The sequence below is a fragment of the Podarcis bocagei genome, assembly GCF_964188305.1.
Source record: "Podarcis bocagei genome assembly, chromosome: 4".
NCBI classification, from domain to species: Eukaryota; Metazoa; Chordata; class Lepidosauria; order Squamata; family Lacertidae; genus Podarcis; species Podarcis bocagei.
In genome coordinates, this window is record NC_138128.1 from 25,700,884 (window position 1) to 25,772,972 (window position 72,089).

Sequence of the window (72,089 nt, forward strand, 5' to 3'; positions counted from 1 at the left end):
ATAAATGCAGACTTTTGCATTATAACTCCTTCTATCATTTCCCTTTTGCACTGATGGCATAATTGAACACCAACTGTGCTGCATGACATCTCAGTGAGGGAAAGCTCTTGTAGAATGATTGTCTAATACTGAAAAGGCCAAAACACACAACTGAAGCATGGCTACTCGCTTTCATATAAAGTGGAAAGAACACCAGTGGCACACAAGGACAGATTGCTTTCAGTTTCTTAATGAGGCAAGAAAGCTTTATGCTGAGGAGACATTCGGCTGCTGCGGAGGTTGCGTTGGCTGTACTATCACTGTTTGCTGTTGAGAAGTGCTACTGGGGTTGGCCTGTTGGGTTGAGAGCTGGGATAACTGATCGTTGTTTGAGAGAGATTTTAACAGTGCATTTTCCCGTTCAAGTAAAGAGTTTCTTTCGACTAATTCTTTTATTTGTTCCTTCAGTACTTCCACTTCTTCTCTGACTGCGTACATCAAATGGCTTTTCACCAGATCCTGCAAACGGCAAATTAATCGTTAGATTTAATTTCTATAAACAGACTTTTACTTTGCACCAAATTCTTGGGCGTAACTTCATTAACCGTTAAATTTGGATCCTAGCACCACAAGTTAAATAGAAATATCTAGAAATCGAAATACACAGGATTAACTCCCCAGCATTGAATTCACTTGCTGTATTATGGCCAACTTCCAAAGCACTCAAAAAACACCAATGCTACAATGTCTATATGTTGCTTTCAGGAAGGTAACCTAAATACAGGGGTTTCTTACTCTCAAAAAGCTTCATAATATTTTTGTTGACAGTAATAGATAATAAGCAATGCTCTAGTTCAGAGAGCTCTCCAAAATGGTGGCTGAAAACCCATAAACATTAAAAAGGTAAAGGTACCCCTGACCATTAGGTCTAGTCACAGACAACTCGGGGGTTGAGCGCTCATCTCGCTCTATAGGCATTTGTATGCAGACAGCTTCTGGGTCATGTGGGCAGCATGACTAAGCCGCTTCTGGCCAACCAGAGCAGCACATGGAAACGCGGTTTACCTTCCCGCCAGAGTGGTACCTATTTATCTACTTGCACTTTGACGTGCTTTCGAACTGGAGCTGGGACTGAGCAACGGGAGCTCACCCCGTCGCAGGGATTCGAACTGCTGACCTTCTGATCAGCAAGCCCTAGGCTCTACATTAATATCTCACACCTCAAGGAGCTCAGATAATTATATTTAAGCTTCAACACCCCTATGAAGTAAATCATAGTTGCTATTGCCCATCAAGTCAGCATCCTGGCTAAACAGGGACAGAACTTGTCTGTGACAAGTAAACTGTTGTAAACTGGATGAAAATGGTCTCTTTTCTCATGGGCAAATGTAAGAAAACAAACGCTGTGACCCAAGCTTCCTATTTTGGCTAATTTTTAAGAAGTTCTGCTCTTTTAAATCTGAGGATCACAACCACAGGCAAGTTATTTTTACAGAACCTATATTGTATGTATGATTAGATTGATTTTGTGTGCTTCTGAAGTAACCCCCAATTTTGCCATATTGCTTAGCTTTGAATTCTGTACATTCTTTATGATTACGTACAAACAAAATCTTTGTCTACTCTTGTTTGCAGCAGTGACACTGGGGCTAACAGAGCTGGTACTCTGGAAACTAATCCACTTGCACCACAGGGATCCCCACCAGCTCTCCATCACATGACCATAAATACTGATTAAAAATATGGGGCTTGCTAGCCTTGCCCAACTTGAACTGACGCGTTTTGAGTGGCAACACTTTTCTTATCAGAAAACCCATGGAAAGACTGGAGGATCACATTCCCCTGGATGAACTTGACCATTCAGTTCTATCTTCAGAGAGCCTGTTCCTGCCTTTAGAGATTAAGTAGGTGGCAACTGATCACAGGGAATTTTTCACTGGCAGGGCTCAGTCTTTGCAACACTCTCCTGAGAGCAGACCACTTAGCATCTATTTTTCTGCCTTTCACATATTAGAGGAAGGCACTCCATTTCCTGGGCTTTTTGCAGCAGCTGCTTTTTTACTTTTTCATTATGACTAAGCTAGTAAAAACAAACCAGTTTTACCATTCCTATAGTGATCTGATGCACATTTATGAGGGAAGGTAGGTTATAAAATGTTTTCAATAAAGAATTTCAAGCAACTTGGAAATGAAGCTGTTTCCGGAGCCCAAAAGTATCTTCGCATAACTGGTGGGAGCCAACACAACAGGAAACAGCACATTAGTTTGGAACATTAAAGTAGACTACTGACTTTGGCATTTCATTGAATAGAATAATGCATTCGGACCAATATTCGCTTAGACTCAGGGCAGAAAGAAACACTGTTTTCTGTCCATGGTTTGCCCTACTATTTTTTTCAGTAGAATTTGTTCTCCCTTCATTTTTTTCCTCCAAAACTGGATGGCTGGAAAGCATGCAGATGTAATAGCTCTTCCTCTAGCTCCCAAGCCTTTTGTAAACTAAAATCCTTACACGTGCTATTTTTTAAAATGTCTGGATGCAGTACTGAACAGGCCCGCGGAAGGGGAGAGTGGCAGCCAAGTACACTTGCCCTGGGCCTCAGAGGGCTAATCCAGTTGGGGAGCCCGGCTAGGAGCCAGCTGCCTTTTTGTCTGAGCATAAAACTTTATTCTAACATGACTCCCGGGCCTGAGACAAGGTCTGCACAGGCCTGGTACTGAAGCAATGGCCAACACATCAAAGATTTTGGATAGCAAAGCAATGCTTTTGACCATACCAAACAATGACGTGCTAAAGTAATTGCAGTCCTACTAGAGAATTAGCATTGTCTTGGTGTAAGCTAAAACTTTTGGACCTGGGTATGATGTACAGTGGTACCTCTGGTTACGTACTTAATTCGTTCTGGAGGTCTGTTCTTAACCTGAAACTGTTCTTAACCTGAAGCACCACTTTAGCTAACGGGGCCTCCTGCTGCTGCCACCGCCGTGCGATTTCTGTTCTCATCCTGAAGCAAAGTTCTTAACCCGAGGTATTATTTCTGGGTTAGCGGAGTCTGTAACCTGAAGCGTATGTAACCCGAGGTACCACTGTACATTAACTTCACTGTAGTAATATATCGGTTTACACATGGATTCTCCCACCCACCCCCCGAAAGTGCATGAACACATTTGGAATGGCACTACATGAATTTCCAGATGACTTTACAATTGGTGCTTCTTTGTTCATAATTGCATAAATGGCATGGCATAAGGGCACAGTGCCGGCAAGCAGCAGGTTGAAGCCTAACATGTTCATGCTATACATGATACTGCATTATCATGTAAACTGCTGTTTTCCACCTATATGGAGTCCTCAACAGACAAACAATTGCTTGTGTCTGCTTTATGATTTTCTACCTTTAACATCTCTTCCTGATGTGGCCTTACAATCCATCAATGTAGGTTATGCAAAAATGACGACAGCAGGCTACAAACCCAGCGCTCTTTAAGAATTAAACAGTTCAGTTCTCTACTTACCATCGCCTGTTCTATTTTGTTGTCAATGGCTACAACACTCGCACCAGATGCACTGTTTAAAAGAAAAGACAAAACACATGTACATGAACTCCAGTGACCTCTGGAATGTTGTTCAGCAAAACTGAATGAAAGGCAAATTGCTCCTTGTGTATTTTATTATGGTTTCCCACAACAACAAAAATGCAGCATTTATATATAATGCTTTTCAGTGCTCAAACTGCTTCTTATGTATCTCAGCAATAATTACAAACCTTTAAGGATGGTCAGTCGGATCTCCATATACTCAGGAACAAGATGGAAAAGAATTATATCCTCAGATCATAAAGATTCAATTCCAGAGAAAGTTAGACATATTTAAGTCCCATCAAAATCAATGGGTGTTAAGCATTTAAGTGCTTTCAATGGGACTTAGACATGACTAGTTCTTGCCAGAATGGGCCCAAGGTGTATCTAAGCAAACTGTGGCCCTTGTTTAAGCAGTGAACAGGCCTCTCCAGAGAGTACAATGAGATAGTGATGTCATTATCCTATTGGTTGTCATGGTTTGGTACCCTGAGCACCCTTTTTGTGTAACTTAATAGTTCACAATTATAACCAAGTCAACCGCTTTGGTGCTTTTGTGTATGTTAAAGTGGCATTTGGATGCAAACTTGTTTTGTCTACCGTGACAGCCAGTATATACAGTATATACCTAGGTATTATCCAATATGACGGAAAGCCAACATTTATGTCTCAATTCAAACGATACTATAAGCAGGATGTACTGTAATTTGGACACCTCCAACATACGGCACACAGAAAAATGAGACCAATTTTGTTGGGTTGTTGTTGTTTTTTTTAAAAAAAGCTACTGGATGTTTGCGTTTCAACTTTTTTCAGTATAACACCGAATGGGGCACAACTGTTGACCTGGAGCATGTGATAAAACTTAAAAACATGTAGTTCCCAAGAGATTAGAGATCATCTTGAATAGAGGACTCTTAAATCCATTTCAAGATGCTCAGTGTGTTGGCCCAATGAGGAGCTTTCTTCAAAAGCCCAATGTGGCCTAGTTTTGTAAGCAGGAGATGTCATACCATCAACTGCACAACATGAATTTAATTGGTCAGAGATCCTGTGCTCACATTTATTTATTTATTTTTTAGTTTAAAAAATAAATCAATAATTCTATGCCACTGTTCTGGACAAAGACCAAACAAAATGGCTTATAACATTGTGACTAAGTCTACAAGCGTTAAATTAGAGGCACATCATCCTGGCCCTTATTGATCAAAACAAATGAAAGCACATTTCTGTAATTAGAAGAGGATTTGCAACTTACTATTTTAAATTAGGATTTATACTTTCTAAATGCTACATAAATAAAGTAGGCTACATGCATGCATTAGGCAAGTGGAAGAACTGCTAGGTATCACGGATTTCCCCTGACCTCTGCAGTCCCCCGCCCAGCTGCTCCTAGGGGCAGGAGGGTCCTCTTGAGCATTATGGGATGTGGTGCAGAGAGCTGCCATGAAAGACCAGTGAAGATTGGATGGGGAGATCAGTGAAACTGGGTGCCTTTCCTTGCAAGAGGAGAAGTGTTTCTACTTGCCAACTAAGAAATTTTTATCTTGAGAGTTCAGTAAGGAGATTTGCAATTCAATAACTGCCAATTTTAAATTTTAAAGCTCAGGTTTACCATGGAAATTCATTTTGCCATATTTTAAAATGTGGCATTTTGTATTCAGCAGCAGACAACTCAAACAAGTTTTATCTACTTGTCATTTCTGACACCCACCCTACTTTTTCCTGCTGAAAAAGTTTACATGTGATTACTCCTTTTTCATAATCCAGCATTCAAGCAGAAGACAAATTTAAATGCTCATAATTGGATTATATGTTATTACAAACCCTGCCCCAACATTGAGAACTTGTTTCTCCTTTCAAATGATGCCGCTGCAGCACCAGAGGTCAACCTCAAACGTGCAGTATTGCTTAGTTCAGAACATATTTAATATGTTATGTAGAAATACTCATTTTGTGTATTGCAAGAAGAGCAAGTTTACTCCATTTAAGTAATAACTACTTAATATATTGATTTGTATTGTACCACACAACTTCTAACGCCAGTTTCTTGACCATTTTATTAATGTACGCTTAATGTATTTCAAATAAAAGGGGGGGAGCAACAAGACAAGACAGGTTGCTACTCACAAAGTATTACTAAACAACCTTCATAAAATGTTTAAAAGGAAGTAATTAAACAGGGGTAACTAGAGTCCAACTCTGAGAAAAGAAGCAAGGACTCTATAAGTTTTAAAGGTTTATGTGTGTTCTATGGCCTATTCTAAAAAATGCACTTCTGCATGGAGACACACCTGCTATTCATGTGGGGCTGTTTCACCCCTTATGCTAGAATACTGTTTGAGAAAAGTTTGACTATGCTCAAAGCCTCTACCCTTTGGACTAGCCCTTACAAGAAGCAGCATAAGAACTATTCTAAACCTATCTGTCTTCCAGTCACAGCACTCCAATCAAGCTCTATCATTTGAAAATAGTTTTTTCCCCAGTTTGGCCATTCTTAAAGATTAAGCGAAGCCTATTAAAAGTGGTAATTCCAACTAGAAATGCCAGCGTTAGCTAGCAGTAAATGGTTTTCAGTGAATGTAGGAACCAATACCAGCCATTTTGTACTATTTGAGAGCTTAACTAGATAGCAAACCAAAGAAATGCACATTTCCAATAAGAGTGCCATCTCAAAATGCTGCTCTTAACATTCCCAACTATTTCAAAAGTACAGATAGGTAGCCGTGTTGGTCTGCCATAGTCAAAATAAAAAAAAATAAAAAAAATTCCTTCCTGTAGCACCTTAAAGACCAACTAAGTTAGTTCTTGGTATAAGCTTTCGTGTGCATGCACACTTCTTCAGATACACACTAACTTAGTTGGTCTTTAACTAACTTAGTTGGTCTTTAAGGTGCTACAGGAAGGAATTTTTTTTTTATTTCAAAAGTAGTCTGCCTTCTGCACTGGGACAGAACAGCGTACAAGACACGCAAGTCTGAAACACAAATAACTAGTTGTGTGGTTCTTTGATCCTGGCCAACCTTTCAAGGTGAAACACAATTACAGTATATGAATAGCTGGTTTCCTTGTTCCAACTTACCTCAAAAGTGAAAAATAAGTGTACAGCGGAAATTAATTTCACCTTTTCTATGTAATGTTTTCCTGAAACGTTTAAATGTTTATACGAATAAATGAGAGAAACACTGAAATTAGTCTTCCTTGGATATTCAAAAATGAGCCAATTTAAAAGATCACCTGTATGATTTTAGAATTACTGTGCAATTTTTACTCATGTTGAAAGACAAAACAAAAATCAATTCTGTATTGAGTATATCTGAAGGAGCGTCTCCACCCCCATCGTTCTACCCAGACACTGAGGTCCAGCACCGAGGGCCTTCTGGCAGTTCCCTCACTGCGAGAAGCCAAGTTACAGGGAACCAGGCAGAGGGCCTTCTCGGAAGTGGTGCCCTCCCTGTGGAATGGCCTCCCACCAGATGTCAAAGAGAACAACAACTACCAGACTTTTAGAAGACATCTGAAGGCGGCCCTGTTTAGGGAGGCTTTTAATGTTTGATGTAGTACAGTATTTTAATATTTTTTTGGGAAGCCGCCCAGAGTGGCTGGGGAAGCCCAGCCAGATGGGCATGGTATAAATAATAAGTTGTTGTTGTTGTTATTGTCATGGAGCAGTGTTCACAGATATGCAAAGTGCATATAGGAAACAAATGACCCATTTCAGTGGATGGAATAGTTTTACTTAAAAGTCCTATGTTTTCATCACAAAAGATGTGATTCTTGAAGAACCAATAACTATATCCTTCCCTTTGAGTTGGTACAATTATTCTGAACATGTCTAAAATAAACTTTTCAGTAATATAAACACTCAAATATTGCTGAAGAGCATACTGTTTAAATATCCATGTTCAAATATGGACTTCTATATTTAGGAGGCTGATTTAGGGGGCTAATTTGAATTTGGAAGCAAAACTAAGTTTTACCTCCTTCAAAAGCAGACAAGAAAGGAAACTGGCTTTTATGTTTGAGAGGTTTCATACCCTATTAAAAAAGCAGCCTTTTAATATTTTGCATGTTTACATTTTCAAATAGTCTTCATACACCTTGCGTATCAAGAGAACATTCCTCAGATCTTCTATGGCCCTTACATTCTTGTTTTTTGTTTGTTTTTTGTTTTAAAAATAGTTGGCACACTTAATAGATACTGTAAGAAATGGGAGCTTTAATACTGAAAATGCGTTTTATTTTTCCAGAGTCCCGCACACCCTTGACAAGGGAAACTGTAAGTGTTTACACACTAGTGCTGGAAGCCTCTGAGCCTAGGTGGGCAAACTGGAATGCCTGGTCTTAGAGGACAGTGTTAATACAGCTGGTGCAATGGATAACCAGTGGGACCCTTTTATCACTGGATATGGACCCTATAGGAAGGACAGAAGGGGACTCAGTGGAGATGGTGTTGCTCTTCATGTTGAAGAGGGCACTGAGTTCAAGAAAAAGAACTCTCAAAAGGGCAGACCCCTCCACATAATTGCTATACGTGGTGATACCAAGAGTAATAGAATTCTGTGGGCATGCTAACAGCTCCCTGATCAAAATGTTCATGAAGATATTGCAATGAAGAATGAAATCAAGGAAGCACCCAAAACAGGAATTGTTGTACTAATGGCCGACTTCAACTATCCTCAGACAGACTGACTACACATGTTCCAGTTACAAAAAAAGGCATAAGCATAAAATTTCTATTCTATTATTTTTAAATGAAACTCAAAGAGACTTAAACATATGAACATTATGATCATAGAATCATAGAATTGTAGATTTGAAAGGGTCGTCTAGTCCAACCCCCCTGCAATGCAGGAATCTCAGCTATAGCATCCATGACAGGTGGCCATCCAACCTCTGCTTAGAAACCTCCAAGGAAGGAGAGTCCAGTTTAGAAACAAGTATAAAGCAACCTGAGACCAGAGGTAATAAATTCATAATAAATAATAACAACAACCTAAATAAACAAGTATTTATATCTAGATATCCCAAATGAATGTGCCTTAGAACAGTTGGTCAAGGAACTGACCAGAAGGGTGGTGACCCTTGACTTAGGTGCTGCCCAGAACCTGGTATGAGATATAAACGTTACTGAATCAGCTGGGAATAAGTGACCATATTGCTATTAAATTAAATACACATGTAAACAGCTAATTGTCCCCAAAATCCGCCATGGTCACATTTCAAAAAAGGAAACTTCCCCAAAATAAGTGATTGGTAAAAAGGAAGGCAAAGTCAAGAAGATTGAATCTTTCCAAATTGCTTGGGAGTCATTTAGAAACACAGCATTAGAAGCTCAACTGGAGCACATATGGAGATTAGGGCTGGGCGATATATCGATATATCGTCCAACACCGGTTTGAAGTATCGTGATAACTGTTTCATAATATTTGAGCTGGCAATATATCACAAATCACAATGTGTGTAAGGGCTAAGCGATATCTGGGTTTCAACATCGTGGTAACTCACCAGCTAAATGTTGCAAATGTTATCAGCAGCTATACCTCACATCACCAACTAAACATCACAATATCACCAGTGAAACATTGCAATCTACCACAATGACTAAAATAAGGATGGAATTATACATACGCAAACAGGACAACATCCTGGCAACTGCTACTACTTAGGGGTCTAAAATGGATAAATGTCAATATTATCATTCACCACACACTCAGTTTCATCAGCAGGCAAGTCAAAATGGCCTGCTAGGAGGCAGAAGCAGCAGTGGCAGAAACATGACCACGATACGTGTTCAGCAGTAGCGGCGACAGCCTGGTGGTGGTGGCACAATCAGTGGCGGCCTGTGCATCCTTGTGGTGGCAACTGGAGGAAGCAGCAGTAGCAGTGGCACAAACAGTGGTGGTCTGTGAGTGATGACAGGGAGTGGCGGTGGCAGCCTGCGGCAATAGCAGCAGCGGCCTGCGAGACATGCAATGACGGCAGGTGGAGGTAGTAGCAGTGGCGGCCTGCAAGGCAGTGACAGGGAGTAGCAGTGGACTGCGAGGCCTCACAGTGGCGATGGGAAGTGGCAGCAGTAACAGCACTGGCCTGAGATGCCTCGCAGAGGTGCCAGGATTTGGCAGCAGCAGCAGTGGTGGCCTGCGGGGAGCCGCATCACTGACAGGAGGTGATGGCAGCAGTAGTGGCATCCTGTGAGGCCTTGTGGCGACACAAGCAATGGGACTTGTGAGGCCTCGCAGTGGTGGCAAGAAGTGGCTGTGGCCTACAAGTCCTCCTTGCGGTAGTGGGAGGCGGCAGTTGAAGCTGCGGCAGCCTGCTCCAGCGAGGCCTTGAAGGCCACTTCTGCCACTGTCTCCTGCCACCACTACAAGCCCTCATAGGCCACCACTACTGCCGCCACCACAAGGCCTCGTAGGCTGTTGCCACTTCTGCCACAGCCGCCCACTGCCGTGGCAATGCTTCTACTGCAGGCTGCTGATTATTGTGCCCCTGCTGCCAGGCTGCTGCCAGTTCTGCCTACTAGCAGGCCTGTGGGCAGCTGGCAGTTCTAGATTATTTTTATTCACTATGACCCATCACCGTACCTTGGATTGTCCTGAATACCACCATTGGGTAGCCAAGCCCAAAACCAAAAGTCCTGATGGGCTGCATTTTGACTTGCCTGCTGATGAAACTTAGTGTGCGGTAATTGATAATATTGTCATTTATTCATTTTAGACCCCTAAGTAGTAGCAGTTGCCAGGACATTGTCCTGTTTGCCTCTGCGTAGTTCCTTCGTTATTTCAGATATCGTGATATATTGATATATCATGATGTTTAGCTGGCGATATATCGCGATATTGAAAACCAGTTATCGCCCAGCCCTAATGGAGATCAGGAAAGGTACCACAGGGATGAAGAAGATGCCAGCATGGTTAATTAGCAGAGTCAATAATGCAATTAGAAACAGTAATTTCCTTCAAAAAAGAACAAAAGAGGAATGCAAACTTTGGCAAAAGAAATGCAAGCTGACAAGAAGGGATGCTTTAGAAAAGAATTTGAGGGGTACGTTGTAAAAACATAAAAACCATCAACATTAAAAGACAACATTAGTAGCAGTGGTGGTTGAACCCTGAATGACAAGGGGCTCAGAGGTGTGGTAAAGCAGGAGCAGATTTCAGAGAAACTAAATGAATTATTTACACCTTCCTGCCTGAACTAACTTGGCCAGAAAGGGAATGTGAGAAACTGAGGCAAACAGTGGCAATGAGAAATGAAGTTCTAGATAGACCTAATAGACAGAATAAAAAGACAAATTACAGGGTCCAAATGGCAGTCACCAAGAGTTTTCAAAGTACTCAAATGTGAAACTGGAGATTACAAAAAACCCAAAAATAAAACACATTTAACTTGTCACTTAGAACAGTCCCTGTATTTGAGGACTGCAAAGTGCCCAATGTTAACACCTATTTTTTAAAGAGAGACCTGGGAGGATCCTGGAAATTACAGGCTAGTTAGCTTAACAGCTGTCCAAGGAAAACAGGTGGAAAGTTTTGTTAAAGATAAAATAACCAGGCATGTAGAACAACAAACCTTGCTGAAGCAGCACAAGCATGGCTTCTGCAAGGATAAGCCTTGCCTCACTAAACTTTGTTCTTTGAGAGTGTCAACAAGCATATAGACCAGCTGACATAAAACCATCTATGTACAAGATATAGGCACCAGCAACTTCAGTGGAACCCGAATATTTGCAGAAATACAAAAAAGGGAGGAAATACGAAGGGGGGGGGGATCTCAAGCAATGGATCCAAAACAGTCCAATGCTCAATGGTCACATATTGTGGCTACCTGCTGGCAGGGGGAACGGAAAAATTGTTTGGTTGAGGAACGGGATGGAGCGCCCTATATAGAAGTCATTTTCGTAGAAGACAAAGCAATACTGAATTGGACAAATGTATTTAAAACCATATCCAGCTCTTGGGAGGAAAATCTGAACCTAAATAACAAGTTAAAAGTGAATTATTTAACTTTGATTTGTACTCCACTATAAACTTGTGGTGCTGAAGTTGTACTCCACCATTCCATAAGATATAGGATCAGATAATAAAGCTCAAAAATTATACTCAGGACTGGTACCAATTTTATAGCACCATGAACCTCTTTTTCAAATATTATTTATCATCATTTATACTACACCTTTATACTACTATGCTGCTCTAATGTGTTATCGAGTTGATGTGACAGGAAGGTCACGAGGAGGGCTGCATGCGTCATAATTCTGCAGAAAGTGATAGCAGGAACTGAATCCCGCTCTCTCCTCCCACAGCTTTCCAAAGCAAGTATTTAGCTTTACCGAGTGAATATATTCTTGAAAGTGTGATTGTTTACTGCCTCCTGAAATCCTACAAATCAGAGCACTGCCTATTTCCACTTATGGTAGGAGTGTCATTCAGTGGCAGCTTTGGGGAAGCTGGTATTCTTAGAAATTAATTTGACAACAAAATAAGAAATGACACCAACTCCCTCAATGGCATTATTGGGGATATAGAATATGCCAGATGAAGATGATTTTGATAAAGAATCTGATAAAGAATTGAAATTATATTTTTTTTTTAGCTGTGAGGATGGCTATTTTAAGACAATGGAAATATTTAGAAGAGTTAAATAAGGATTTGTGGTTACAGTCAAATCTGGTCTATAACTATTGCTGGAAAATTAAGGTATACTGGGGGATAAACAAAACAAAACAAAACAAAACAAAAAGATTCATTTTTAACTACCTCGCAAAAGTTTATTTTATATATAAATTATGAAAACGATTTTCAAATGCCCCCTGTGAAATATGCTACTATTTGGAATACTTAGTAACTTTTCAGCTTCATGTGAAAATATTGTAAGATGCAGAGGACAATATCCTGATTTTTATCAACAAAAAGGTGGACATGTTATTACCCTCCAATAAACAATGCTCATTGTTCCCAGAGATTGTGAAGGCAGAAGCCCAAAATTGTATCTTTTGTGTGTTTCATTTTTAAGCAATTTATTGTATTATCTTTCTTTTTAAATTGAATAAATAAGAAGAAATGCCTTAAAAAAAACAGCGCTGGGAGCAGGACTGCAGGATTATTTCTCCACCATGACTGGTAAAGGTGGAATACATTACGCAAAACACCAAAAATGTCAGAATTATGCAAATTCAGAGGTATAATGCTTTTCTTATGCCTAAGTGCATAATGTATTTTTCAGTGCAGAAAACAGAGCCTTGTCCATGAGCTCTGGGGGAAGGAAGCCATTTGCTGCCCACCAGTTTTCTTCTGCTGCTGCAGCAGCTGCTGGAAGTTAAGAGTCCCAAGCCAGTTGTACCTGGATGCAGAAAACACAGCGAGAACAGGCTTTGCCTTTCACCCCAGGCTCTGGGGGAGATTAAGAGGGCTCCAGTTGTGCTCCTCCTTGACCCCAAGCAGCTGCCGTTCTCCTACAATACCTAGTCAGCTTACTCTGCACACACGCAGCAAAATGCACACATTTGTTTTAACATTTGTGACGTTATCTGTAGGAAGTATGAGGACTTTGCTTTATGCTGGCCTAGTAAAGATTAGCCACCTTCCGCTTTGATCAGCTACCAGAAACACTTCTCTTAGACCTGAGTGCCCACACCAATGCACTCCAATTTCTGGGAAGATAAATGATGATATGAATCACTATTTAAGATTTTATTCTTCATATCAGTTTACTGCCCCCAACTTGAAAGTTAAATTTTGTGAATAACTCTGAAAGGTTTCTGAATATACTGCAATAATCAAGAGCAATGAAAAAGCACAAGAAGTGGAAAACAAGAATGGGCAGTTCATATTCTCATTCACCACTGAAAATGCTTTAACTGCAGTTTATAATAGTAATGTTTTCCCTACTGCATGTAAATCACTTTGTTAAAGGGGTGGCATAAAAATGCATTAAGTATCACAAAATATCACTTTGGGAAAAGTGTACTAAATTCCATACTAATTGCCTAATAAGACACTCCACAGTCACTAGAGTAAGCTACTTTAGTGACAGGTATCTTAGGCAACTCACAAAACTGAGTTTTCAACATGCAAGTATGCAGTGTGCTGACAATTTAAGTCAACTCTTTTCTCAATATTTGATCTAATTAAGAATGTGTTAACAAAAGAGTTGCACCCATTCATGAAACAAAATAGATTGAAATTCGATAGCTGAATGCAAGTCTACTTTTTCATACTAGTGAGCCCAAATGCATTTCAGTTACATGTAGGTATCACAAATGCAAGGCTTGTAATTGATGTAGGGATTTCTTAAACCAAAAACAATTTTAAGTCACGCAGTACCTATAAGACTTCAGTCTGTACCTTTTGTAACTGCGGACTATTCCAGAAGCTTCAGTAGCACCGTTTGATGCGCATTCTTTTTGTAGTTGAAATTTCCTGCAGGGACTAAGAACGGCAGCAACGTCCTTATTTAATATGGGGACAAACTAAAATCAGAAAGCTGTCTTCAGAGAGCTGCTTTAAGTTGGTCTTCCAAACTACATTTGCAAAAGCAGTTTGGCAAAGATTCTGACAAATTATTAATAAAATCTAACTAATATCAATGTGGTGATTAATTTTCAATTTTTTAATTAGTTAAACTTATTTTTGGCCTCTATATAGGGCTGTCAATGGCCCAAAGCTGCTGCCTCATTGCACTAGTAGCCTCCAGGATTTTTAGTGCCAGTAACCAAATTAAAAACTTGGTTTTAATACAACTTGAAAAAAATACTGTTCAAGAAGTCTGCTTTCAAATCACCTACTCTATGCCCCTCCCCGATCTATTTTGAGTTATTTAAGACGGGGAAGCCTCCTGAGACTAATGCACCTAGCAACAAGCGTTCAAGTGGCGAGCCGGAGAAAACATGGAGGCTTCCCAAAGGACGCCTCGGTAGTCATCATCTTCAATTTTAAAAAGATTTGAACTATGTAGCTATCAAAGGTATTCTTGCAAATATTAATATAAAAAGTCTAAAGAAAACACAGGTTTCTTCAAAAATGCTCATTCTGCTACATGGTGTTTCAGTCTCTTGCAAATAACTATTCGTAATTTTGTGGGTTTCAAAACACTCCCCAGAAAATTGCCAGACACAAGAGAATAGACCTTATCCATTGAGTAAGTGTAGCTGCAAGGCAGTTTGCTTTGTGACTCCGACCATCTAAAAGTATAAACACGTCAAGCTTTGCACTGCAGCACAATCATTTTTACTGAAAATGTACTTTGCATGTTTAAAGAAGTTCAGTACTACTCCACTGACCTGTAAGACCTGAAAAATAGCTCTAGCAGCAGTTTCAAATGACACCCTCATGGAAACCATCAATACAACCGCAGTAAATCTCTTTTCAAAAGGAAGGCTAAAAGAAAAAGTTCTATTATAGAGGTCTGCGATTAGGCAGAGACCAGATTGTGAAAGTTACCACCTAATCTACCAAACCAAAGATGGCCTGTTTCTACTGTTCCCTATGCTGTGTGGCTTTCGACATCCATAAAAATAGTGGAAATTGGGAGATTCTAGAATACTATCATGCTATAATGTCAGAATAGTTGTAAGAATTGGACAACTCTAGCCCCTGCACACCACCACAGCTTCAGGAAAGTAGTGATAATGTTTCAGCTACAAAACTTCTGGCAAGCAGCGAAGGAACTGTTGAAGAGTGGAAAAGCAAACATCATACCCTTCCCCCTAAAATTCAGGGGATTTTTGCATGTGATGAAACTGTTTTCCTGCAGGCATCTCTTATTGTCCAGGGGGCCAATCTGGAGTGAAACAACCTTGTAACCAAACAGATCCTCAAGGCAAGCTGCAAGTTTTTAGGGCAACTCCCATTTAGCCCACCAGAGATGAATTAAGAATTAGCTTGCCTCAAACTGGGAACAAATTGTATTGTAGAATATTGTGTTCCAGGTCCTGCCTCCGATGGCAACTTGCCTTCATTAGTGATTTAACAGGGTGCATTGTCTAGCAGTAACCTGTTTTAATTTACGAACTACTGCTAGTGACCTCTTTTCAGTTGAAGTTACAAGGTAAGAAGCTTTCTGTTATATGAATAGTCCCCTGCTGTTATTGTGAAATAGAAACTTGTTTGAATATATCCCAAATATATAGGTCACTCTTAACATTTAAACTTATGTAGAAAAGTTATCCATTTATTCCAGAAGAGATCAAATTGGATGACTGAAACAAAATAGATCAACTGAGAACCTTGGCAGGTTGCAGTCATACAACTTCAGTATTAGGAGGCTTATACACCACTCAGTTCTGCCATGCATTCAGTTATTGCTTTCCAAGTCATGCAAGGCAGTAAAAGTGAACAATCAAAACACATCGTCCTGTTTTCACGTTCCTGAGCTCCGCTCAATACTGCTCTAAGAACAGATTTGGCCAATGGGGCAACTTTCATACATGATAACATCTTGGTGCAAAAGATAAAAGGCTGGAATCTACCTACACTGCAAAAGTTACTGAATGGCTAGAAATGAACATAGGATGCAACCTGTTTTTCTTTATAACTGTAGAACATGCTCTTGATTGCCAATAATGTGCATAAACTCATAAAAGTGTACTTGAATCTACAGATAGCTTTGTTATGAAAATACCTAAACTCTGCTTCCAAGGCAAAGCCCTCTCTAGAGTTCCTTATAAATGTTGGTCAACAGGTATCTAAAGGTATTGAAAATAATATTGCAAAAGTATCACAGATTTACTGTTCCAGTTAGGCCAGTCATTCCCTCCTGCAGGATATTCCATTACATTCCTTGTCCCATCAGCACCCTATGGCTACTAAGGAGGGGTCAGTCCTTACTAGTCTGTTTTGAGGATTCTCTCACTTTATTTTTTCCCCTCACCAGATTTTTTCTGTACTTCTGCAAACCTTGTGTTTTCCTGGGCCTGCTGATCTCTCTCTCTCTCTCTCTCTCTTGGGTGGGCATGGGTGGTGCCATTTTGGATAAATAAGCAGCATCACTCACACCTAAACGTTGGAAATGTTGGGATCATGGCTACATTGAATTAAATGCAGGGTGTTTTAAAAATATTCCTTAACATTACCATTCATAAAATATTCATATATTTGAAACTCTAATACTACTGAAATACCAAACATTTTCTAGTTAAGATGGTAAACTTAACCAGAAGTCTACAGGCTGAATTCAAAGCTGCTCTTTTACAAACAGAGAGGCTTTTTCTATTTGTGGAATTTCAGCAGAGGCTCCTGCTGGAAAAGGCTATTTTCACTAATCTTCATTTCAATTCCCCAACAACAGCACACTACACATTGTGGGTTCCCCTGTCCAAACTCCCCCGCCCCACTGAACCAAACTCCATAACTCTAGATATGTTATAGAAAAGATATACAGAAATGAACTCTTGCTGTTCCTGAAGCCCCTCTTTAAGTGGCATGTTTAGATACAGCACTTAAACCCTTAAATGTTAAGAGATCTTCTATTCTTAATTCAGAAGATGACAGCATTTCAGACTACTATTGTGATTTTAAATCCTGTAATTCTTCAAACTAGAATGCGTTCCTTCTGAAGTGAGCAAGCATGTGAAAAAGCAAGCTTTAGAGAAGCCATTATGTTTTCTTTGCTTCAGTAAGGCAAATGCAAACAAATGATGGTGTTTCATGTTCAAATACAAATGTCTGAACACACTATAGAAAGCTATAGCAGTAGAAAACTTGCTGTAAGCCAGAAAAGCCACCAAGCTTTCTATCTATATTATTAATATTGTGAGAATGCCAAACTGCAGATGTTGAATTAGTAATGCAACTTTTACAAGTGATGTCCTCCAAGTTGGAATTTGTTGCAGTTTCTCGCCACATGTCTAGCTTTGCCCAAATCCTTACAAAAGTTTTCCCTATCTATATTCCAATTTATAGCTGCACAATTGTAATGGTTTTCTATCAAAGTATTCCCCACATATGCTGCGTTTTCATTCTGCAATTTAAGTGACCAGTTTCCAAAAATACTTTCCACTGATAGTCTTCAAAAGCCAGGTTGGTGCTGCTGATCAACAACATTTCTTAGGCTTTTTGGTGCTGGGTAAAGACTTTTCTATTCATCCTGGTCTTCTATTCATACTGGTCCTTTCAAATTTTAAATCTGCATTTTAACTTTGGGGTTGCAGCAAGTTTTATTTTCAAATTGTGTTTTAAGCTACTTTTGCTTTTATGTTTTATCTTGCAGTTGAATAATTTTTATACTTATTTATTGTATGCCATTCTTTTTACTGGGTGGCATACAAATATAACAAACAAATCAATTACCACGACTATTCTGCCAACTACAGAAGAAAAAGAACGTGATGCAAGGAACAGGGCCAGAATCCACATGGCCCAGAAGCGAATAACCATTTGACTGACATTTTTGAATACTATGGCTGCTCTAGTCAAGTCACAGCAGCTAAGTGAAGGACGTAGGCAGAATAGGTATGTTGAAGTGAACATACTACTTGATGACGAGAAACCTGCACAGTGCAAAGCCATTCATGCATACTTCAGCATGTATGCTTTTTTTCCATACTTAAGTATTCATACCTATCCCAGAGGTTCTTTGATTCCCGTAACTTGTTCGAATGGAACACTTGGTAGAAAGTAGCTGAAGGATTCCTATGAAAGCCAGGAAATGAAACAAGATTGAGAACAGATAACAATTTGCTTGAAGGAAAATATTAAGTTTTTAGGTTTCAACATGTAGGGCTCCCCACACAAAGATCTGCAACAGCTTGTAGAGTATAGAGTAGTACAAAATAGAGAGTTCACTAACACATGTAGCAGAAAGTGTGTAAAAATATAAGTTCCATAGATAGGAAAAGAACTGCCTTGCTGGATCAGCCAGCAAGCCCATTTCCAAATGTGGCTAGCTAGGTGCCTGTGGGCATTCACAAGCAGCACACAGTGATAGCATTTCCTGTTTTTACCTAGCATCTAATGTTTAAGAAGATACAACCTCCATACATGGTGACTTCCTTCTAGCTTTCACATATAACATACTCTAGCTCACAAACAGCAGGCTTTCCTCCTAATATGTTTTCTTATATAAGCGTGTCTTTTTACAACTTTTAATTTATAAAGTTAAGATGACATACACAATGGAAATTCAAGCAGTGAAATATGAAACCATAAACTGAAGGATTCATATTTGCTCATTTGGAAACAAACAAGTCTGTCACATTGGTCAAATATTTTTGACCAAGAATATTTATAGTCTTAAACGGCAAAGACACACTTGCACATTTCACAAGTCATTTCACAAAATAGCAAGAGAAAGGAGACCCTAGAAGTCAGGTATACTGTGTAACCATCTTTCTAAAAAGAGTCAAGCCAAGAAATTCTTCATTTGAGTTTCAGTGTTCCATAAAGAACCTCTCTAATCTTGACATAAAGCCTACAAAATACTCATAACTTTTGATACACCTGAATTCAACAAGGCAACCTTTTCGCCATATCCCAATTTTCAGTGGGCTGTTCCAGACAAAGTCATATACAAACGTCTCCCCACTTAACACACGTTCAACTTAAGAGCGACTGCATATTTGAGCAGCACGAGGAAATAATTAAATAAACTGATTTAAACTGCAAAAAGGCATTAAAAGGGCAAAAATGCCCCCCAAAAGTGGGGAAATGGCCAGCAATCTCAGGATCCTTTGCACCAACCTTTGAGGCCTATGGAGAGTTGGAGTTTGAGAAAGGATGTTTGGAGGGAGCAAATATGGTGGAGTTTTGCGGATTTGTGGCAGAGTCTGGCTTTTCTATTTTGTTTTCCCCACTGTATGTGATTTCACCTATACAAGTGGTACTCGGGAACATAACCCCTGCATAAGTGGGGAGGCAACTGTAATAGCATTTTGAGAACAAGTGACTGTGAAAGTTCAAAAGCACTTGCTTCTGTTTAAAATTAACTACAGTGTCAACACAAACAGATGCTCACTGTAACTATGGTTAGAGGAAGCGAGTCAATTTCACACCAGATTTTATGAAGCTAGCTTGTTTCCACTAGCCACAGTTAATATCAACCACAGTTTAGGCATTGGGTGGCACAGTAAACAGTCATACCTCGGGATGAATACGCTTCGGGTTAGGCAAATTCGGGTTGCTCCGCGGCACAGACACGGGTTACGTTCGCTTCGGGATGCGAACGGGGCTCCGGAACGGATCCCGTTCACATCCCGAGGTACCACTGTACAGTAATTAAACTAAAATGATAGCACTGAGCTCCTTTTCTTGCAGCCATATTGAGAGAGGAGAGGGAAGGCTGCATGCAAGTCCATTGAGACTAAATCATGGTATATATAAAAATGCAGTTGTTATCTCAAAATTGAACATTAGAAGTGGGATTAAATATCATACAAAGGTGACTGTTACATCAGCTTGCCAGGTGGCACAACCTCCCCTCTCCTCCCCCTGAATGCTGTTTGGGGGGGATTCTTCAGCCCCCCCCAAAAGCAGATCTTGGGAGGCTTATGCTAGCAGAGCTTGATGTGCTTGCTTCCACTAATGCAACAACTTAGCAATAGCTTGGGAGAGAGTCAAGTACGAAATTCACACATACACAAGGTTAAAGCTTCAATGTAATCACGCTACAAGGCAAATCCAAAACAGAAAGCAAACATATAGCTCCTGAAATAAAGCAAAAATACTCTCTTGTGTCACGTCTGTAACAAGACTGACATTTTCTCAGGAAGAATTAGCTTGTAACAAAATAGTTGTTAACCACTTTCCCCAATATTTTATGAGGCTTGGGTGCGGAAGGGATGGTATGCAGAGTTGGGATAAGAGAGAGTGTACAATGTTCAGTTAGCACAATAGTGTGCAGAAATGTCTAAATGTATATCAATAATTACTCAACATTAATTATCAGTCATTGAACTTTTGATTCTTAGTCTACAAAATTGACAATTGTTTTCATGAGTTACTAATAATTCAGCTAGTCCACTATCCACATTCAGATTCATTCCAAAATTCCTGCCAACTAACAGCAGAAGCAGAAAATAAAACTTTTGTTTTCTCGACACCAGCTACAACTGCCAATTTTTCTTCAGCTACGCATATGTGATTATTTTTATTATGTATGAAAGGTGAAGGGCTGTTATCCTAATGAAGTAATCCAAAAACAAAATATTAACCATAGAAACTAAATTAGGGTTTTCTCTAAAGAGCATTTCAGAATGGCTGCAACTCAGAGAAATATACAAGCAGCTGTACAAGCCCAAAGCCCTCCTGACATGAAACTTTTGGACAGGAGCTCTCCAAGAAATGTAGTAAACTGCTTTTGGAGCCGAAATAAACTTACAAAAACAGTTTGCAATATGGCACAGATTTATGCAATTATTTGGTTGCTCCAGAAAATTCTGAAAGGGAACTTTTTCTACTGCCGCAAAGATCAACGTGTTTGACTTACACTTGTAAAAGGCAAAGAATGCCATGCAAATTTTATGTGCAGCATAAATGAGTTTTTCCAGAAATAGTTGAATAGAAATTTTTCAGGGAGAAGATTGATAAAGCAGTTTAAACATCACATTCAAACAAATGTTTACTTGCTTTTTCTTTTAAAAAACAACTTGTACAGATTTTAAGGAATGGAGCCTTAATAGCATACACCTCATTTTGGAATCTAAACTTAATTTAGGAGTAAGACAAAATATAAAAGCACTGAAAACTTTGGCACTACTGAAAAGCTGTGTGAAAAAATCATAGGGATAGTCACTTGAAAAAAATATGACTTTAAGATTTGCTTAGTATTATGTCATTTGTCCAATTTTATGTTGCACAATGTTCATTCATTTTGATATTAAATTTTTTTCTGGACAGATGCATTTCTAGAAGTGGAAAAAATTTAAACCCAAACCACAGGTTGCTCCATATTTAAGTTGGAAACGCCACTGCATGCCCAAACCTTGAATATAGCTCAGGTAGCATTTTGGATCACTTTGATTAAAATATGCAAAAACATATTATGGTGCAGCTGTTGTTGCATAGAGGAACAAGTTTCTCTCTCTTTTTTGTCAATGCTTCTAGGTTTTCAGAGGATTTTAAAAACATTTTTTTAGTTCATATGGTAAAAGGATCCCTCTACTGTCTTACATTTCCAGCAATTGCCCTTTATTGATTTTGACATTTTTACTACTCTATTTGGTTTCAAGTACCACCTATGCAGCATCTTAATAAATGTTTCTCTTAGTGTTTAGCATGCTGTAAACTTTATATTTACTTTGCCCAGCTGCTCCCATAGTGCAAAATCAATATTGCGTCCCACGTCCCTGGCCCAATTTATCATTGAAGGTTTAACCATTTCCTCCATTGTATCCCACTCAAGTAGTTATACATTTTTAATAATATTTTGACCCTGGATCCTAATATTATCTTTTCAAACTGTGAGGCCTGCATTTTTAACGAGATACAGTATTCAGTGCTTCAAGGCTGGCAGTTTTAGAATATGAAAGAGGCAGCTGAAGTATATCGCACTAGCAATTAGGCTAAAGGAAGGGCCTGGGTCAACTAGCATATTTACTTTTTAAAGTATTCTAGAAAACAGGTGTGGCATACCATGTTCCTAATACAGTTTTAGTAAAAACTTATTCAGAATACAAGCCAGAAAGCAGTGCAAGTATGCCCCTGAACAGCTGGCTACCTGCTACTGACAATCCTTTAAAAAAAGAAAACAATACTGTCAATGTTCAACCGGTTGGGACTAAAGCCAGCTTTGTTTTCCCTTTCTTCTTGCCTCCCCCATCTTTGGACCAACTTACCTGCTTCAGTCTCCTCTTTTCACACCATTTCCTTGTTTTATACGTCTCCTCCCCACCTCTGTGCTTTTTCTCTTTTCATTTTCCTCTGAATGCCTTGAGTGGCTAGCACTTTCGATCTATCGCTACCTCTCTGGATAGATCACATTTAATATAAACACTTTGTACCTATGATTTAAAGGGGTTTTAAATTAAAAACAAGAAAAACAATACAAAGAAAGCAATGGATAATAGTCAAGATTTTTAAAGTTTTAAATTAATTTAGTTGTTTCAACAACATTTCAAAATGCCTGGGTAAATAAAAAAAGGATTTTGCTTGGCGTCTAAAAGATAGCAAACAGGCATACACCTCCCTGGGAAGGGAATCACATAGCTTGGGTACCACAATGGGGAAAGACCTCTCCCTTGTACATGTAAGTTTCCCCTGTGATGCAGATGGTATTCAAAGAAGGATTATCAGTCTGTGCCAGGCAAAACGCTGGCTGCTGCCTTCTTATGTGATATGTTCTGCCCATGCTGAACTACAAAGTGTCATGCATAAAGCAAATAGCCATTTGTGGAGATGGTAATTCAGGCATCATATTGATAAGACTACTGGTTGATGTGACATTCTACCTTAAATATGACTAGTTTCTTTGAATCCAAATTCTGAAAGTAAGCAATACCACTGGTGTTCATTCACATTTTTTCTATTAATGAACTATAATGAACTGAAGAGCAAGTTGAGAAGAGATTAGAAACAGTGGGAGTGGGGTTAATGTGTTCACCAAGCACTCAAGGAAAGTACTCCAGGTACTGTTTAAATATTATCTGTTCTACATATAATTATTTTTTTAGATCATACATGTGGGTAAGCTGTGGATATATTGAACTGTTGGTTGGAGAGAATACAAAGCAATTCTTTGACTCCTTCATTAGATAGCTGAATTAGCAACATACCTGGAAACTTATGTTCAGGACAAAAGTATGCTTTTACTATGCTAAGTTTGGGAGAGAAAAAACCTTAGCTACTGTGGAGGTTTTAACAACACATGAGACTTGTTGGCTGCCATCTTTTTCACATACAATGCCTACCCAGATATGTAGTATGTTTACTGTGCTTAGCTTATTGCTGATTTTATTTATTATTTGACTTTTTTAAATGACTTTTTAACAGTTTTACTAATAAGGTTATTGTTTTGCTCTTTTTATCGTACCTTATTTTGATCTAGAGTTTTAACTTGTAAAACACATTTTGGGGTGCCTTGGCAGAAAGGCAGTACAATGGACCCTCGGGTTACGTACCTCTCTGGATATGTAATCTTTGGATTGTGAAAGCGGCAAACCCGGAAGTATTTTCCCGGGTTTCACCACTCGCACATGCGCAGAAGCGCTTTGTGCGCATGCACGGAAGCGTTCTATTGCACTCTGTGTGTGTGCAGAAGCTGCGCCTCTGGTTACAGATTTTTTGGGATGCGCATGGACCCCCCAGAATAAATTAAATCCGTATCCAGAGGGTCCACTGTATATGAACAGCTCACTATACTCTATAATGTATATTTCCAAATACAGGCCATCCGTGTTTGGAAAAGAGGGCAATATTATAGCATTTTCCATAAAATAACATACTTGAAAGTTGGATGCCTTATGTTCCAAACCTCCTGGGTGACTATTAAAGCTTACAGAAAATCAGAGTCAATCAACATCAACACAAAACCCTTGGTTAACATTATAATACAGAACCAGATTTTCAATTATGCCTTTCTAATGGTTTTTTTTCTGACACTGTAATAGCAGTATTATCTTTAAATTCTGTTGGTACTCATTATGTATAAATACTAATTGAATGTCTATGCACATAGCTGAAAAAATGCAAGTTAATCAACCTCATGTTTCCATCAAGCACCTTGAGTTCAAGCCATGATGTAAAGGAAGATCCCAGGAAGGGGTTCAAGCCCCAATCTGCACTAACTTCAAGCACCGTTTTGGCAGGGACTGGGTCCGGCTGGGAGCTCCTGAGTGAAGAAAGATCCCAGCAGGGCTTGCAACTGTCACCTAGTTCAATAGGCACGGACTACATGTCCCACTTGGCAAAGAACAATTTTAAGATTCCAGGTTGTTCCCGTACAGCCCCACAGTTGATGGCATAGTTTGGGGGGGGGGGGGGGAAGGCTTCATAGACCCAAGCTAGGGCTCCTACCGAGCCAAACTAAGCCTTTGGGCAAGAAACTCCACACTGCTGTGCTAAACCATAGTTTAGTGTTACATCTGAACAAAGACATTCATATCCATCTGTTTTTCCACTGACACTCTGAATTCTATGGCTTTATTCTTTCAAAAAATGCTCAAAGCATCCTACAGTCTAATTATGGGTGGATAGTGAGTACTCTGTCCATGTCTCATTTCCTGCAACCAGTGTCTGTAATCAGGAAAAGCAGTCTCTTTTCCAGCTGGCTGACTGTTCTATTGTTTTTATGAAAGCATAACTCAAGAAGCCAGATGTTCATAGTTGTCATCTCTTGATTTGGGGAGGGGGATTTACCCCATAAATAATTCTACTAACAGTGATTACTGGAAATGCTGGGGAACTACTCACCAAAATAGCAGAGGAAGAGACCATTTAACCTTCCAGCAGAAAAATCACGGGATTCATGGGAAATGGCTAAACCGAGTATGAGTACAAACTAAGTTTAGTTTCTATCCAGATAACCTGTATCTCACTGCTTTTTCATAGAAACTTAAAATGGTGTTTCAGTGTGCATTCTCAATTTAAAATGAAAAGGACTATTCATATTTGTATTCTATTTGTGCTTTTGGTTTCACACCCAATATTTATCAGAGGAACAAAAACCTATGCATATTCCTTCTTGTTGCACTTCCGTAAGCAGTCAGCAGAACACTTCAAGTAGAGATGGTATTACTACACTAAATTAAGTGTTCTCTCATCAATCTCACTAACACACCAGTTTTTGTTCTATTTTACTTTTTAAATTCCCATGCCAAAATACTTTCCATTGCCTGATACTGTTGTTGTCTAAGCTGTGTTTCATAGAATAAGAAGGACAGTGAGCTACTGGTTTAGAAGGCCTAATAATGTAAGAGTCCCTCAATAAGCTATAATGTGCCTGAACATTAAGTTCACGTGGTAAGAACGTTTATGGCACAGAACCCAAGGTCCTGGTTTTGACTTTTGAAGTCATAAATAATTTGGTAATAGAACTCCTGAAGAGGTCCTAATTATTTCTCTCCAACTGAGGGGAGGGCATGGAAATCCTAATTGGTTGCTGCCTCAAGTTATGAGTTTTCTGTACCTATAAGACTTGGGAAAACCAGGGCCAGGATCTCCCTTCTTTGGGCTGTATTGTGGTAGCAGGAGCTAAACCTGCAGAAGGGTGGCAAAAGTAAACATTGGTCTTGAGGCTTTCAAAAAGGAACTAGTTACCTGACATGAGCCCTCAGGGTGGCTTAGGTAAAAATAATATCTAAACCAAACAGAAATACAATCACCTTTTTCTACATGTCTGCTGCAATAGCTGTTTTGTTAGTCTGGAGGAGACTTTTCAGGTCTGACCTTTTTTCCCCTTCCCAATGGGGTGGGTGGGAGAGAACACATATTGCTCCCTTTAATAGCAAACTCAGGTGGTGAGCACCCGCTGAATTGGCCACAGAGAAATAATAGGGAGGGTATCAGCATGCTTAGGGGAACCTGAATTTGCAGAATTATTTGGTTTTTACAAAGTCTAACCATAACTTCAACTACACATAGATTTCAAGGTGGCGTACACAAAATATAAGTATTAATACAATGTTAAAGACAATAAAAATTAAAACCTAGTGGAATATAAAATAATAGTCATTCAACCAGCTACTAAAACAATGCAATAAATATTAGTCTGGTAAAATAAACAGTCTTAACCTGGCACTGGAAAGCTATTAATGTTGGTCTTATATCCCAAAGCCACCCAAAGCCAGGGTGTCACCACCAAGAAGGCCCTCTCCTTTGTGGATACTTAACACACTTACAGGTGGAACTTTAAGAAGCGCTTCATCTGAAATCAGTGAAACAAAGACCTTGAAATCAGCTACCGGTCACACAGATTTTAAAATACTACTGGCTCCTCTAAAACTGATTTCACACATGACTGATACGAGCACATGGCATGGCCTCAGGCCTTTCCTACAACCCCACAGATGTAGTGTGCCCCCCAAGAATTGGCCAGTACAGAATATTGTAGAATTGCTGCCAACTCCCAAAGAGACAGGACACACAGCAGGCTACTGGCTGTACTAACATTCTAGAACATACATGTATAAGTGGTACCCATCTATTAAGGAAAAGGTCAAAGGATCAAGAGAGGGTAAAGTAAAATACCAATTACTAGTTTGTTAATAGTACTAGGGGGACAGGAGGCCTAGAAAATGTGAAATTAGTCTTTACTTGTGACTTGCTCCTAAGTACAATATCCTCACAAGCTTAGGACATGTCTTAAAGGCCTGCCGGAGACAGACAGTGCAGACTCCTATTGTGAAGTAATGAATCATTGCAATCTTTTGTTGCAAGTCTCACTTGTATCTATTTGGTGATGATGCATAAATCAAAGAGACACATGAAAAGCATACAACGGCAATTTGAGGGAAGGGTTCTAGTAAAGGGTTGAAGCCATTCTGCTATACAGCTCTTTAACCTCCTGTATAGCAAAATCCCATGGCATCTAATGGGACCTGCCCCATGTTAAGCATGCCCCAGTATTTTGATTTATTCACATCAACAACAGAATGGTTATAAATGCAATCCACACAAACTGCCTACTTGCCAAGGCATACAGGCTCAAACCCACCCACAAAGCATTTATTCAGCAAACCTGGATGTCTTGGGGACCTTTTTTGCTGCTAACTAATCACACAGAATAAGGTCTGAAAGCAGGCCTATTTCTTTTTGCTGCTGTTACTGTTTCATTTCCTCCTTCAGCTGTTTATATGGCTCTGCATTTTCTGCAAACACTTTTGCGTACTAGCTTGCCTTTCATAAACTAGACTGGTTTTCCAAACGTTCCACTCCGGAAGGCATACACAACACCTTAGTGTGTGAATAACACTCCTAGTCACAAGTACAACAGCTCTCATGTTGGTCAGCACTAAGCCACTGATATTCAAACTGTTTTGGGGGGACCCTGGAGTTGGCTCGGAAGCTTTTCAAAAATGCTTCAAGAGCAGCAGTAGCTTTGAAATATAGCTATAATATAATGACCCATCAATATTGCTAACCTTCCACTGCAATGTGCAGCTGCCAGACTGCTGCCTCCTTACTAGGGCACGCTCAACTCAAGTGGGGCAGCAACAAGGCATAACAAGGCCTGCCTCACGCCTCACAAAAACCAACTAGGAGCTGTAAAATATGTCCCAGATTATTTTTTTACAATGTACTCTGGTTTCATAGCAAACATGCAGTAGGCTCTCAGCAGTTAACAGAAAAGCTTTCCCTGAAACTAGTTTTTAAAATGCTGCTTCAAAAGATCCTGCTTCATTTAAAGTATGCATGTTGACACCCAAGATCCATTTTTAAAATGAATATAGATAGAAAAATTGGTCTGACAAGTCAAATAAAGTATTTGAAATATACAGCAATATTCCCTTGCTGAAAAAAACCTGAGAACAGTCTTAACTATTGTCTGATATTGAAACACTAGTTATGTCTTTATGTTAGGACATAGATGGCTGGGAGAAAATAGCTACATAGTTGTGGCACTGGTACTAAATGTTATTAGATGTTCTTAAAATAAAAGGCTCAATGTGTGCATCTGAGCTGCACAAGATGATGTTATTCTAATAACCTGAAGATAATATTTCTCCCTGCCAAAAAGAAATCTGACACAGCTTTAGCAAAGGAACCATAATACTACAAGACTTCCCTTGTTTTGCTGCTTGAAAGTTTCATTTCAATGCAGAATTAGCCCACTAAAGTCTGTAAAGTAGAAAAGCGAAAAAGCTTCTAGAAAGTTGGCATTACAAGGTAAGAATATCATAATTTAAACTTTTATTTTATACCAGATTACTTCAACGCTTGCAAGCATTCTGCACCCTTCTATTTGATTCCATTGCACTCCCTTCAAACACTCCCTCCACATAGGCCCCAGAACTGAGAACTAGAACCTCTGATACTAATATTTCAGACCACCCATTTTAATAGTGAGACTTTTAAAGGATTGCATTGCTCACAGTGTGCATTCATAATAATTGCACTCACGGATCAGAAGGTGATTTTAAAGGAAGCAGTCATTAACTGCTATAGAACTGAATTTACATAGTAAAATTAAGAATTTGTCATCCACTAAAGATTTTATTACCTTTGTTTCTATTTTACATCTATACTTTTAGATGTGAAAGAAGAATGAAGCAGCACTGCATCCTGTGGGAATGCTTCGGGCCTATGCAGGATTCCCACTTGCATTTGTTTCTGGTCCACATCCACAAATCACTTCAACATGGCAAACTGCTATTTTAGAGGCTGAAATTATGAAAGCCTGTAGCTGTTCTGGGCATGCTCAAGAACACAACTTTAAAGGATGAAATTCAGTAACAGCAGGATATGAGCAGTACCTACTGTTTTCAATTTGCATAATCCTTTTATTCCCCCTCCCTTCAAGCATATAAGAGCAATGCATAAAGAGACCCTTATCAATGTTGATGCTAATGCAAGGTTTTGTTCTATTATGAAAGAGGCCTCAAGAGCTCAGTTTTACCATTTATAATACTTTATCAGCAACAATTAGCACGCTATACAAGTAAGCTTTTTCATAGAACAGAGAGAGATACTCTATGAAGAAATTCTTACAATCAGGTTTTCAACAATCCAGCGGCTGCTGTGGAGACTTCACAATTGCAGCTATTCATTAGAGTGCTGGACTACAGCCTGCACAGTTCACACTGGTCAGTTATCTATCCCTTTTCTAACCAGTCTGGTAATATTTGCACCGGGTATCTGCCAAACATGTAGGAGGCTTAAACAAGCTTTCCCAGTGATGTATTCTTTCAAGAGTGGCAACATATTTCTCAAGAGCCAAAAGTATAGTAATCAGCTAGTTATGTTTTTAGAAGTCTAGTGAATGTTTGGATTTAACAGGATTAAAAGATCTAAGGTTTCATTTTTACCAGTTTAATTTATGCCAGTTATTAAAACACATCTGAGGATTTTGTCATCTGAAATGCATTAAGTATTTACTAAAATAAACTCAAAATGGTAACTACAGTATATATTCTATTAATATGGCATCATCTAGCAGTTCACATTCATTGCTTATTAGTTTCTGAGTCCACATGGAGAACAGATTCTATATATTGTGACAGCTCTGCAGCTTAAAAAACAGTCTGCTTTTCTGGATGTACAATATTGCCAGAATATTTTCTATATTAGCAATTTGGAACTCTTACTTTTATACTAGATACAGTAAAGGACCCCTGGACGGCTAAGTCCAGTCAAAGGCGGCTTCAGGCCGAGGGAGCCGGCGTTTGTCCACGGACAGCTTTCCAGGTCATGTGGCCAGCATGACTTAATTGCTTCTGGTGCAACAGGACACCGTGACAGAAACCAGAACGCACGGAAACGCCGTTTACCTCCCCGCTGCAGTGGTACCTATTTATATACTTGCACTGGTGTGCTTTCAAACTGCTAGGCTGGCAAGGGCTGAGTCATAGGGATGCAGGTGGCACTGTGGTCTAAACCACTGGGCCTCTTGGCCTTGCCAATCGTAAAGTTGGCGGTTCGAATCAGCACGATGGTGGTGAGCTCCAGTTGCTCTGTCCCAGCAACTTATACACTACACAGGCACCAACTAATTATGAATTATTTCTGGAATAAAAAGGAGAACTAAAATACAGAGGCACCAAATTACAGCGTCTCCAAATGTAGCTTTTGAAAACTTTGATTGGAGACGTGCTAGAAACAAGTAATTTAAAGAGAACATCCAATAACACTTACCAAGTCACATAATCTAGCAATATTCCCAGCAGGACCAAGGCCTTGGGCTGTTTCATACCAATTCCCAAGTTAAAGACTACTATTCACTTTTTGAAGGTCCTAGCTGCACCACATTCCTGATCCATCCCAATATACATTAGCTTACTGTATAGAAGTACCTAGAAGCAGTTCTTGAACTGGTGCTGGAGCAAGGAAACAATCTGTTCTCCTGGACAATTTTAAAAAATATTAATACATGCAAGAGCCTCCACCATGCATTAACAGCACAGTTTGAAAACTTGATACTGTCTTCACCAATATTAAGTTGCTGATATGTTCTGTATTGTCATTACAAGCGCTACTTCAATGTAACACCTTTTATGACTCATACAGAGGTTAACTGAACTGACAGCTAAGTAATTTAATATGACTACAAGAACATCAATAAAAGAGGCCTCACATTGAGATAATGGGTTTCTCTTGCACATTCCATGTTGATAGAATTCTCGTGGAGGCCAAATCCAGAGTTAATCCTGGTACCCATACAGTAAGTAATTTGAAATCCAAACACAAGCCAACTCCCCCTTTTTATAACTTTCTGCAAAATGTTTCTGCCTAACATTTCTCCTGTATATTTTATCTCAATTATCAACACACAATAAGCTGGCTAAAGGGGCCCAGCAAACCACTCTTCTGTTGCTGAAGAAATAAAAGGGGGAATATTTGAACAGTATGTGAACACCCTCTTAAGCATACTGTTGTTTCTTGGAAGAGGCCTGTCATAAGACAGCTGAAGTGTCCCACAGACATTTCTAGTTGTACACAATGTCCCACAGAACTAGTTTATTTGCATTCGGTGTAGCCCAAGGTATTCTGCTATACTGTACTGGTCATTGACAAAATAATCCATGTATCTGTGTCAGCTCAAAAAAGTTTTGGTTCAAGTAATATTATTTACACACATTATTCCACAATACCATAATAAACATAACTTGCATACAGCCTTTAATCAGTACCACCAACTGAAGAACAAAACCTACAATTTGAAGCAAGCATACTAAGACTAAAAATATTCTCAATAAATGTGATTAGGATTGCACTATACATACATTAAAATTTCTTATCAATACATCAGATCCAACCAAATTAGCACACCCACTTAAAAAATATTATGTCAGTGGGTTGCATTCAATGGTTGCACAAGTGGAAGGCAGACCATGCAAGCACTCTCTCGCTTCCCTTCCTCACCCCTGCAACTCTTGTACTCTCCAAAATCCCTGTTCAGAGGGAACTCTGTTGTATGGGGCCACGATGCAACAGAGAGTATTGCCTAAAATCAGGAAGAACTGTGCACCAGAGCAACTCCCCAGATCCCTCTGCACAATTTCAGGCTAGTTCCTCCTCACACTGCATAGTATGCAACACAGATCCACAGTCTGAGAGAGGCAACTCTCCAGAGGTTTCTCAGGGGGAGGGGGAGAAGAGAAAGATGAATTGCACAAGTCCCTTTTCACTCGCACTACAACTCGATATTAGCATCAGGCTTAATACCAAAGCTATCCCTTTCCCCCCTACCAAGTCCATTTCCTTTATCTTGAAGTTGAAGCGAGGATGTTTATTTAATAAGACAAAATACGATATATACCTCCATTAGTGGTGGTTTCAACTTCAGTAAACCATAGCAAAATCAAGTTAGATGTAATACCCAATTGCTAATGCTATGCTATCAATTTCTGCAAAGCGGCAGGTGCCTGTTCTCTTCTGTATTTAATCATAAGTAGATTTGTTGACAAGTAGAGATCATACCTATACTAGGTTACAATTTCCTCAAGTAGAGAATTTCTACTTGATGCTAACAACTCAAATGTAATGGAATACTCTGATGCACAAGGCAATTTCATATGCTATTTGAAAGACTTCAAGAAATAAGCACATTTTAGGGAAAGTTACTCTACACTTTAAATTAGCACCAACAGTGCAATCCTATACACATCTACTCAGAATTAACCCTTAATTGGGGCATAGTCTCAGATAAACAGGTATAATAAGATTGTGGCAAGAGATGACTAAGGATTTCCATCCCTATGCTACTAAATTTACAAAGAGGAACTCTTACAGAGCTAGGCCAGAGGTTAATAGGACAGTCCTCTCACTTCTACGAAGGAAATTCAGTCATTTCCCAAGGAAAGTGTTTGCATCTTCAGCCCCTCTCATTGTGCTACAGTACTGTTTTGCTTATTTTCTTCTACTGTGCTTGTACAAATAAACATTTTCACATAGAGTAAGATTCTTAACGAAGTGATTTTTTTAAAAAAGTTACCAATTATTTATAGAATATTTAAGGGCTACATTTCCAAATTTGGTACTTTACCCAAAGAAACAGAGCCCATATGAAGTGTGTTACCCACACAACTTTCCCTAAAGAGAGGAAAAGCCCTGTCTTTCCTTCTGTCCACAGCAGCAGTTGTTAACAAGAATTGTGGAACAGCAGAACTTTCCTTGAAAATCCTGAAGCCCTTAACGATGCAATTCTATACATGCAAACTTGCAACTTACACCCAAACAAGTTGCTTTATAACTCGCTTCTTTTCAGTTGAAGCATGCTAAAGCTACAATCCTAAATACACATCATGAAACAAGCCTCACTGATTTTATGGGACTTGTCTCTGAACAAATGTCCCAAGTTAATACTGTTATTCACCAATCTCTCAAAGCTTGTTCCCTTTATAATAACCACACACCTAACAATGATAAATCAAGGGTTCTATTTAAAAACAAGTAATGTGATGCTCTGGTTAACTTGCTTACTTTTTCCTATGAAGCACATTTTGTTAGTAAGCTCTTGCAGCCATTACACTGAAACTGCTGAAGAAAACATGTTACAAATCTGCCCACTGAATTACACACACCCATTGATAACTATGTTTCCATTGCTGTCATGTATATGTATTCAACATTAACAGAGAATAGGTCTGGATTTATTCAGCTAACATAGCTTAAGTTAAACAAGTGTATAGCATAAAGACTAACTATATATCCAACTTGTGCTTTAAACAATGGAAGAGAGTAACCTTACTTCAAGTTATCAATTGTGATGGGCTTGAAAGTCCTTGTAACCGTTTTTTCAAGACTACGGAAACAGTGATTTGCTTTTTGTATTCAGCTTAATATTCATAGTCTCATTTCCTTAAGTTCTTCCTTACGGTGGTTTACACATTTTTGCTACACAAGTAGTTTAGTAGTGAATCCCCTTTGTCACATCGTATGTCACATCTTTGGAAGAGATTAAGACACTTAAACTTGATAAATAAATGCTGTAAGAGTGTCTGCAACTAGACACCTGCATAAAAAAAAAGATAGAAGATAAATACCTGTCTTCATCACCATCAACAGGAATAGATATGCCAAAGACAGAGCTGGCAAGACTGTTCATAGGAGTAGTTGCAGGTAAATTAAGAGGGTTTGCTAAAGTGTCCGGAATAGGTGGCTTCACAAGAAGTTTATTTTCAGCAAGAGAAAGTGGTGGTTGAGGTAGGGGTTCAGATTTTCTTCTAGTATCATCAATCTGGCCTAAAGGTTGATTTGGAAATTGTCCAATGTTAGATTGTGGCAGATTTGCAGGTACATTGGTTGTGCCTTGCATTAGTGGAAGGCCAACATGTTGCTGGACAACACTGGAGCTCCTACTGACAGATGTATGGCTGGTCAGCTGGGACTGGACTAAAGTAACAGGGGCATTTGGCATAGTAACAGAAGTTGTAGACACACTGGGCACACTAGTACCCGGTACAGCTGCAGGCACATTCTGAACTCCAGAAACTATACTGTGAGGAGCACCAGCCACTTGACTGCTTCCACCCATTTGCTGCTGAGTCATAGATTTCTGTTGCACAACCCCCGCATGGCCAATGCCTTGCTGCACCACACCTCCTGGCTGAGGAATGACAGTCTGAATTGGAGTTGTCAGGCCACCCTGCAATAGCCCAGATACCTGTCCTACAGTTTCACCAGTTTGCGAAGAAACTCCCATCACTGGTGCTATGGGTGAGGGATTTGGACCAGCTATTTGTGCTGCTGGAAGACTGGACGCTCCAGTGCTCGGGACAGAACCTGAGATGGCCTGTTGAGTAGCTCCTTGAGACTGCATTACTGTCATATGTTGAATGTATTCCGGCTGGGCAGGAGTTTGGGCTGGCACCAGATGCACTGGTGGAATCTGCGACTGAGAATAAGCAAATTGCTGAGTCTGAGCCACAGGTACATTAGCTTGCTGTACCTGCTGTTGTGGCATAGGCAAACCTGTCTGGGCTATCGCTACATTCGAAGGTGGCATGCCTTTCCCATTAGGTCCGGCCTGTCCCATGTTCTGTGCATTTACCTGTGCCTGGGTCTGCAGCGGAGGCCCCATCATTTGCTGGCTTGCTGCTGTAGCCCCTGAATAGATTGGCTGAGCATTACTGTGAGGCACAGCCCCGCCTATGGGCTGCTGCCCAATGACAAAATTGGGTTGCTGTGGAGAGGGTTGGTTTATTTTCTCTGGCTGGAGTAGCTGTGACACAGCAGCAAGAGAGCTGTCAGCCAGGGAGTCCGGGCCATGTGCCGAAGTTGCAACCCCCGAAACTATCAAAGAGCCACCAGTAGCACCTAGGCCACTATCCCTATCTTGAACAGCTTGTTCAAAAGTACTGTTGTGTCTAATGCAATCCCCAGTCCTGGCTAAAACGGCCCCGCCCTCGGAGTCCCGGTCATAGTATTCCATACACGTCCATCGCCCCCGTCTATAGGGCTCTCCTGTACCGTGGTCCAGCTTAATCACCCTGAAGCGGGAACTGCATGCGGCGGCAGCCGTTAGAGGCATGGCTCCAGAGCCAGCAGCTGCCTGCGCAGTGCTGCCTCCTGCTGCCGCTGAAGAGGCCGGGGCGGCAGCCGCTGGGAGCACCGCGGAGCTCCTGGGAACAGCTCCTCCGTTGGCGGTCGGCACAGCAGGGGAAGGCGGCGGCGGCGGCTGGATCCCTCCGGAGGCCGCGGCGGCGACGGCGGCAGCAGCCACTTGCCCATCCAGGAGCAGGTTGGGAGAGACTGTCCCCGGGGTCTCCGCGTCGCCCACGTTGTTGAGGGTCTCCTCGGAGGAGCTGCGCTCGCAGACATCTTCGGGTCCGTAGTCGGTGGCGCGGGACACGTCGAAGATCTCGGAGGAAACGTCCTCGGTGCGGGATTCATCCGGGTCGTCCAGGCTCTCGGTGTCCTCGGTGATGCTGCTGGCCACCTGGGCCGTCGTCACGCTGGTGATCTGGAAGCAGCTCTTCTTCTTGGCCGGCATCTTGGACATGGTGCTTCCCCCGGGAGAATAAAAGAGGATAAGTCGTCGTCGGGGGGGAGAATGAGGATGGGGGGTTCCGCCCACCTGCCCTCGCCGGAGGAGAAGAGAAAAGCAGAGAGCCAAAAAATGAAAAGGCTCGGCGGAGAAGGCAGAAGTCCGAGCCGGCCCTGGCGCAGCGGAGGGGAGGATCACGTTCTGTCTACAGCGCAGTCGCCGGCGGTATCGCACATTCCTCCGGCCCTCGCGACGCAGCCCCGGCTCAGCAGGCGGCCACCACCAGGCCTGGGGTTGGCGATGGGGGGAAAGGGAGAGCGAGGCAGAGGAGAATGGAAGGGGGGCGGCGGCCGAGCTCCTCCTCTTCCTCCCCCCGAGTAAGGCTGCGGGCCCCTCGGCGGGCGGGCGGCGCCACCACCTCCTCCTCCTCTTCTTCTCCTTCTTCCCTCAGCAGCGCCCCGCCGTCCCCCTTTCGCAGCCGCGGCTCTCTTCACACAGCCGGCTGTGGGCTCCCAGCGCCGGGGTGGCGCTCTCCGCGGGGGTTTCCGGCGAGACCCGCGATCCCCGAGGCGGGCCCAAGGCCGCTAGTCCGTCCGCTGTCCGTCCGTCGGGTCTCGGGGAAGAGGGGCGGCGACGGCGGCGGCAGCCGGCAAGTGAGGCGCAGGCCGCCCTGCCTCCGCTGTCTACCTGGAGATCAGCACCAGACGCATCTTCTCGGGAGGAGGGAAGGAAAAGGGGGGAGGAACCAGCCCGGCTCACAGCGGCCCCCTCAGGCGGGCGGGCCTCCTAGACGCGGCTCCCTCGGCTCTCTCTGCGCCGACGACGGAGGAGCCGGCCGGGCCCTTTTCCCTCCGCCTCACACTCTCTTCTTTCTCTCCCCCTCCCCCTTCTTTAAAGTCCGTGCGCGCTGCGCTCTCCAGCGCTGTGCCGAAGGAGCTGAAATTCAAACTGCTCACTCCCCTCGCTCAAGATGGGGCTCAAATGGAGCCGCGAGGCAACCTGGGAACTGGAGCTTAAGCCGCTGCTACTGCGGCAGCCGACACGGGGGGACCGCCTCTTACGCACAGGCGCGCTGACGTCACCGCCGCCCGGGCGCGCCTCCCATCCTTCCCCCCGCCCTCCCCCAGGATGAAGAGGTTCTGTCCTGGCCACGGAAAGGGGGCGGGCGGAGGAGACGAGGCGGCCGAGGAGAGGAAAGGGGCGGGGTCACCGCCGAGGGGAAAAGAAAAAACCCCTCCCCCCTGAGATCGTCATTTCAACCGTTTGGAATGTTCCACTCGCCCCGCAGCAGCCCCCCTCCTCCTCTTTCTTCACTGCGGGCTTGGTACCTTCCGTCGAAGGAGAGGGTGGGGGGGGGCAATGGCGGCGTGACATCCTCCCCCCGCCTCAACTCGCTCCATTTTGGCGAGGAGGCTGAGGTGGTACTTTGCTCAGTCTTTCTCCGTGTGAGGCCGAGAAAGGGAGGCTCAACGGCGGCTGCCGTACCTTTCGCGTTACGGGAACGTCAATGTGCCAATGACAGGAACAGTATTATTTTTATATTTATATATATATATATATATTTTACGCTGAGAGGCACGACGCGCCCTATTACTAGAAACCTTTTGGTCCCTGAAGGGTTTTCTGAAGGGCTTCGCCCCTCCTCCCTTTGCCCCGCCCCTACAGAAAGGCCACGCCGTTGCGTTTCGCCGTCTTTAATCCGAATTCACGACTAGTTCATTTTGCACACGGTCGCCACAAGATTCGGATTAAGGTCGCTTCGTTTCCTACAAAAACTTGTCGACAGTATTAAAGCGGTGCACTAAAACACGCCTCAGAAGTGAGTAGTCCGGTGGACTGGCGCTGGCCACGCATAAAACAAAGCTGATTTGATGGCCAAATGAACAACTTGCATCCCAAATCCTCTTGTGCGTTTTTGTTTGAAAGTATGGCATGCCCCTACCGAAGGAGCTTGATGCTGTTTTTACACCTAGGTTCGAGCACCCTCAGAGTGGCCCTTAATTTATTCAACTTTTTAATAACACTGGGTTAGCTGAAGCTGTACAAGGTCCAGCTGATTGAGGCCCGTCTAACGAAACTGGTTTTAAATGGCACTTGCCCATAAACAGGCATGGAGAGTGTGGGTGTGTCTTTTACAACACTTCAACCATGCTGCCTGTGAGCACAAAAGAGCAATTAAAAGTGTTGTCAGGGTAACTCCTCCGCACAAGGACCCGCCTCGTGGGGAGCCCAGGGAGAGAAACACCTCAGCATCACAGGACCCTTGCGCCACTAAAAAAAAAAAAAAAATTGCCCAAAGGTAACGGCCTTCGCTCACACGTGCAAGAAAATTTTCATATACTAATTTTGTATATGAACAGCACCAGTCAAAGTTATAGGACCAACTAAAACATCACAAGACTAAGCAGCAAGCTTTTCAGCTCCTGTAATGCTTTGTACTACAACGCTCAGTGAAAACAGCAAAGGGAGATGGAGAGCAAAAGAGGCTTCAAGGCATGATGGCAAAGTGAAACCTTTGAAGTTGGCAACAAGCTGGAATGTGGGAAGAGTTAGACAGGCAGGTAAAGCTGCAATCCTAAACACACCTAAGTGAGTAAGGCCTCCCACTGGACACAAATACTCCTGCATGGACATGTGGAAGATTGGTCCTGCACATTCTGTTAAACCACTTTAGATGCAAAGCAGTTTCTTTTCTTTTCTTGGCTAGCCTACTTGGGACAGAGAAGGAATGACCACTCGTCCTTTGAAAAGATAAAAGCCATGAATTCAAAAGCTTCCTCACTACTTTGTGGTGTCACAGTTGGTCCTAATAAACACAAGGTGTGGAACCTCAACCCTTCAGATTTTTTTTGATTCAACCTGATAGCAGCAGCCCCAGCAGAATTGGTCCATTGTTAGGGATGATAGGAGTTGTTGGCAGAAACATCTGGACAACAACTGGTTCTTCCAGCCCTGCAATAAATTATATTACTCTTTTGTGGCTTCTGAGTTCCCCCCTCTAATGAATCAGCACAATTGCATTTTTGTCCATAAAACAAGTGGGTATGGCAAATCCCAGTTGACTGTGTTATAGCCAACAAGCTAAGTAAGTCTCAACTATTTTGTGTAGCTCACAAAGCTTGCAGACTGAGTTAGGAATACAAACTTCTATGTCTCTTGAGTTTCATGAGAATGCACATTAAGATTGCAAAGTCTAATACAAGACATGACTTTTGTTTACAAGGGGAAATGTCAACAGGTTTATATTAGCCCACCGCTGGAACATGGGTAATATCTAAGGCTGGCCATCCATATATTTAAATCTATTGATTTCAATTAACAGAAACAACAATTCAGTTTTCTCTGGATTGACGTCTGCTCCGATTTAACACTTAAAGAGGGAGATTTCCTTGGGAAAGGAGCAGGGCAAGGGGGAAAGTGCTAGAAACTGTCTAGAAAGCACCGTTGGAAAGCCCCTTGGACCCATGTTTTCTAAGCATGGAACAAGTGGAAATGTGAACAAGTCTTATAGTCACTGGAGGTTATTAGGCAGCAATAGAAATTCATATATCAGGGACCCATGGAGAAAACACATTGCAAGAGAAAATGTTACATGCTGTATACATCCCTCATTAAATGAAAATATATATATTTGCATCCACAAGCAATATTTGCATCAACAAAGTGCACTCTGTTTATACTTGGTTTGAATAGTTTGCATGGTTTTAAGTATTTCAATCTTCCCACTGTCCACATGGAAAAGGAAAACCAACATTTAACTAAAGTGCTTCAGGGGCATAGCTGTCAACGTTTCCCTTTTTTTAAGGGAAATTCCCTTATTCCGAATAGGATTCCTCGCAAGAAAAGGTAAAAGTTGACAGCTATGTTTAGGGGTCAGCAAACTTTTTCAGCAGGGGGCCGGTCCACTGTCCCTCAGACCTTGTGGGGGGCCAGACTATATTTTTTTGGGGGGGGAGGGGGGAATGAACGAATTCCTATGCCCCACAAATAACCCAGAGATGCCTTTTAAATAAAAGGACACATTCTACTCATGTAAAAACACACTGATTCCCGGACTTTCTGCGGGCAGGATTTAGAAGGCGATTAGGCCGGATGCGGCCCCTGGGCCTTAGTTTGCCTATCCGTGGTGCTCATGAAAATAAAAGGTAACATTGTATTTGCATTTTCTGCTTTGTAGCTCAGAAAATGTAAGTAAATCCCAAATTGCTTATCTCAAGGCACTAAGAATCGGAAAACCGGGGCAGGCATAGACATGGCAAGTTGGCAGGACAGATGGACCTGCTGGTTTACTTGTCTTCACCATGTTGGCCTCGGCCTCTTACCTGAACCTCATAGTCCACCTCAGAATGGATAAACAGCTACGTCCTGAAGACTGCTGCTATGAATCACCTTTCTCAATTGGCCTTAATGGCCACTAGGATCTCTGAGGATGTTTCCTCCCAGGAAGAAACCATCAAAGAAAGCTCTCAGTTCAACAAGCAAAGTAAGTATTTCATTAAACATGGTCCTCTGGGAATCTCAATGGCACAAACTGCTCTACAACATCCAAACTCACAGGATGATAATTCAGGAAGTAACTGCAGCCAAGGTTTTGTTCTTTGCGTGCATGTATAAGTAATTATCAAGATTCCTTTGTGCAAACAAAACTGTACAGGCGACTCTCAACTTACGCTGGGGTTACTTTCTGGGGCTAGTGTATAAAGCAAAAAAAATCACATATACAGTACATAGTCAAAACACATTGGGGTCAGTGGTGGATGGGATTGCCAAAGTCTTTTCCCCCCAGACACCTGTTCACTTCCTTCCTTCCTTCCGGATTGCCAAGCATGTAAAACTGGATGTGCACAAGTTAAAGGTGTGAGTTGTGAGTTAGCAATATTAAAGTACCTTAGCTCCTGGTTATAATGAAGCCAAACCTCTTGGGCTGGAAATTTCTGCTACTCTGTGGTCAGGTCAGGACACTAGTCTTGTCCAGAGTACAGATAATAAACTGATCCAGGGCCAAACCATTGTATGTCTCTTTGTTTTGGAACCAGGGACCTGATTCCCAGTTAAGCCCTCCCTTGGTACTGTAAGCTGTTTCTCAACACCAAACATGTTAAGTCACATATTCCAATAAACAGTATGTGTGTTTAGACTAGAAGAAATCAATCTGCTCCTGTACCCTCATAAATATTTCAGACTAAGGCTCCATGAATTATATACTGAACCAATCACTTCTGGAGGGACAATAGTTGTGACACGAAATCCTGCCTAAAGTATTCCCATCATCCTTTTATACTCACTGGTCCACAATCCAACACCCCACATTGGCATTGTGCAAAATGCATTGTCATTTGACACTTAATATTAGGACATTCCAAATCCTAGCTTCAAAGAGTTAATCACTAAATGCTCCATTCAAGAGCATTGTTTGCACAAGGATTTTGGTGTAACTTGAAACAGCCCTGTAATGAGGCCCTTTTCAAGCAGGCTATAGTTAATGAGTGTTCATCAACATGGATTATTTGGCTGAAATCTGGCATGACCCAAGGAAGGGGGAATGGAACTTGACAAGAGATGGAAGAATGGAGGGGGTGGGCAGAGAGTGGTAGGGAAGGCGAAGAACCAGAATGAACAAGACACACTGATTCATTAGCAAAACGGAAAGGTTTATGAAAAGTCAAATATCTATGTAGTTACAGCCCCTGGGTAAGTTGGCTGAAAGGTTCACAAATAACCCATACAATGGCCTTGGCAGCATGACAGGGATAATATTTTTGAAAAGTTAGACAGCTATTGTTGAATTATGCTCTGGTATGCTGGAAACAAGCCTGCCGGTACTGTTATTCAGTGTCAAGCATGCATGTATTCCTTTTTGTTCTTGGCATGGACTACTACTGCTGTTTAGTGAGCAGAAAATCCCAGGTAAGACAACTCACATTTGGCTAACTATGATGGACCAGTGATCTTAAAACAGGGGTGTCTCTCAGGACATTATTGGATTCCAAAGATTGTATCCAGCACTAGATTGAGCAGACCCACTGAAACTGATGGCTATGGCTAACTTAGGCTAATTAATTTTCGTGGGTTTATTCTGAGCAAAACATAACTGGATGTAACCCAAACTCTCAGCATCCTTGAGCATTGCCTGGGCCACCTAGCGCAGATAACATCTGGAGGACCCAAGTTCCCTATCTCTTTTTTAAAGAATTCCTTAACACAGTCCCAGTTTGCCAAACTTTGTATACCCATTGCAGGGTCTTTTGACGAAACTCCAAATGCTGCATCATATTTTGAGCCATTAAGATTTAACGTTTAACACCTCTTTTCTAAAACTAACTATTGAAGTGGTTACCTATGCCCATGAACACTTTTAGTTTTATACCTCTGTAATCCTTCTCGATGTATCCCATCCACAATAGTGGGCAGTGCTTGCTGGGATGTACTAATACTGTGTGTTGTTCCCTTCCCTCAACTAGTACTTCCCTGTTCACCATAAGTTCCAGAAACCTGTGGTTTGTTGTCAGCATGCGCACAGGTATTTGTTTATCTGAGCATGCATCTTTAATTTTTTTATTTTTAAAAAAGTAAGTTTTGCACATAAGGGCAGTCAAAAAGAATTTTTAACAAATGCGTGTTTCACTCCAAGCCAGGAAACTGAAGTTTGTTGCGGGTAAGCATGCAGGCTTTTCTTTACTTGTGAGCGCACAGCTTTTAATTAATTTTTTTTTTAAAAAAACATGGTTTCTGATATAGCAGATTTGCTACAAAGCAGCCCAGCATCACATTAGCAACTTAAAACCTGAGCAAGGTTGCCCCCCCCGCCCCCACGCTGTGTTTCACGTAGCATTTGCATATTGCTGTACACACCAGAGTGGGGGGGAGAATGTCTTTACCAGAAGCACATTACAGTACTTGTTTAGCCTCGACCAGAGCCAGGGCCTTTTCAGCTGTGGCCCCGCCCTGGTGGAACGCTCTCCCACAAGAGACTAGGGCCCTGCAGGATTTGGCATCTTTCCAAAGGGCCTGCAAGACGGAGCTGTTCCGCCTGGCCTTTGGCCAGGGTGCAGTCTAACCTATTTTCCTTTGTATAAGGAACAAGCATGAAGGAGGCCTCTCAGCCTATTCACAGGTCCTTATATGACCAGTGATTTTAATTTGTCTGAATTAATTTTAAGATGTATTTTAATTAATTGATGTCTGTTTTTATGTATACTGTGTTATTTATATGATGTTAGCTGCTCTGAGCTCGACTCTGGACAGGGAGGGTGGGGTACAAATAAAAATTATTATTTTTAATTACTACTACTACTACTACTACTACTACTACTACTACTACTATTCCCTGTGCCTGTGACCACCTCCCAAATGCCAACGAAGCCATCCTCTGAACATGCCCTGTGATCTGCACATGTGCAACAGCTTTCCTAAATGGACACACCACAGCTTAACTGCAGTTTATGTTTTCGATTGGGTGGAAGCTGGTTTGAGAAGAAATGCATCAGACCAGCAGTATCTCTCTGAAGAAACTATAGAACAGATTTGGATTGTGGGTAGTGTCGCATGTTCCTGGCTTCAAATACCTGCTGTGGGAGCACACTGGAGCTAGAGTAATGTGTACATAGCCTCAGTATCAAATCTGCAGCGTGCGTGACGGGCATAAATGCTACAAAGCAGCCCCACACTTCAATATCAGAAAAAGCTGGCAATTAATTTGTTTCTGTCGCAGATGTCAGAGGTACAGTAGCCCTGTCAAAAAGTAGGAACAAGCCTATTCTCGGGCCAATCAGTTCTTCTGTTATGCTAATCTTTATTTACTATTATTAGTGAAATAATTATTACTTTCAGCATATGAATCCAGATATGTGGTGCACAATGAATGATGGCATAACATTTCATCGTAAAGGCTATGCATTCATTGGATGGCTGCCAGTAGCCCATCCAATTTTAATTAAGGGTACCCACTCATTTGGGAGTAAGCCTCATTTAACTTTGTTTCTCATTTTTGTAAGCCGTTTTGAGACCTATATGTGGTGAAAAGTAGGGTGCAATATACCTTTAAAGCACATTTCCCCGCCTCAAAGAATTGTGGGCACTTCAGTTTACAGCTCATATAGTTATAATTCCCAGCAACCCTTAACAGACTACAGTACCCAGAATTCTTTGAGGGGGGAAATGTGCTTTGAATGTGCTTTAAAGGTATAGTGTGCGCAGACTTGGTGCGACTTACTTCAGTGTAAACAAGCCTTGGATTCTGCTGTGAGTAAGGTAAGTCAAAGGAAGTTTTGAGGTGCCTTTGTGTACCACAGACAACAGGAAATGGTTTGCCTGATTCATACTAGACTGGTAACTTGGCTCATTCGGGGATAACATTGACTGGCATGTGATTCAAAAGTATTGTGTTTGTCCACTACCACAATTACTACTCATTATAAATATTAACTTATTTTTGACATGTTTAGATTGAAATTGCATACATTAGAATTGCATTGCAGGGGGTTGGACTAGATGACCCTTGGGGTCCCTTGCAACTCTACAATTCTATGAAAATTCATATTTTTTATTAATAATAATAATAATAATAATAATAATAATAATAATAATATACTGCCCTATACCTGGAGGTCTCAGGGAGGTTAAAGAACATTAACTAGAAGGTTCCTTAACTAGTTAGGAAAAGATCGTTTTCAGGAACATATTTATCAAAGGTTAACTGAGCTTTCCCATTCATCTGTTCATTCAATGCCAACCAAATAGGTGAACCAATATGCCAAATTCATCATGAATCTGGATTTTGTCTTTGACAATGAATATGAGCCAGTGTGTGTTCAACTAGGACCTGGGTGACCAGGGTTCAAATTCACCAGGCTTCAAATTCTCACTCTGCCACAAAGCTCACTGGGTGACGTTGGGCCAGTCATTCATAGAGTGTTGTGTGAATTAAATGGGGAAGGGGAGAGCCACGGGCTCCTTGGAGAAAACGGTGACATATAAATGCAACAAACAAACTAACCAACTGCAAAAACATTCATAGTAAAGTTGAGATTAAACAAAATGAACTCAGCTCCATGTCATTGTTTGGTATTCTAAGCAAATGCCCTTCCTTAGAGTCAGTTTATTCAAAAGGTAAAGCAAACAATCACAATCAAACTATTTTTACTTCTAGAAGGGGAATATATATATATATGTACAAGACTGAAAAGCCCTGGCAATGTTTCGTACTTTTAGAATTCTCCTTGTTAGTCTCCATAAATGGGAAGCTTGGGCAAGACTGATTACCATGCCGTTCTGCACATTACACGAAGAACTGTTTCTCAATCTGAATTTTAAATACAAAAAATAATGGACCTGGAAAGGTGAAGAACACCCTCTAGGCTGAGAAATAAAACAAAAGGCATAACAAACATTTGGGATTTATCTCCAATGGTTGAATTCTAACCATGGCTACCCGGCACGTCCCCTTGAATTCAGCAGGGCTTACTTCCAAGCAAAGCAGGGTTGGAACTGCAGCCTTACTAGTCTGTTTGAGGTTTGATTTTACGTGTTGAGAAAGGTGCAAGACCTTTAAAGGTCAGAGCAGCTGTTTAACTGGGACAACTGTTTTTTAAAAAACCATTTCTTAAATTGGCTGAGCCCCTTGCCCGGCTGATCTCATTCACAGTTGCTTTCATTAGGAAGCAAATATTACCATCTACTTCAGTTTACACAATAACGATCAACAGACAAGTGTTTGGTCATGCAATAGGAGTCCTCCCATTCCCAAAATACGCCGGGATGAGGAGGGGTTTGGAATAAGCAGGTCTCTGGTTCAGCCACAGATACACAAGGGTAGGCCCTCTATCCTGGCTCAGTCAAGGCCAAGGTAAATCTGGGGAAAGGGGCATTCTGGGGCTACGCAAGGGGCATGGCGAGTGTGGGATGGAGCAGGGGGGAACCTACCCCTATTCCAAATTCGATCGAGCTCAGTATTGTGACCTAGTAACCCTGTGAAAGGGATGCGGGTGGTACGGGGTTAAACCACAGAGCCTAGAACTTGCCGATCAGAAGGTCGGCGGTTCGAATCCCCGCAACGGGGTGAGCTCCAGTTCCTCTGTCCCTGCTCCTGCCAACCTAGCAGTTCGAAATCACACCAGTGCAAGTAGATAAATAGGTACCGCTGCGGTGGGTAGGTAAACGGCATTTCCGTGTGCTGCTCTGGTTCGCCAGGAGCGGCTTAGTCATGCTGGCCACATAACCTAGAAGCTGTACACATGCTCCCTCGGCCAATAAAGTGAGATGAGCAGTGAAACCCCAGAGTCGGCCACGACTGGACCTAATGGTCAGGGGTCCCTTTACCTTTACCTTTTTAACCCAGTGAAAGTCACAGTGGCCAAAAAAACAACAAACTCTTTTTGAAAGGTTGCCTTCCCTCTGCCAGGCTGGGTCTGGTTTCACTGGCAATAGCCCCTCTCTGGAACTAAGTTTGGAATAGAGGTAAGCTACAGTGATAAGGAGGGATGTGGGTGGCGCTGTGGGCTAAACCACAGAGCCTAGAACTTACCGATCAGAAGGTCGGTGGCTCGAATCCCTGCGACGGGGTGAGCTCCCGTTGCTCGGTCCCTGCTCCTGCCAACCTAGCAGTTCGAAAGCACGTCAAAGTGCAAGTAGATAAATAGGTACCACTCTGGCAGGAAGGTAAAAGGCGTTTCCGTGCGCTGCTCTGGTTCGCCAGAAGCAGCTTAGTCATGCTGGCCACATGACCCTGAAGCTGTACGGCGGCTCCATCAGCCAATAAAGCGAGATGAGCGCTGCAACCCCAGAGTCGGTCACGACTGGACCTAATGGTCAGGGGTCTCTTTACCTTTACAGTGATAAGGAAAGGAAAATTGCACGGATGAGTGTCGGATAAAACCTGCTTTGATACATCATCTAACCTCATCAAATCAGAATAAATCCTCATTAAATAGCCAGCACCATCTAATCTCCCCTTTCAACTAGGGTGCCTTGAATGGGGGTCAGGGGCACAACACTGGCATCTGTCTCTCTTTCCTTACCTCCCTCCTGTAATACCCTCTCGTCTCTGCCTTCCAGAGGCTTGCACAGCTGTTTGTTGCAGCAGCCCTGGCTACAAGCTCCCCAGGCAAATGGTGCGTCTGGGGGCTGGCAAGGGGGTCTTCCCAGGCCCCTGTGGGGCAGTGTGTGGAGGCACCTCTCGTTGGGGCAGGGGGGAGCAGCTCAGAGACAAGGGCGGCAGCTGTAGCTGTCCAGAGGACTCCCAAGGATAGGGGATAAGAGCAGAGGCTAAGGGAACACTCCACAAGGGAGGTGTTCGAAAAGGGGTGAGGGGTTGCCAGCTCTGCAGGCAAGGGGTGACATAACTGGGCTCCTGAGCCTCACAGGGGTGCTGCATAAATAATGTAGCTGGGTCAAGGGAGCCAGGAACCAAAAAATGTTTAAAACCTTTGCTGTAAACCAATAAGGATGAATGCTTAATAAACAGCTAGTGCAGTTGGCTTCTCGGCACTTAAGAAAAATTGGAAGAGGCCAGTTGGTTTGGATTTCTGGGGTGTTCATGTTAAGCAGGCAATTTGCACTTGGACAGGAGTTAATTCCTTAAGGGAAACCACCAAGACAGCCTGCAAGTCACAGGTGTGTACACACTACAGCATGGGTAGGCAAACTAAGGCCCGGGGGCCGGATTTGGCCCAATCGTCTTCTAAATCCTGCCCGTGGACAGTCCAGGAATCAGCGTGTTTTTACATGAGTAGAATGTGTGCTTTTATTTAAAATGCATCTCTGGGTTAATTGTGGGGCATAGGAATTTGAACCCCCCCCAAAAAAAAATATAGTCTGAGCCCCCACAAGGTCTGAGGGACAGTGGACTGGCCCCCTGCTGAAAAAGTTTGCTGACCGCTGCACTACAGCTTACTGCAGTTCCAGCATGCTCCCAATGTTGGTGTTTGCTGCCATGTATGTGGGAAGACAGGACGTGGGTGGTGCGGTGGGTTAAACCACTGAGCCTTGGACTTGCCAATCAGAAGGTCAGCGGTTTGAATCCCCGCGACGGGGTGAGCTCCCATTGCTCAGTCCCTGCTCCTGCCAACCTAGCAGTTCGAAAGCACGTCAAAGTGCAAGTAGATAAATAGGTACCGCTCCGGCGGGAAGGTAAACGGCGTTTCCGTGTGCTGCTCTGGTTCGCCAGAAGCGGCTTAGTCATGCTGGCCACATGACCCGGAAGCTGTACGCCAGCTCCCTCGGCCAATAAAGCGAGATGAGCGCCGCAACCCCAGAGTCGGTCACGACTGGACCTAATGGTCAGGGGTCCCTTTACCTTACGTGGGAAGGCAGGAAGACAGGAGTGTCTGGCGTGCTCTCGTCCATGGGGTCACGAAGAGTCGGACACGACTAAATGACTAAACAAGAACAACAACAACGTGGGATGCTAGCTGCAGCCCTTCTGTATCCAGTAGGCTCTTGAGAAATGCTCCTGTTTGATGCAGTTTCCCTCAAACTAGCTCCCATCCAACTAGAAAACGTAAGCCATGGTTAAGCTGAAGCGAAGGAAAGGGCATTGCATAGCCACATATGACAGCACATGTGCCTACGACAGCTTCAGTGTACTGGAATTCAGCATGGGGAAACAAATCAAGCCATGCACATAAGTTGGCAACATCCCTGACCTCTGGTGTGTACAGCGATGCAAGAAGGCAACTTGAAATACAGCGGGTGGGGGATGACCTCACTGTGTTTTGAGCTGCTAGCGCGTGCAGAGCCAGTCTGAGGGGGAAGAAAAATTCAGTCATATGTCATTTGGATTAGTTATCTCCAAGTGAAATCAAAGAGATAAACAAACATGTTTTGATCAAGTATGAGGGCACAGACCTTCTTTTGTGAGCTGCTCTGGGAACCTTCTTTGGCTGAAGGGTAGCAGAAAATTTAAAACAAAGAATAAAACAATGCAAGATCCCTATATATTTTTGGCTTAGAGTCATTGAAACTCTTTGCATATGAAAATATCCTATGCTTTCAAAATGTTCTTCCCACATTGGTTTGACCTGTTGCTGTTCTCTCACCTTTTGAACTTGCTGAATAATGTCAAAACTAACTCCTAAAATTACAAGAGCCTTGCTGGAGAAAGTTGGCAACCCGAATGAGAGAGGGAAGAGCTTTCTACGCATGCTCAGAGGCACTTAAATATTAGCGCTCTTAATTATTACCGTTTTGCATGTTTTAGCACTGAAGCTGGGCATTCATATTGGTTTTGGAACTGAACTCTGGGTTTTCAAGATGCCACAAAGCTATTAAAGGGAGGTGGAAAGGAAAGGAACCCATTATAAAGCTTAACAAGCCTTTATCAGCCCATCAGCATTTTCTAGTACTTTTATGAAAAACTGCCTGGAGTGGGAGACAATTCTCCCTCTCCAGATTCCTTTTTCATGCTAAAAAAATGGCCTAACCACATGCTAAGTCAAACATTTATGATAGCATATGAGAAGGATATGTTTGAGAATGATGTGGTGAGAATGGTCCTCTTTCTTGTGGCTTTTCAGATGTGATAAAATAGGCAAGCTGCTCCTGTTGTTGTTGTTGTTGTTGTTGTTGTTGTTAAAGGCCTTTGCCATGATGCAGAAACCCCTGTTAAGACAAACCTCTTTCCAAAGGAAGCAGGAGAAGAACGGAGTTCTGAAGCACTATTAAGTTTATGGGATTTCCCCCCCTTCTTATTCCTTGAGATTCATACCTATTTTAGCTTAGAGCATATTCAGCATTCCAGTCTTCTGATCAAATAGACTCCCGGATCAAGTTAAATTTAGCCCAAGTTAAAAGAGCATTAGGAATATTTTCAGATATCTCAGATACAAACCAGCAGCAATTTCATCTCATGTAACTATTTTAGTGTTGGCAAGAGCTGAGAAAATCCAATTATTTCTGCTAGACTTTGCAAGAACCTGTATTATGGCAAAAAAATATACTCGTTATGAAGGCTGTCCCTGATTCATGAAAGGATTGTTATCATCCATGATTCTTAGAAAAAGAAAATGCTCTTTTCATCCATCCTCTTTGTAAATACTAGCTTTTCCTAATCAGCATTATTTTTTTCATGGGTCAATTTTATAACGAGTTATACAAAGTTAGTCCTGCTCAGAGGATGCCTATTGAAATCAATGGACTTAAACACATTGCAGTAGTCTAGCCAGGAGGTCACCACCAGAGCATGGACAACTGTGGTCAGGCTACCCCGATCCAGGAATAGCCATAGGTGGCAAACTAGCCTAAGATAGGCATAAGCACCTCCAGCTACAGGTGTCACTAGAGACTCCAGTGAGAAGCTGGAATCCAGGAGTATTCCCAGACTATGAACCTGATCCTTCAGTGGAAGTAAAGGTAAAGGGACCCCTGACCATTAGGTCCAGTCGTGACCGACTCTGGGGTTGTGGCGCTCATCTCACTTTATTGGCTGAGGAAGCCAGCGTACAGCTTCCGGGTCATGTGGCCAGCATGACTAAGCCGCTTCTGGCGAACCAGAGCAGTGCACAGAAACGCCGTTTACCTTCCCGCCGGAGCGGTACCTATTTATCTACTTGCACTTTGACGTGCTTTAGAACTGCTAGGTTGGCAGGAGCAGGGACAGAGCAACGGGAGCTCACCCCGTCGCGGGGATTCGAACCGCCAACCTTCTGATCGGCAAGTCCTAGGCTCTGTGGTTTAACCCACACTGCCACCCGCCTCAGCGCCACACCCGCCAACCCGTGTTCAGTGGAAATATAACCCCTCTAATTCCCAGACCTAGAAAACACCCACCCACAGCACTTCCATATGACCAGGATGCAGTCTTAGTTTATTAGCCCCCATCACTGCTTCCAGATACTGTTTCAATATCTTCACAGCCTCTCCTGAATTGTGTCATCAGCATATCACAGAATCATAGAATTGGAAGGGACGTTGAGCATCATAGTCGAACCCCCTTCAATGCAGGAATATGCAGCTATCCTTTACAGGGATCAAACCTGCTACCTTGGCATTATCAGTGCCACACTCTAACCAACTGAGCTCCAAATCCCCAGAAGACAGCTCCCAATGGCTTCATACAGATGTTCAACAGCCTAGGACACTGAATAGACCCTAGTGGGACTATTCAAAAGCCATGGGGCTGAGCAACTGCCTCCTTGTACATGGATAGGCAAACTAAAGCCTGGGGACTGGAGCCGGCCCAATCACCTTCTAAATCCAGCTCGTGGACGGTCCGGGAATCAGCGTGTTTTTACATGAGTAGAATGTGCCCTTTTATTTAAAATGCATCTCTGGGTTATTTGTGGGGCATAGGAATTCGTTCTACCCCCCCCCCCAAAAAAAAAATATAGTCTGAGGGACAGTGGGCTGGCCCCCTGCTGAAAAAGTTTGCTGACCCCTGTCCTGGTATTTCTTTCTGGTGGTGACCCTGCAGGTAGGAACGAAACCACTGTAGTACAATAACTCCCATGCCCATCTCCTTGAGTTGTTCTGAAGAACCACCATAGTCAATAGTGTCAAAAGCCAATGAGAGGTCAAGGAGAACCAAGAGGGTCACACACACATTCACACCCCTGTCTTCTTCTGATAACGGTAATCAGTCATGGCCAATCAAGGCTGTTTCGGTGCCAAACCCAGGCCTGAAACCAGACTCCATGCACAAGAGAGGAGAGGTGCAAGAGCTTTGCGGGTCAGCACAACCTTTGAACTGGGCCTACAATTTTTAATTATTTCCAGGTTGGCTCAGGCCCTTAATCTGGATAATCTCATATACAGCAGTTGCTCTCATTTGATAGCAAATGCCAGTATCTACTTCAGCTTACACATTCATTATCAACACATTACTGTTCTGTCATGCAATACCAGTTCTTCAGTTCAGCTTCCAGGTGGAAACTTCTACCATGGTAAAAAAAACTTTGGTCCTTGCACCGCTTGCAATGCTAGCGCCTAACATTGGAAAATCACATTGATGGTCCAGCATTTTAATGTTATTTATTTTCTTGCATTTATACCCTGCCCGTCTTCCATCATGGAACCAAAGGGGACATAAACGTGGTTCACAGGCAGCCACCCATCCAGACCTGCTAACCTTCAGCAAGGTGATGGCCTCGTTTGCCTTCAGGCCATGCAAAAAACGCAGAATGGACAGGCTTGAGGAGACCATTTGGACACTCATTTGACCCACCACACATATCTAAGATACAAAAATTATAGAAGGCTTTCTTTCCTCAAGCACGTGTTTTAGAGCAGTGATATTTCCAGGCCACCCAGGATCTGATGCCTTCATTGAAAAAGAGGCCCTGAAGCATCAGTGGACTTGCATTGCACATTGTTCTCAATGTATCTGACTTTCAGGTTCAAAGGTAGGCTTTTACTACACTTCTCTTTCACTTTTTTTTCGTTCACACACAGTGTCTTTCCTTCCTCCCTGTTTTGTTGATAAGGATGCATTCAGGAGCAAAGAATGAGAGCTTAAATAAATAAAGGTGTGTGTGGGAGAGCATATTTATAACAGGTTTACGTACAGCTCTGACAGTTCTATGGCTGCTATCTCATACACATCACTGTTTAGCTTGCATACGGTCCAGTTCCCACTTACTGTAAATTATTCAGCAAATAATATGTTCCCTTCACTTTCCTGTCTTTTTCTTAAAGTATATTTTTCTTGCCGTATGCAGGAGTAATCCCTCTTCTTAAGAAACTTCATCTCCCTTTTTTCCACACATCCAACTCTGAAACTCACTATATAAACCACGGGATACCAATGCCAGCCACCCGTATCCGATCCCATTAGTTATTTATTTTTGCAGAACAATAAATTTTACAAATGTGATGACATTTATTGTTCTGTGTTTATGGGTGTTTCTGTGGGTGCAGTATTTTCCTATCTGCTTAAGCATACATATACTTCAACTTTGATGGCTATGATTTCAGTGAAACTTAAAAAAACAAACCACCTCGTTCATTAACTGGAGAGGAAATTGAGTTAATTATGTCAAACAAAATCAACCAACAATTTTTACAGTCAACGAAAGTGTAATTCCATTTGAGTATAGTGTATATATTCATATACATGGTGCACACAGAAAACCACATTCTACATGCTTATAGAAGGATAGCTCATTCCATGGTCTTATTAGCCAAGGTAATGAATAGGTATATGCTAAACCTTTTAGAAAACTTGGAGACCAGAGTTTGGGAACTGGTAATCTGGTACCCCATTTAGAACTTTGTTTCCTTATCACTTTAGAATCCTGCTGCTTTCTTAATTCAGTAAGTGGTGGCAGCGGCAGTTAGTAATTCATTGGGATATCTTTTCCTCTAGGTTTAGCCCCAAGGGCAGAACTGGAACATTTAGATACCCATTTAATTTCTCTTACCTACTGCCCACCTGAGACGATATCAGATTAAGAGGAGTTGTTGGAACCCCCAGGAATGTCACACGATGCAGACCAAATCCTATGCATGTTGAAGTACGTTCTAGCACCGCCAATGGGGCTTACTTCCAGTTAAATGTGCATAGGAATCTTAGCCATAACGGGGTCCCTTAGGTAAAGGTAAAGGGACTCCTGACTGTTAGGTCCAGTCACGAACGACTCTGGGGTTGCGGCGCTCATGTCACTTTATTGGCCGAGGGAGCCGGCATACAGCTTCCGGGTCATGTGGCCAGCATGACTAAGCCGCCTCTGGAGAACCAGAGCAGTGCACGGAAACGCCATTTACCTTCCCGCCGGAGCGGTACCTATTTATCTACTTGCACTGTGACGTGCTTTCGAACGGCTAAGTTGGCAGGAGAAGGCACCAAATAACGGGAGCTCACCCTGTTGCGGGGATTCGAACCGCCGACCTTCTGATCGGCAAGTCCTAGGCTCTGTGGTTTAATCCACAGCGCCACCCGCGTCCCTAATGGGGGCCCTTAGAACTCCACAACTCAATGATTCTATGATTTGCATACTGTTGTAGCCAGTGATGTTAGAGAAGTCAAGGATTATTAAATGTAGTAAAATAAACCAGTGGTTAGCAAATTAATTAATGCTGCAACCCTACGCACATTTAAGTGGGAGTAAACTCTCCTGAATGTATGTATGGAAGTGAGAGCTAGACCATAAAGAAGGCTGATCACCGAAGAATTGATGCTTTTGAATTATGGTGCTGGAGGAGACTCTTGAGAGTCCCATGGACTGCAAGAAGATCAAACCTATCCATTCTTAAGGAAATCAGCCCTGAGTGCTCACTGGAAGGACAGATCCTGAATCTGAGGCTCCAATACTTTGGCCACCTCATGAGAAGAGAAGACTCCCTGGAAAAGACCCTGATGTTGGGAAAGATGGAGGGCACAAGGAGAAGAGGACGACAGAGGACAAGATGGTTGGACAGTGTTCTCAAAGCTACAAACATGAGTTTGACCAAACTGCGGGAGGCAGTGGAAGACAGAAGTGCCTGGCGTGCTCTGGTCCATGGAGTCACAAAGAGTCGGACACGACTAAACAACTAAACAAAAACAACAACAAACTCTACTGAGCTCCTTGGGACTTACTTCAGTGTGAACATATGTAGAAGGCCTGCAGGATAAACCAGATTTAATTCCAATGACATAACAGCTTAGAATTGTGCTTGTCTGGATGGGATATGCGCAACTTGCAGATTTAATATATAGATTAAGAAAACAAGAAGAATATACGTTTAAAGAAGACTGGAAATGTTTATTGAATATATGGGTGAAAATTTTGATCACTTAAAAACGTTGGTAGCACTGATATAAATTCAACAGTGTAAATAAGTTTTGATGAATGTAACAATGGTTTACTGAATGGTTTAGTTCATGTAAGATGTGCAGGGATGTTTGGTATTGAACCACAGAAAGAGAAGAAGGGAAGTCATTGATTTAAGGTTGTTTAAATGAATATTTTGAAATGTAAATTAACATTTAATTAAAAAAATATATAGAATTGTGCTTGTCTGGAATGGAGGAGAGAAGTTGCTCAGCCTCCTGAATGTAGAAACCATAGAGTATTTTATGTCTATAAAAAGCCATTTTTTATCTTCCCCTTCCTACAGATAGTCCTGCTTCATTTTATCCTAACAGCAGCTCTGTGGGGTAGCTTTGGCTGAGAGGCAGCAATTGACCCGAGGACACCCAGTGAGCTTCATAGAATTGTAGAGTTGGAAGGGATCCCAAGAGCAATCTACTCCAACTCCCTGAAATGCAGGAATCTCAATGAAAGCATCATAGCTCAGTACAGATTAGAACAGGGGTTGGATAACTTTTTGCCTTCCAAGACGTTGTTGAATTACAACTCCCAGCAAACATGGCCAGTCTTGTTAGACTACAGCAACCTTTCTCAACCTATGGGTCCCCAGATGTTCTTGGTCTACAACTCCCATCACCCCCAGCTAGCAAGGCCAGAGCTCAGGGATGATGGGAGTTGTAGTCCAACGACATCTGGGGACCCACAGGTTGAGAACCGCTGGACTACAGCTTCCATCATCCCTGACCACTATCTGTGTTAGCCAGGGCTTATAGGAGTTGGAGTCCAACAAGATATGGGCAGCCACAGTTTCTACATCCTTGCTCTAATCCAGGCTTCCTCAACCCCGGCCCTCCAGATGTTTTTTAGCCTACAACTCCCATGATCCTTAGCTAGCAGGACCAGGGGTCAGGGATGATGGGAATTGTAGTCTCAAAACATCTGGAGGGCCGAGGTTGAGGAAGCCTGGCTCAGTGAATAGTCAACATCTATTCCAGTAATTTCTGTGGCTTCCACCTCAGGTCCAAGGGATGATTTCTCAGCTGCCTTTCAATTTATGTTACATTGCATCTTCAGCTCTCCATCCTTTCACACAACTGGGAGTCTAAATGTGGGGCTGAATGCCATTAGAAATGAAAGTTTAGGAGGAGGCAATCTATTCAGGAGGTCTATGGAACCTGCTTACTTTCAGCCGTATGACATTAAGAAAGGGAATATTAATACTTAACCTTCAGTCTGCAAGTGCTGCTCATCCCAATGAAGTGCGATGCAAACTTGAGAAAGTGTGTATTCATGTTTCCATGGCAGCCTAACAATGTTAGGAAAACTGAGCCGGGACATCTGATTTGAGAGAGGTATCTGGTCAAGGTTACTATTATCTGAACGAGGGTGCAGCACACTGAAGAATTTAACGCTTGTAAGAATGCAGAGATAAGCAGTGGAAACTCTCATGCTCGACTGGAAGTGTCTCAGTTTGGTTCTGGGTAAAATGGAGACTTTTGTAAGATTGAAGAGAGAATTCTTTCAGGAGTATTCTAGATTTCAAAACAAATTCCTTATCCATGGGATTTCGTCTGTGAGGAAACTGGGAGTGTGCTTTTTTTCTTGAAGCCCATATACACCACAGAATGCAGTACTCAGGCATGCAACTTCTAAGGGAATAAGGTTTTTTTTGGGGGGGGAGACTGTGTTGTTGTGTTCTGGGTGCCCAGAAATCTTGGGCATAGGTTCTAAGGCAGTGGAAGAGGATATGGCTGTTTTCAGTGCCTTCTCGGTAGTGGTGTCCACTCTGTGGAACGCCTTCCCATCAGATGTCAAGGAAATAAACAACTATCTGACTTTTAGAAGACATATGAAGGCATCCCTGTGTAGGGACGTTTTAAATGTTTGATGTTTTATCACTTTTTTATTAATAATATTCTGTTGGGAGCCGCCCAGAGTGGCTGGGAAAACCCAGCCAGATGGGCGGGGTATAAATAACAGATGATGATGATGATGATGATGATAGTGGTGAATGTTATTCGTTTATTTATTAAATTAATATTCTACCCTTATCAAAGAAGACAAGAGTGGCAAACACGGATAGAACAATTTAAAATGTCTTTAAATTATCCTAAAACAATTACAATACAGATGCAGACTGGAAAAGATCTCGGCATACAAGGCTGGTTGGAAGAGGAAGGACTTTAGCAGGCACCAAAAAGAAAACAGAGATGGCGCCTGTCTAATATTCAGGGAGCTGAATTCCATAGGGTAGGAACCACAGCACTAAAGGCCTGTTTCCTATATAAATTTTGTAGTGCAAAAGCTTAGCATCACAGCCCCCATAGCCACGCCCACAAAGAGAGTCCATGGCTGCATCCACAAGGAGATTCCAAAGATCCAGGCCATTGGGTTGATCCTTTTCATACACATGCAGTACATAAGATAATACGCAATTCATCAGGATTAGCAAGATTGCAATCCCATGCATAGTTTTTCTGGGAGTAAGCTCCATTGAATTCAGTGGTGGGGCTTGCTTCCGACTGCATAGTTTCAAACTTGCAAAACGCACTGAGCTTTAACAAAGGATCTCCAGCCTTCTGAAACACAGCCTGAGGCTTTTAAATTAGAAACGCCGACCATCTTGCAAAGAAGTGCTACCATTCAAACTGCAATCAAAAAACGAAGCAGGGAAACCCTATCAAAGAAAATGAGAAAAGTATCCAGTTTCTGCTCAATTCTTTTCTGACTTCCTCTATGCTAATCAGCCTCAAACAAACTTGAAAGGCTCTTTATTACTTCGTTCACTCACCCGAGAGAGGAGAGCCTGTCAATTATTCTGCTGCTCCAGCCAATGATGTCATCACTTCTGCTCTGAATATGTTCTAGGTCTCCACCAGCGCATGTGCTCTTTCCTATCTTCTTTGTAGCAAAACTGCAGTCCTCAGTCCTCACCATAGACAATGTGGGGAATTGGGGTGAGAGACCACTTTTTTAAAGATACAGAGCAGGAAAAGCTACAGCTGCAGCTGCAACCCCTACTGTTGCTCAGAACTTTTAAAGATCTAGGCAGGATCTAGCAAACCTGTGGGGATATATAACTGATTGCCCAAATGCTTTCAGATGGTTAGCATAATAGATGAATCAGGGGATGTGGGGATTATTTTTGGCCCGGCTTGGCTAGGGAATACAGGATAAGGAAGGAGCAGTCAAACACAGAGAAGACTCCGAATAACAAGGTTAGGTAAAATCAGAGACGAGGAAGCTCAGGGATACAAGATGACGCAGCGAGGAGATCAAGACAGAAACAATTTCTTTCTGCTTTCTTTTACAAGGGATGCTGGAAGATTAGGTAGAGGGCACAGAAATGCAAGTAAATTGAGCTTGCATTGCCTGCCTTCTTAACCCCACCCAGTGATCATTTGGCATTCACAAGGTCTTGCCACAGCCTTGGATTCATCAGGCGAGGCTCTCTATCTCTGGCTTCCCAGACTGCAGCTTTTGCTTTACCTTCTCACTCACATACAGGTTACTCAACTCTCCACTCTGGCCTTTGTCTTTCTAACTACAAGTGAGTTGAGGGAGGGGCCCTCACCCATTTTCAGTCTGGCACAGAGCCACTTCCTTTGTTACCTTAGTCGCCCATACATAGAGGACCATTACCTCACCAGGAAGCTAGCCTGACTATTCCAGGAACTGAATCCATGCTGGATCCAAGAATTAGAAGGTGGTTCAAGTATACAGCCTCCCCACCCCCAACCTCATAGCACTTATTACAAATGTCTGAAGAAGACTCCTCCTCTAGGGCTGCCAGCTGTTCAACCAAGCCTTGCTACTATTACTTTCAGGAGCAGCTTGATCTGCAGCCAATAAACACTTTGCAAGGCATAGTGAAATAGACATTATCACCTGCTCAAGCTCAATCAGCTCTTTAAAGGCACAACTGTAAGTAGATGCTGAAAAGCTGATAATCATATGCTCTGCTATAGCCCTGGGGAAGCGAACATGGTAACCTCCAGATTTTTCTGAACTACAATTCCCATCATGCTAGACCATTGGTCATGCTTGCTGGGGCAGATGGGACTTGTAGTCCAATAACAAGGGGGTAACACTTGCAAAAGCCTGTCCTGCCCTTTTGTTTTTTTTGAAACAGATGTGTTAAAACATGACACGTTCAGTTCACTAACACTGTGAAATGGAAGCAAGTTTACCTTAACATTTATTTTTTTTAAGGATTTCCCAAAAGGCAAAACAGAGAACATGATTTAGCAGGAACACAGATGGAAAGTATGTAAGAGATTCCTGGGCAATCACAAAATAAGCATCACTGTTGATAAGCAGAGGGATGGTTTGTAGATAGGAGTTTTGTTTACTTCAGGCTGAAGTGATATGGACAGGTATTTGGGAGAGAACCAAAATTAAGGAAGGGCCATAGCTCAGTGGTAGAGCACATGATCTGTATGCGAAAGGTCCCAGGTTCAATCCCTGCCATCTCCAAACAGGGCCAGGAAGACTCCTGTCTGAAACACAGTCACTGCCAGAACATAGATTGCACGGAGCTAAATGGACCAGTTGCCTGGTCTAGGTATAAGGCAGCTCCCTAATATTATAAGTGGGACCTGCATCTAAATAAACCTGCATGGAATCAGCCTGGATTCCATGTCCATTCCAGGGTGATTGGCAAAGTGTTACAACACTCAGATAACATTGGTGCATATCTTCTCCACCAGCTGTTGCCTGCCAGGTCATTAAAACCAGAGACAGTATAACGCAAGTAATATTTGATGATGCATGTGGCATTATCCTTTCAACATGACTGATACAAAAAGGCTTAGCCTGCATCACAGCAGTTGCAGCTAGTGCTGATAATATGACTGGGGAGTTAGGCTTACTCTCTAGCAAGTTAGCTATGCACCAGTACTATACCAATAGGAGCTGTAACCACTCATGAATATGAGGCCTTGGGGTGGTGACCAATTTGCTCTTGATCTTTTGCTTCCACCCCAAAGGTTGCCACCAAGACAGGGTGTGGAATTTGTATATTTTCTATAGTGTAGTAGTCAGCAGCAGTGAAATATATGATCTGAGGAAGGGTCCCGAGCTGATGCAAGTTATCATCTTATCTCCTGGATACAGTAAGCCAGTCTTGTCACATATGCTGTTAAATTCATTCATCACTTGGCTGAAGCTCCATCTACACTGTACATTTAAAGCAGTATCATACCGTTTTAACAGCCACCGCTTCTCCCAGAGAATCCTGGGAGCTGTAGTTTGTTCAGGGTGCTGAGAGTCATTGGGAGACCCCTATTCCCCTCACAGTGCGACAACCCTCAGAGTTCTCTGGGAAGATGGATTGATTATTAAACCACTCAGGTGACTATAGCTCCGTGAGGGGAATAGAGGTCTCCACCAACTCTTAACAGTGTGCCCTTAGCAAACTACAGTTCCCACGATTCTTTGGGGGAAGCCATGACTGTTTACATATAAACCACTATTATACCACTTTGTAGTGCAGATGTAGTGCAGATATACCACTTTGTACTGCAGAGGCATAAGTGCCCACATAAAAGAAGGAATTGCAGCGTCATCAGCAATTCCTTGTACAGTGGTACCTCGGGTTACATACGCTTCAGGTTACAGACTCCGCTAACCCAGAAATAGTGCTTCAGGTTAAGAACTTTGCTTCAGGATGAGAACAGAAATTGTGCTCCGGTGGCGCAGCAGCAGGAGGAGGCCCCATTAGCTAAAGTGGTGCTTCAGGTTAAGAACAGTTTCAGGTTAAGAACAGACCTCCAGAACGAATTAAGTACTTAACCCGAGGTACCACTGTACAGTATGTCTTCCTAAGTTGAAACAGAATGGTCTGGCACAATGTTGTTCAAGCAAAACAGTACACCTAGCCATTTTAGCTTGTTTGACCACACATAACATGTTCGTCTCCTTTCTATCCAACGATAACGTGATGGGAGGGGTGGAAACAACGGGGTCAGGGCAGCATGTGGATTACAGATCAGAAATATCAAGTTGTAGCAACTACGAGCAAACTGAAGGCTCAAGAATGTTGGTCTCGTTCAGATGTGACAGCCTATGCATGGCTGCCTAGCTACGCAAGGCAGCTGCATCAGCAGATGCACAGGCAGTAGGATTCTTTCCTTTGCTGTGTCCCAGAGGCGGATCCTGCAATATCATCATGATGCCTGAATTTGACCTGGAAAACGAACACCCTGTCCCAGACCGGCAAATGGGCCTGTCTAATCCCCCCATGCTTTAGCTGAACAAATGGCATCAGAGCTCTGGCAGATACCCCAAGAAGCTAAGAGCGGCAGCTGTATCCCATGCTTGTGTCACTGGCAAGTTTCTGGAGTTGAGAGCGAGGGCGGTGGAGAGTCCTTTGCAGTTATAACACCAGCCGTGGTACTTTCCATTACTCATTTCTCAGCACCTTTGCTCATTTTCCTGCTACTTCTTTTCTGTTTCAAACCTCCAAACTTCCTATTTTATTTTTTTAAAATTAATTTAAGAAGCGCTTCGGAAAACAGCTTGTGCAACTCACTTGTGCTTAGGCTGCGTGGAGTTCAGCCTCACCATCAGCCTGACAAAGATGATGATAAATAATGATGATAATAATAATAATAATAATAATAATAATATTGCAGGTGAATGATGTCATTTTTTAAAAAATGCTCCTGAATGCAAGAAACTCTCTTCAATGGAAAATTACATCTACCTGACATTTTTGGCATCAAAATGCCAGAGCCCGTGTTTCTCTACCATTTAAGCCAGATTTACTCCTTCTAGCGGAAAACCAGGAGGTTTAAAACAACAGCAACCATGGCAAGGATATATAAATTGAAATCCAACCTTTGTTGGAGATGTGGTAAAGAAATAGGAACAACAATACATATGTGGTGGAGGTGTGAGGAAATTAAGAAATTTTGGACAGTAATACATGAAGAATTAAAGATGTTGAAAATATCAGTAATAAAAAAATCAGAGCTATATCTCCTTGGATTGATAGGGGAAGAGATACTACCGGCGGGCAGGGGGCGATAATCTTCTTATATGCAAGTACAGCAGCTAGAGTAGTGATTGCTGCTAAGTGGAAGTTGCAAACTCTACCCTTAAGGGAGGAATGGTTTTGTAAACTAAATGAATACTTAACTCTGGCAAAACTAACAGCTATTGTAAGAAACCAATCGAATCAAAAAATAAAAAAGGAGTGGGAATGTTTTGATGAATATATGGTAAAATACTGCTCAAAAAAGATATGCTAATATGCCTAGATTAAAATGTAGAGTATCTGAGGGAAGGTAAATTAGTAAGGAAAGATAATAAGAATATATAGAAGATTTGAGAAGATTGTAAAATGCAAAGATAAATGTAATCTCAGAATGTAGAGGAAATCGAGTGGGGGCAGAGGGAAGCGGGGGGAGGGACAAAAGAATATCAGGTTTGATTGATGGATATATGGGGTGTGTGTGGAGGATGTGGTGATGGCTTTGGTTTATTTATATTATGATGTAAAATGGAAAAAACCAATAAAATATTGTATTGAAAAAACAACAACAACCAGCAACCTTTTGCCAACATCCCACTTGTGGTATCTCAATGACCCATTTCCAAATTAAGCCCTCATGGAAGCACCCCGAGACAATCCAGCCAGCATGAAGCACTCAGCTTCCTGCCGTCGTTATTAAATTCTGTTACTACGGAGGCTGCAAGGGGGATTAGACAAGTGTGCTGTGATTGCTATCCAGACTCTTTACCGGAGAAACAGGACTTGGGAGCTGGAACTTAAAAGCACCAATTTTCTTTGGAAATGTTTCCAAGTCTTCCCAGGTGGCGGAAGATGTGGAAACGGAGACCCTTGCCTCAGACTGTGAGGCTGAATAATTTGCCCTGACCTCTATAAATATTGTGCTAGGGGCATCATGCACTAGTAATTCTTTCCTCGCTGCCCTAAATCCTCTTTCATTTTGGGCCCCTTAAAACAATCCCTATTCTTTTAAGTTTGCCAACACATGCTGAGGACACAATGTGCAGCCTGATCTTATCCATGTTGGCTTAGAAGCAAATCTTGCTGACTTCAGTAGGGCTTATTTACTCCCAAGGAAGTATGGTGTCTACTCAGAAGCAATTCCCATTTCATTCAGCGGATTGCAACATTATAGTTCTGGGAGCTGTAGTTTATTAAGGAGAGCACAGGTACAATACTATTGAGTACAAAATACAGACTGTAGTTTCACACATGCAGTCTGAGCTTGGAGCAAGCTCAGACACGTCCTACCTGGTCGGAATGAGGAAAGCAAGTGCTACATAGCACTGGAGGTGAGGGTTGTGACCTAACTGAGTCTAGGAACACAGCTCCGTGGTCTTAACCCCTTCATGCATTAACTTGCACTCATGCATAGTTATGTTTCCCATAGATTTGCAAATAATTTGCATGTGCTGATTTAGGTTCTGTAGGCTCCCAGCCCATGACAGGCCACTGCTGGGTAAGCCTACACATAAGTGTGTGGTGAGAGGGGTGACTGGCAGCTGGGGACCCAAGTGGCAGCAAACACTGAATGTGTTGACATCAGGTCCACTGGGACTGTTTCCAGAGGGTGGTTTGGCTGGGCATTTTCCAGGGCCCAAGAGCAGCAAAGAGCCCAGTGCAGTAACCATGCTATCATTTCCAGCTTGCCTAGAGCACTGGTCTTCAAGAGACCCACTAATGGGTTGTGGCCTGATCCAAGATAGGTCGCAACAAAAACAAAAAACAAAAGGTTAAAAGTGGGTCCTGGGTCTACAAAGGTCAAATATTCCTGGCCTAGAGTATCCAAGAAGGTCAGGTTCCTCCTACTGGAATTCTGAATTTAGATGTCCTTCCTCTTCCAGGTTGGAGTCCCCAAATATTGGATCCAGCACTGATTTTGTTTTCAGCCCAACATTGCAGCCTCAAATGTTTTAGCAACGGCAACTGTTGTTTGTGGATCAGAAATTCTTGGTTTCCCTCTCATGTTTCCCGAGCCCGTATTACCAACACAGTCCTTTATTTCCTACCCCCAGGAGACAAGCTCTGAACAGACCAGCTGAAGAATGACTCCTCATGGCTTCCTTTGCTTTCGGTCCTCTGAGGAAATGAGGCTATGACTGACTGGTCAGTTTGCATCTCTGAGCTTCTACTGTATCATCATTTATGGGTTTCCAGTTTCCTGCCATCCATCACCATACACCACACTTAACTAGACAGTGCAGTTACGCTGCCATCAATAGGCAAGAAGACTTGGATTGCATCAACATAAACCAACTCTATTTTTCTGTATTTTCACGTTATCCATGTTGTTGTTTTGTAAAATGCCAACAAGAAGGTATCTTTTAAGGAACAGCAGCTGCTGGACGATGTCTTCATGAAGTAGGAAGTAGGGAAATCTGAGAGGAGGTTCTGCTTCACTTTTACATGCCAGCTGTCCCCCCCCCCGCCCCAACTAAATCATCCCCTCAAGCAATTTTTCTTCTTCCATTATACACCTAATACAATCTTTAACCTAGTTTTCTGACTGATAAGCATGTAAAATCAACTTCAGACAAACTGAAACCTAGAGGAGGAAATGTATTCAAACCTCCTCAAAAGGAAGTCGTAAGTGCGACAGCAATGCAGGCAGGACACAGAAGTGTTAAACAGGGGAGGGGGCCGGAGGAGGAAGGAAATCAAAATGTGGTGTCAAACTCATGAAAGGCATGTACCATTATGACTTCCAGCCGCTTGTATCAGAACAAAAGTAGCCACCATATGTGGCAGAAGGCAAGCGGGGGCAACAGGGAATGCCAATTCCATGCCCTCCAGCTATATTTCTGCTCTCCCTCTTGGGAACCAGTTACTGTTTTCTCATAGACTCAGAAGTGACCCCAAGGTTCATCCAGTCCAAGCCCCGTAATGTAAGTATCTTAACATGTGGTTCCCCATCCAATTCGAAACCATACCAGACCCTGCTTAACTTTGCGAATGTGCTAGTGGTTTTATCACTACACCACTAGGATTGAAAACAGTTTGAAGCCAATTACAGCAGCGAAGATGTGTGTCTTCAGCATGCAACAAAAACAATATAACGAAGGTGTCAGACACACCTCATTGAGTTGGGAAACTCCACAATTTAGGGACTTCCACAGAGAATGCCCTTTTCTGGGTTTCTACTACAGTCATACCTCGGGTTACAGATGCTTCAGTTTGCATTTTTTCGGGTTATGGACCTGGAAGTACCTCGGGTTTCGGTGGTCGCGCATGCGCAAAGGCGCTAAATCACACTTTGTGCATGCGCAGAAGTGCCAAACGCAACATGTGCATGTACAGACACACCACTGCGGGTTGCGAACGTGCGGATTGTGAACGTGCTTCCCACATGGATCATGTTTGCAACCCAAGCATCCACTGTATTCTGTTGAATCTGTACATATTTTGTATACATACAACTCCCTATTTACATGGGGATTACATTCCAAGGCACCCCACATATAAATCATATATGTTTGGAACACCATTGAAAAAGCCTGAGAACATCTAGGGTGGGGTACGCAGTCCCTGGGACAGCACAGAGAGAAAGGGCCTAATCCAGGGGCCAAAGATCAGGGCTATAGGGCAGCCGGGCAGCCCTACTGGTTGCAACAGACAGCAAATTCATCTTGGCAGGGAAGAAAGTAAAGAATTGGCAAAGAATAATAGAACTGAAGAGTTGGAAGGGATGCCAAGGGTCGGACTTCCGGAGGCGGCGCGCTCAGCAATGGCGGTCCTCTTCAGTTGCTGAAGAGGGGCTCCGCGGAAAAGGGTCGTGCGCTGCGGCACAGCGACGACCCATGAAGAAAAACCACTGGTAGAGTGAGCCAGTGGCCGTGGGATTCGGCGGGCACCAGGAGCGACCTCCGAAACGCAGAAGGGACCCCGTAAGGGGTTTCGGAACGTGAAGGGGGTAGCGGTGCTGTGGATCCATCGCTCTTTCCGCGGAAGTGAAGCCGCGCGGCTGCTGCTGATCAGCGCTGACCTTTCTTCCTTCAACAATCGAACTGAAACAACTTACTCGTGAGTAGGAAATTTGAAGCTTTGTACGAACTAAATTTGGAGAAATTTGGCTGAAAGCGGGAGACGCTAAAAAGGAAGTCAGTCTCCCGGCTCTGTTTAAAGTATTGAGCAAAGCCCCTTTAAAGCTGAAGCGCTGAAAGGAATCTTAAAAGAGTTGGAATTTATCTGCAAATTCGACCTTGATTGATTAAAAGTTAAAGAAAGGACATAACAGTTTTATAAGTGACAAATTTATGTTCCTCTTTCTTTTACCTTGTGGATTACAAATTTTTGAAACCCTGTTCTCGGTCTGACTGGATACAAGTAACATCGGTCTGCAGTAACTGTAGACAAAGTTAGAAGTAACATTGGGCTACTTTGTAACCGGGAAAAGGAACTGTTGCAAGCACCTTGGTAAAGAACTTTTATTCTCTGCAGTTTAAGCTTAAGGAGAGGGGCTCCCCCCCTTGTTTTGGATAATATTTTTCTTTTGTGTGTAAAGGGAACTTTTGGTGGAAATTTCCTATCCTTCTCCCTAATTTTCAGGGAGCTCCCCCTGCTGGATTGTGGATTTAATAGTATCTGAGAACTGCTACTAGTCTTGGAATTTTCCTGCCCGGATGTTTATTTTTTCTGGAATTAATTTTCCCATGGGATTTACAATTTGACCTTGATACTGGGACAGCTGTGGAATGAGTGGCACAGCAAAAACAAGGGCTGCAGAAAGAAAAAAAGCAAAACAAACTGAACTTTTGCAATTAACTCTGCCTGTGCAGCCACGCAGATCATCTGTCCCAATTGTGACAGGCCTGCAGGAAGGACAAGCTATACAGCCTACTCTTGGAGAGATGGCTGCTGGAGGGATAGACTCTGTATCTAAAGAAATATTGGAGCAGTTGGCAGCACTGAACAAGAAAGCGGATGAACAAGCACTTAGGTTTGATGAACAAGCTGCTAAACTTGACCAGGTAACAGCCTCAATTAACAAATTGACAGACCAAGTTTCTAAAAACTCTCAGGCCATAGATAATATTGAAAAGACTGCAACAGAAAATCGGAAACTGGCACAGGAAGCAAATACAAAAGCAGACGAAAATAAAAAGAGGATAGAGGAATTAAGAGGCGAAGTCAGACCACTGAGTAGACAGGTGACTGAACAACAAGTGTACCTGTCCCTTGCAGAGCTGAAAAATAGGGAAAATAACCTCAGAATTAGAAACATTCCAGAATCAGAAAAGGAGGATTTGATTGGATTTTTGACAACAGAATTATCCAAATTCTGGGGTGTGGCAGAGGAAAAAGACTTTAAAATTGTCACCGCTTTCAGACTAGGAAGAGTGGCTAAGAAGGATAAACCAAGAGATTGCCTGATCATTTTCAGATCTAGGCAAGAAAAAGAAACCATACTCGGCTTGCATTTTAAAAATCCATTGGTGATCCAGGGAAAAAAGGCAGAAATTTTTAGAGATATACCAAAACAACTTCTGGACTTAAGAGCCACATATAAAGACCTAGCAAGCTTACTGAGAAACAACACAATCCCATACAGGTGGGAATTCCCTCAAGGATTATCTTTTACCTTGAAAGGGGTGAGGGTAAGAATCAGAACAGCAGAGGAGCAAGAAAAGTTCCTAAACGACCACGGGGAAGACCTTCGGAAAGGAATAGCAGGTGCCTGGCCACCTCCTCCGCCTGGATTGAATCCGGTTCCACCTCCAGACAAAAACGAAAAAGGAGACACCCCAGCAGGTAAATAATTAGTCCAAGATGTCTCTACAGCTTCTCAGTTGGAACATTAATGGCGCAAATTCTCCCGAAAGAAGGAAAAAGATTTTTCATATTTTGAGAAAAGAACAATTAGACATTATTTGCCTTCAAGAAACACATGTGACTAGGCTCCATAGGAGAGTACTAATTAACAAGAGACTAGGCCAAGAATTTATCTCATCAGATAAAGTAAAAAAAAGAGGAGTAGTGATTTATGCAAAGGAGGTCCTAGCACCAAAATTGATCTTTAAAGATGAACAAGGAAGAATTTTGGCGATTGAAATTCAAGCACAAGGAGAGAAATTTTTGATTGTAGGAATTTATGCACCAAACGATGGGAAATCGGAATTTTATAAGAAGCTACATGAGACAATGTTGGACTATATTGACTATACTAACATCATCCTGATGGGTGATATGAATGGAGTTGTCTCCACACATATGGATAAGTCTCAAAATCAGAACTTGACCAAAGATGGCAGACTCCCAAAGACTTTTTTTGAACTTACAGACAATATGGACTTGATTGACATCTGGAGAACAAAGAACCCTCTAGGTAAAGAGGGAACTTTTTTCTCTGAGGCCCATCTTTCGTGGACAAGAATCGACCAGATTTGGACATCTAGAGGACTGGCACCTAAGACAAAAAAAGTCGAGATCTGCCCTAAAACTTGCTCTGACCACAACGCCTTGAAAATAGATTTAAGACTGGCACCAGCTGGATCCTTCAGATGGAGAATGAATGACTATTTGTTTAGAGATCAGGAGATTGTGAAGAAGGCCCAAAAAACGCTGAAAGATTACTTCGAAATAAATTTGAATACTTTGGTGGAAAAGAAAACAATCTGGGACGCAAGTAAAGCTGTGATGAGAGGATTTCTGATACAGCAGAACTCTATCAAGAAAAAACTCTGGAATGGTAAAAAGGATAAGATCTTGGAGAAGATAAGAGATGGCGAGAAAAAGTTGAGACTAAACCCAAAATCAAAAGAAGTTTTAAGAGAAATAAAATTCCATCAAGCACAATATGCAAAATTGATAAATCAAGAAGTTGAATGGAAAATTAAACAAATGAAACAAAGATCATTCGAATCGGCAAATAAATGTGGGAAGCTGCTGGCATGGCAGCTGAAAAAGAGACAAAAGTTGAACTTTGTTACCAATCTAGAGGTTGAGGGAGAATGTATTCAGAAACCAGAAGATATTAGAAAGTGCTTCCAGAGATATTTTAGAAAATTGTTTACTCAAGGACCCCAAGTGGAGACTGAGATAGATAATTTTCTAGGAAGTTATGGCCTCCAAAAATTAACACAAGACAAGCAAACAGCCCTGAATTACAAAATAACACAACAGGAGATTGAAAGTGCCATTCAGAACATGCAATTAGGCAAATCTCCAGGTCCAGATGGGCTTACCTCCAAATACTACAAGACATTGAAGGAATATTTGGTTCAGCCATTAATGGAGGTATGTAACCAAATTATGGAAGGAAAGGGGGCACCCGAATCGTGGAAAGAGGCATTCATCACCTTGATTCCTAAATTGGAATCTGAAAAGACTCAACTCAGGAATTATCGCCCTATCTCACTCCTAAATGTGGATTACAAAATTTTTACTAACATTTTGGCAAACAGATTGAAAAAAGTCTTGAATGAAGTAATTCATAAAGACCAAGCAGGCTTTCTCCCTGGCAGGCATATGTCTGACAACACTAGGAATATCATTGATGTTTTGGAGTTATTACAGACAAATCTGAACACGAAGGCAGCTTTGATATTTATAGATGCCGAGAAAGCCTTTGATAACATATCTTGGAAATTTATGAAGAAAAATTTGGAAGGGATGGGAGTGGGAAGGGCGTTCCAAAATGGTATTGAAGCAATCTATTCAGAGCAAAAAGCTAAATTGATAGTAAACAACGTGGTGACTGAGGAGTTTAAAATTGAAAAAGGGACACGACAGGGGTGCCCCTTATCACCCTTGTTATTTATTTCTGTCCTGGAGGTGTTGCTGAATATGATTAGGAAGGACCAGCGGGTGGAAGGAATACAGGTCGGGGAAAAACAATACAAATTGAAGGCCTTTGCAGATGACCTGGTTTTGACATTACAGGAGCCAGAAGCTAGTACAAAAAGAGCCTTAGAACTAATTTCTGAATTTGGTCGGGTGGCGGGATTTAAGCTGAACAAACAAAAAACCAAGGTTTTGGCTAAAAACTTGACACCTTCAGAAATAGATGGGTTTCAGAAGGAAACAGAATTAAATGTTGTTCCAAAAGTGAAATACCTGGGGGTTAACCTGACTGGGAGAAATTTGAATTTGTTTAAAGATAATTATGAAAAATGTTGGTCGGAAATCAAAAAGGATTTAGAAACATGGTCGAGACTGAGACTTACCTTGTCGGGCAGAATAGCTGCAGTCAAAATGAATGTATTGCCAAGAATGTTGTTTCTGTTTCAAACCCTTCAGATCGTGGACAGAGTGGAATGTTTTGGAAAGTGGCAGAGGGACATTGCGAAGTTTGTCTGGCAGGGCAAAAAGCCCCGAATAAAATTTAAAATATTAACAGATGCAAAGGAAAGAGGGGGGTTTGCCCTGCCGGACCTAAGACTGTACTATGAAGCTGCATCCCTCTGCTGGTTGAAAGATTGGTTTTTGTTAGAAAACACTGATGTCCTAGATCTGGAAGGGCATAGCAATGCTTTTGGTTGGCATGCATATCTCTGGTACGACAAGGCAAAGTCTCATAAACTGTTTAAAAACCATATTGTCAGGAAAGCTCTACTTATTGTCTGGACTAAATACAAAGACTTATTCGAAAGTAAGACTCCGAGGTGGTTATCACCGGTAGAGGCTAAGGCCGTAAAATTTCGTAATATGGAGACTGGCTGGTTGAAATATTGTGAGATAATTGAAAGAGATGGTGACACTTGGAGGTTGCAGAGTTTCGAAAAACTGAAAGGAAAGGTGCGAGATTGGTTTCATTATGCCCAAATTTTAGAGACTTTTAAAAAAGACAAAAAAATTGGTTTCCAGGTGGAAAAATCAAAATTAGAGACAGAATTACTTGAACCTAAGACGAAAGTGCTTTCAAGAATGTATAATTTGCTGCTTAAGTGGAACACCCAAGATGAGATAGTTAAATCAGCTATGATAAAATGGGCACAAGACATCGGGTACAACATTATGTCTGAAGACTGGGAAAGGTTATGGACCACCGGTATGAAATTTACGGCATGTACTGCCTTAAAGGAAAACATCATGAAAATGGTATACAGGTGGTACATGACCCCAGTCAAACTTGCAAAGATATATCATTTGTCTGACAATAAATGTTGGAAATGTAAGGAAGCTGAGGGAACCTTTTTTCACCTCTGGTGGGCATGCCCGAGGGTGAAGGCCTTCTGGGAAATGATCTATAACGAGTTGAAAAAGGTGTTTAAATACACCTTTCACAAGAAACCAGAGGCCTTCCTCCTGGGCATTGTGGGCCAGAGAGTGTTAAAAAAAGATAGAACTTTCTTTCTATATGCAACCACAGCAGCAAGAATTCTTATAGCTAAACACTGGAAGGCACAGGAGTTACCCACGCTGGAAGAATGGCACTTGCAGCTGATGGACTATATGGAATTAGCTGAAATGACAGCCAGAATCCGAGACCTGGGAGAAGACGCCGTGGAAGAGGACTGGAAGAAATTTAAGGACTATTTACAAAAATATTATAAGCTATATGAATGTTGAGAATTTGCTAAATGTTCTGGAAAAACATGCTTCAGTATTGAATTTGGTAAATGTTGAAAATTAAGTTAAGATTTCGAAATGTATAAATTGTGGACTATATAACTAAAGGAAAACACAAAAACATATGAAATAAGGTATTAATTTGCTGTTTATTTTTGTTGTAAAGAAAACAGGGGATGGGGGACGTGAGGAAGTCTGATCGATCATGAAAATGGATGTGAAAAATGTGAATCTTTTCTTTTTTTTCTCTTATAACTTCTTTTCTTTTCTGTAAAACTGCTTTTGATGTGCTATGGATGATATACCTTTCTTTTACCCTGGAAAAAAGCAATAAAACTTTATTAAAAAAAAAAAAAAGGAAGGGATGCCAAGGGTCATTTAGTCCAACCTCCTCCAGTGCAGGAATCTCAAGTAAAGCATCCATGACAGACGGCCACCCAACCTCAGCTTAGAAACCTCCAAGGGAGAGGAGTCCACTGCTTTCTGGGGAAGTCTGTCAGAAAGTTCTTCCAGATGTTTAGTCAGAATCTCCTTTCTTGTAACTAGAAGCTGTTGGGAAGCCCTTCCCACTTGTCAAAACAGCCCACGTGGCATGGAAAAGAGAAAAGCCCACTAACTGGATCCTATCCCCCCATTCCTGCCCCATGGATCACACAGCTCTGTCCTCTAGCATCTCAGCCACAGCTCCATGCCCCTTCCCCATATCTGTTGCCTAATAATCTGTACCTCCTCTCATTACTCATTAGTACTGTCCATTCGATGGTCTGGCTGCCCCTATATTCAGAGCCTCTGGGAGAATGGAATCAGGTTGTAGGGAAATATATGACTCTCTTGTTTGAATAACTTGGAATGATTTGCTTCTTTCAAGTCTCAAGTCCTTCTGCATGTTTACTCAGCTTTTGGCACGTGCTGCAGTTTCAGTTGCGGAGGCCGATCTGTAGAGAACTGGTGGGTGGGAAGCCTAGTCTCTGAAAGCGAGTGTGAGTTGCAGGAGATGACCTCTGGTTTCATGAGCCATCTCTTTGGAGGGCTTGACGCCATGAACTTCTATTTGCTCCCTGCAATGCGCTGGTATAAAACCATACCAGTTAACGTAAAGCAATGGTAGCTGTTTTCTTGGGGAACATATAGGAAGTGCCCCTATATTAATATGCAATGCAGTGGAACCTTGACTTACATACGCCTCATCTTGCAGATGTTCCAAGTTGCGTCCGCGGCAAACCGGGTTTGCTGCCATTTGCACATGTGCAGAAGCAGCTTCTGCCATCTGC

General features: G+C 42.2%; 1 protein-coding gene across 3 annotated transcripts; it reads right to left on the bottom strand.

The window, feature by feature from the left end:
- Window positions 1-209: 209 nt before the first annotated feature.
- TSC22D2 (TSC22 domain family member 2) lies at window positions 210-36,634 on the bottom strand. 3 transcript variants are annotated; one of them, XM_081190176.1, is made up of 4 exons: window positions 33,632-36,634; window positions 18,120-18,191; window positions 3,496-3,547; window positions 210-498 (listed from the first exon to the last, which is right to left on the bottom strand). In XM_081190176.1, exons 1-4 carry the CDS (start codon window positions 35,587-35,589, stop codon window positions 247-249), a joined length of 2,334 nt encoding a protein of 777 aa, XP_081046302.1. In that variant the 5' UTR covers window positions 35,590-36,634; the 3' UTR covers window positions 210-246. The 3 variants fall into 3 exon arrangements, 2 of the variants coding, with proteins under 2 accessions (XP_081046302.1, XP_081046303.1); XM_081190177.1 differs by lacking the exon at window positions 18,120-18,191 and having other exon boundaries at window positions 33,632-36,632; XR_014007046.1 differs by lacking the exons at window positions 18,120-18,191; window positions 33,632-36,634 and adding an exon at window positions 3,747-4,219 and having other exon boundaries at window positions 413-498.
- Between the last annotated feature and the right edge of the window lie 35,455 nt (window positions 36,635-72,089).

Coding starts and splice junctions, on each gene's coding strand:
- TSC22D2 (XM_081190176.1), bottom strand. CDS start 35,589: ATGTCCAAGATGCCGGCCAAGAAGAAGAGCTGCTTCCAGATCACCAGC. Junction 3,548..18,119: donor TCAAAGAACCTCTGGGATAG/GTATGAATACTT, acceptor TCTTTTAAACAG/TGCATCTGGTGCGAGTGTTG. Junction 499..3,495: donor ACAAAATAGAACAGGCGATG/GTAAGTAGAGAA, acceptor TGCCGTTTGCAG/GATCTGGTGAAAAGCCATTT.